Here is a 72,089-nt window from a genome sequence, read left to right on the forward strand (position 1 = left end):
CCCGTATTTACATATCTGCCACTGTGCAGGAGAATCCGTATAGGTGTTCGAGTGTTCGAACCGTAATGCGCGAGAAATGGTATGTAAACCCCGTATTTACATATCTGCCACTGTGCTGGATATTCCGTATAGGTGTTCGAGTGTTCGAACCGTAATGCGCAAGAAATGGTACGGAAACCCCGTATTTACATATCTGCCACTGTGCAGGAGAATCCGTATAGGTGTTCGAGTGTTCGAACCGTAATGCGCGAGAAATGGTATGTAAACCCCGTATTTACATATCTGCCACTGTGCTGGATATTCCGTATAGGTGTTCGAGTGTTCGAACCGTAATGCGCCAGAAATGGTACCGAAACCCCGTATTTACATATCTGCCACTGTGCAGGAGAATCCGTATAGGTGTTCGAACCGTAATGCGCAAGAAATGGTACCGAAATCCCGTATTTACATATCTGCCACTGTGCAGTAGAATCCGTATAGGTGTTCGAGTGTTTGAACCGTAATGCGCAAGAAATGGTACCGAAACCCCGTATTTACATATCTGCCACTGTGCAGGAGAATCCGTATAGGTGTTCGAGTGTTCGAACCGTAATGCGCGAGAAATGGTATGTAAACCCCGTATTTACATATCTGCCACTGTGCTGGATATTCCGTATAGGTGTTCGAGTGTTCGAACCGTAATGCGCCAGAAATGGTACCGAAACCCCGTATTTACATATCTGCCACTGTGTAGGAGAATCCGTATAGGTGTTCGAACCGTAATACGCAAGAAATGGTACCGAAATCCCGTATTTACATATCTGCCACTGTGCAGGAGAATCCGTATAGGTGTTCGAGTGTTCGAACCGTAATGCGCAAGAAATGGTACCGAAACCCCGTATTTACATATCTGCCACTGTGCAGGAGAATCCGTATAGGTGTTCGAGTGTTCGAACCGTAATGCGCGAGAAATGGTATGTAAACCCCGTATTTACATATCTGCCACTGTGCTGGATATTCCGTATAGGTGTTCGAGTGTTCGAACCGTAATGCGCAAGAAATGGTACGGAAACCCCGTATTTACATATCTGCCACTGTGCAGGAGAATCCGTATAGGTGTTCGAGTGTTCGAACCGTAATGCGCGAGAAATGGTATCTAAACCCCGTATTTACATATCTGCCACTGTGCTGGATATTCCGTATAGGTGTTCGAGTGTTCGAACCGTAATGCGCCAGAAATGGTACCGAAACCCCGTATTTAAATATCTGCCACTGTGCAGGAGAATCCGTATAGGTGTTCGAACCGTAATGCGCAAGAAATGGTACCGAAATCCCGTATTTACATATCTGCCACTGTGCAGGAGAATCCGTATAGGTGTTCGAGTGTTCGAACCGTAATGCGCAAGAAATGGTACCGAAACCCCGTATTTACATATCTGCCACTGTGCAGGAGAATCCGTATAGGTGTTCGAGTGTTCGAACCGTAATGCGCGAGAAATGGTATGTAAACCCCGTATTTACATATCTGCCACTGTGCTGGATATTCCGTATAGGTGTTCGAGTGTTCGAACCGTAATGCGCAAGAAATGGTACGGAAACCCCGTATTTACATATCTGCCACTGTGCAGGAGAATCCGTATAGGTGTTCGAGTGTTCGAACCGTAATGCGCGAGAAATGGTATGTAAACCCCGTATTTACATATCTGCCACTGTGCTGGATATTCCGTATAGGTGTTCGAGTGTTCGAACCGTAATGCGCCAGAAATGGTACCGAAACCCCGTATTTACATATCTGCCACTGTGCAGGAGAATCCGTATAGGTGTTCGAGTGTTCGAACCGTAATGCGCAAGAAGTGGTACCGAAACCCCGTATTTACATATCTGCCACTGTGCAGGAGAATCCGCATAGGTGCTCGAGTGTTCGAACCGTATTGCGCAAGAAATGGTATGGAAACCCCGTATTTACATATCTGCCACTGTGCAGGAGAATCCGTATAGGTGTTCGAGTGTTCGAACCGTAATGCGCAGGAAATGGTACCGAAACCCCGTATTTACCTATCTGCCACTGTGCAGGAGAATCCGTATAGGTGTTCGAGTGTTCGAACCGTAATGCGCGAGAAATGTTATGTAAACCCCGTATTTACATATCTGCCACTATGCAGGAGAATCCGTATAGGTGTTCGAGTGTTCGAACCGTAATGCGCAAGAAATGGTACGAAAACCCCGTATTTACATATCTGCCACTGTGCAGGAGAATCCGTATAGGTGTTCGAGTGTTCGAACCGTAATGCGCGAGAAATGGTATGTAAACCCCGTATTTACATATCTGCCACTGTGCTGGATATTCCGTATAGGTGTTCGAGTGTTCGAACCGTAATGCGCCAGAAATGGTACCGAAACCCCGTATTTACATATCTGCCACTGTGTAGGAGAATCCGTATAGGTGTTCGAACCGTAATGCGCAAGAAATGGTACCGAAATCCCGTATTTACATATCTGCCACTGTGCAGGAGAATCCGTATAGGTGTTCGAGTGTTCGAACCGTAATGCGCAAGAAATGGTACCGAAACCCCGTATTTACATATCTGCCACTGTGCAGGAGAATCCGTATAGGTGTTCGAGTGTTCGAACCGTAATGCGCGAGAAATGGTATGTAAACCCCGTATTTACATATCTGCCACTGTGCTGGATATTCCGTATAGGTGTTCGAGTGTTCGAACCGTAATGCGCAAGAAATGGTACGGAAACCCCGTATTTACATATCTGCCACTGTGCAGGAGAATCCGTATAGGTGTTCGAGTGTTCGAACCGTAATGCGCGAGAAATGGTATCTAAACCCCGTATTTACATATCTGCCACTGTGCTGGATATTCCGTATAGGTGTTCGAGTGTTCGAACCGTAATGCGCCAGAAATGGTACCGAAACCCCGTATTTACATATCTGCCACTGTGCAGGAGAATCCGTATAGGTGTTCGAACCGTAATGCGCAAGAAATGGTACCGAAATCCCGTATTTACATATCTGCCACTGTGCAGGAGAATCCGTATAGGTGTTCGAGTGTTCGAACCGTAATGCGCAAGAAATGGTACCGAAACCCCGTATTTACATATCTGCCACTGTGCAGGAGAATCCGTATAGGTGTTCGAGTGTTCGAACCGTAATGCGCGAGAAATGGTATGTAAACCCCGTATTTACATATCTGCCACTGTGCTGGATATTCCGTATAGGTGTTCGAGTGTTCGAACCGTAATGCGCAAGAAATGGTACGGAAACCCCGTATTTACATATCTGCCACTGTGCAGGAGAATCCGTATAGGTGTTCGAGTGTTCGAACCGTAATGCGCGAGAAATGGTATGTAAACCCCGTATTTACATATCTGCCACTGTGCTGGATATTCCGTATAGGTGTTCGAGTGTTCGAACCGTAATGCGCCAGAAATGGTACCGAAACCCCGTATTTACATATCTGCCACTGTGCAGGAGAATCCGTATAGGTGTTCGAGTGTTCGAACCGTAATGCGCAAGAAGTGGTACCGAAACCCCGTATTTACATATCTGCCACTGTGCAGGAGAATCCGCATAGGTGCTCGAGTGTTCGAACCGTATTGCGCAAGAAATGGTATGGAAACCCCGTATTTACATATCTGCCACTGTGCAGGAGAATCCGTATAGGTGTTCGAGTGTTCGAACCGTAATGCGCAGGAAATGGTACCGAAACCCCGTATTTACCTATCTGCCACTGTGCAGGAGAATCCGTATAGGTGTTCGAGTGTTCGAACCGTAATGCGCGAGAAATGTTATGTAAACCCCGTATTTACATATCTGCCACTGTGCAGGAGAATCCGTATAGGTGTTCGAGTGTTCGAACCGTAATGCGCAAGAAATGGTACGAAAACCCCGTATTTACATATCTGCCACTGTGCAGGAGAATCCGTATAGGTGTTCGAGTGTTCGAACCGTAATGCGCGAGAAATGGTATGTAAACCCCGTATTTACATATCTGCCACTGTGCTGGATATTCCGTATAGGTGTTCGAGTGTTCGAACCGTAATGCGCCAGAAATGGTACCGAAACCCCGTATTTACATATCTGCCACTGTGTAGGAGAATCCGTATAGGTGTTCGAACCGTAATACGCAAGAAATGGTACCGAAATCCCGTATTTACATATCTGCCACTGTGCAGGAGAATCCGTATAGGTGTTCGAGTGTTCGAACCGTAATGCGCAAGAAATGGTACCGAAACCCCGTATTTACATATCTGCCACTGTGCAGGAGAATCCGTATAGGTGTTCGAGTGTTCGAACCGTAATGCGCGAGAAATGGTATGTAAACCCCGTATTTACATATCTGCCACTGTGCTGGATATTCCGTATAGGTGTTCGAGTGTTCGAACCGTAATGCGCAAGAAATGGTACGGAAACCCCGTATTTACATATCTGCCACTGTGCAGGAGAATCCGTATAGGTGTTCGAGTGTTCGAACCGTAATGCGCGAGAAATGGTATCTAAACCCCGTATTTACATATCTGCCACTGTGCTGGATATTCCGTATAGGTGTTCGAGTGTTCGAACCGTAATGCGCCAGAAATGGTACCGAAACCCCGTATTTAAATATCTGCCACTGTGCAGGAGAATCCGTATAGGTGTTCGAACCGTAATGCGCAAGAAATGGTACCGAAATCCCGTATTTACATATCTGCCACTGTGCAGGAGAATCCGTATAGGTGTTCGAGTGTTCGAACCGTAATGCGCAAGAAATGGTACCGAAACCCCGTATTTACATATCTGCCACTGTGCAGGAGAATCCGTATAGGTGTTCGAGTGTTCGAACCGTAATGCGCGAGAAATGGTATGTAAACCCCGTATTTACATATCTGCCACTGTGCTGGATATTCCGTATAGGTGTTCGAGTGTTCGAACCGTAATGCGCAAGAAATGGTACGGAAACCCCGTATTTACATATCTGCCACTGTGCAGGAGAATCCGTATAGGTGTTCGAGTGTTCGAACCGTAATGCGCGAGAAATGGTATGTAAACCCCGTATTTACATATCTGCCACTGTGCTGGATATTCCGTATAGGTGTTCGAGTGTTCGAACCGTAATGCGCCAGAAATGGTACCGAAACCCCGTATTTACATATCTGCCACTGTGCAGGAGAATCCGTATAGGTGTTCGAGTGTTCGAACCGTAATGCGCAAGAAGTGGTACCGAAACCCCGTATTTACATATCTGCCACTGTGCAGGAGAATCCGCATAGGTGCTCGAGTGTTCGAACCGTATTGCGCAAGAAATGGTATGGAAACCCCGTATTTACATATCTGCCACTGTGCAGGAGAATCCGTATAGGTGTTCGAGTGTTCGAACCGTAATGCGCAGGAAATGGTACCGAAACCCCGTATTTACCTATCTGCCACTGTGCAGGAGAATCCGTATAGGTGTTCGAGTGTTCGAACCGTAATGCGCGAGAAATGTTATGTAAACCCCGTATTTACATATCTGCCACTATGCAGGAGAATCCGTATAGGTGTTCGAGTGTTCGAACCGTAATGCGCAAGAAATGGTACGAAAACCCCGTATTTACATATCTGCCACTGTGCAGGAGAATCCGTATAGGTGTTCGAGTGTTCGAACCGTAATGCGCGAGAAATGGTATGTAAACCCCGTATTTACATATCTGCCACTGTGCTGGATATTCCGTATAGGTGTTCGAGTGTTCGAACCGTAATGCGCCAGAAATGGTACCGAAACCCCGTATTTACATATCTGCCACTGTGTAGGAGAATCCGTATAGGTGTTCGAACCGTAATGCGCAAGAAATGGTACCGAAATCCCGTATTTACATATCTGCCACTGTGCAGGAGAATCCGTATAGGTGTTCGAGTGTTCGAACCGTAATGCGCAAGAAATGGTACCGAAACCCCGTATTTACATATCTGCCACTGTGCAGGAGAATCCGTATAGGTGTTCGAGTGTTCGAACCGTAATGCGCGAGAAATGGTATGTAAACCCCGTATTTACATATCTGCCACTGTGCTGGATATTCCGTATAGGTGTTCGAGTGTTCGAACCGTAATGCGCAAGAAATGGTACGGAAACCCCGTATTTACATATCTGCCACTGTGCAGGAGAATCCGTATAGGTGTTCGAGTGTTCGAACCGTAATGCGCGAGAAATGGTATCTAAACCCCGTATTTACATATCTGCCACTGTGCTGGATATTCCGTATAGGTGTTCGAGTGTTCGAACCGTAATGCGCCAGAAATGGTACCGAAACCCCGTATTTACATATCTGCCACTGTGCAGGAGAATCCGTATAGGTGTTCGAACCGTAATGCGCAAGAAATGGTACCGAAATCCCGTATTTACATATCTGCCACTGTGCAGGAGAATCCGTATAGGTGTTCGAGTGTTCGAACCGTAATGCGCAAGAAATGGTACCGAAACCCCGTATTTACATATCTGCCACTGTGCAGGAGAATCCGTATAGGTGTTCGAGTGTTCGAACCGTAATGCGCGAGAAATGGTATGTAAACCCCGTATTTACATATCTGCCACTGTGCTGGATATTCCGTATAGGTGTTCGAGTGTTCGAACCGTAATGCGCAAGAAATGGTACGGAAACCCCGTATTTACATATCTGCCACTGTGCAGGAGAATCCGTATAGGTGTTCGAGTGTTCGAACCGTAATGCGCGAGAAATGGTATGTAAACCCCGTATTTACATATCTGCCACTGTGCTGGATATTCCGTATAGGTGTTCGAGTGTTCGAACCGTAATGCGCCAGAAATGGTACCGAAACCCCGTATTTACATATCTGCCACTGTGCAGGAGAATCCGTATAGGTGTTCGAGTGTTCGAACCGTAATGCGCAAGAAGTGGTACCGAAACCCCGTATTTACATATCTGCCACTGTGCAGGAGAATCCGCATAGGTGCTCGAGTGTTCGAACCGTATTGCGCAAGAAATGGTATGGAAACCCCGTATTTACATATCTGCCACTGTGCAGGAGAATCCGTATAGGTGTTCGAGTGTTCGAACCGTAATGCGCAGGAAATGGTACCGAAACCCCGTATTTACCTATCTGCCACTGTGCAGGAGAATCCGTATAGGTGTTCGAGTGTTCGAACCGTAATGCGCGAGAAATGTTATGTAAACCCCGTATTTACATATCTGCCACTGTGCAGGAGAATCCGTATAGGTGTTCGAGTGTTCGAACCGTAATGCGCAAGAAATGGTACGAAAACCCCGTATTTACATATCTGCCACTGTGCAGGAGAATCCGTATAGGTGTTCGAGTGTTCGAACCGTAATGCGCGAGAAATGGTATGTAAACCCCGTATTTACATATCTGCCACTGTGCTGGATATTCCGTATAGGTGTTCGAGTGTTCGAACCGTAATGCGCCAGAAATGGTACCGAAACCCCGTATTTACATATCTGCCACTGTGTAGGAGAATCCGTATAGGTGTTCGAACCGTAATGCGCAAGAAATGGTACCGAAATCCCGTATTTACATATCTGCCACTGTGCAGGAGAATCCGTATAGGTGTTCGAGTGTTCGAACCGTAATGCGCAAGAAATGGTACCGAAACCCCGTATTTACATATCTGCCACTGTGCAGGAGAATCCGTATAGGTGTTCGAGTGTTCGAACCGTAATGCGCGAGAAATGGTATGTAAACCCCGTATTTACATATCTGCCACTGTGCTGGATATTCCGTATAGGTGTTCGAGTGTTCGAACCGTAATGCGCAAGAAATGGTACGGAAACCCCGTATTTACATATCTGCCACTGTGCAGGAGAATCCGTATAGGTGTTCGAGTGTTCGAACCGTAATGCGCGAGAAATGGTATGTAAACCCCGTATTTACATATCTGCCACTGTGCTGGATATTCCGTATAGGTGTTCGAGTGTTCGAACCGTAATGCGCAAGAAATGGTACGGAAACCCCGTATTTACATATCTGCCACTGTGCAGGAGAATCCGTATAGGTGTTCGAGTGTTCGAACCGTAATGCGCGAGAAATGGTATCTAAACCCCGTATTTACATATCTGTCACTGTGCTGGATATTCCGTATAGGTGTTCGAGTGTTCGAACCGTAATGCGCCAGAAATGGTACCGAAACCCCGTATTTACATATCTGCCACTGTGCAGGAGAATCCGTATAGGTGTTCGAACCGTAATGCGCAAGAAATGGTACCGAAATCCCGTATTTACATATCTGCCACTGTGCAGGAGAATCCGTATAGGTGTTCGAGTGTTCGAACCGTAATGCGCAAGAAATGGTACCGAAACCCCGTATTTACATATCTGCCACTGTGCAGGAGAATCCGTATAGGTGTTCGAGTGTTCGAACCGTAATGCGCGAGAAATGGTATGTAAACCCCGTATTTACATATCTGCCACTGTGCTGGATATTCCGTATAGGTGTTCGAGTGTTCGAACCGTAATGCGCAAGAAATGGTACGGAAACCCCGTATTTACATATCTGCCACTGTGCAGGAGAATCCGTATAGGTGTTCGAGTGTTCGAACCGTAATGCGCGAGAAATGGTATGTAAACCCCGTATTTACATATCTGCCACTGTGCTGGATATTCCGTATAGGTGTTCGAGTGTTCGAACCGTAATGCGCCAGAAATGGTACCGAAACCCCGTATTTACATATCTGCCACTGTGCAGGAGAATCCGTATAGGTGTTCGAGTGTTCGAACCGTAATGCGCAAGAAGTGGTACCGAAACCCCGTATTTACATATCTGCCACTGTGCAGGAGAATCCGCATAGGTGCTCGAGTGTTCGAACCGTATTGCGCAAGAAATGGTATGGAAACCCCGTATTTACATATCTGCCACTGTGCAGGAGAATCCGTATAGGTGTTCGAGTGTTCGAACCGTAATGCGCAGGAAATGGTACCGAAACCCCGTATTTACCTATCTGCCACTGTGCAGGAGAATCCGTATAGGTGTTCGAGTGTTCGAACCGTAATGCGCGAGAAATGTTATGTAAACCCCGTATTTACATATCTGCCACTGTGCAGGAGAATCCGTATAGGTGTTCGAGTGTTCGAACCGTAATGCGCAAGAAATGGTACGAAAACCCCGTATTTACATATCTGCCACTGTGCAGGAGAATCCGTATAGGTGTTCGAGTGTTCGAACCGTAATGCGCGAGAAATGGTATGTAAACCCCGTATTTACATATCTGCCACTGTGCTGGATATTCCGTATAGGTGTTCGAGTGTTCGAACCGTAATGCGCCAGAAATGGTACCGAAACCCCGTATTTACATATCTGCCACTGTGTAGGAGAATCCGTATAGGTGTTCGAACCGTAATGCGCAAGAAATGGTACCGAAATCCCGTATTTACATATCTGCCACTGTGCAGGAGAATCCGTATAGGTGTTCGAGTGTTCGAACCGTAATGCGCAAGAAATGGTACCGAAACCCCGTATTTACATATCTGCCACTGTGCAGGAGAATCCGTATAGGTGTTCGAGTGTTCGAACCGTAATGCGCGAGAAATGGTATGTAAACCCCGTATTTACATATCTGCCACTGTGCTGGATATTCCGTATAGGTGTTCGAGTGTTCGAACCGTAATGCGCAAGAAATGGTACGGAAACCCCGTATTTACATATCTGCCACTGTGCAGGAGAATCCGTATAGGTGTTCGAGTGTTCGAACCGTAATGCGCGAGAAATGGTATCTAAACCCCGTATTTACATATCTGCCACTGTGCTGGATATTCCGTATAGGTGTTCGAGTGTTCGAACCGTAATGCGCCAGAAATGGTACCGAAACCCCGTATTTACATATCTGCCACTGTGCAGGAGAATCCGTATAGGTGTTCGAACCGTAATGCGCAAGAAATGGTACCGAAATCCCGTATTTACATATCTGCCACTGTGCAGGAGAATCCGTATAGGTGTTCGAGTGTTCGAACCGTAATGCGCAAGAAATGGTACCGAAACCCCGTATTTACATATCTGCCACTGTGCAGGAGAATCCGTATAGGTGTTCGAGTGTTCGAACCGTAATGCGCGAGAAATGGTATGTAAACCCCGTATTTACATATCTGCCACTGTGCTGGATATTCCGTATAGGTGTTCGAGTGTTCGAACCGTAATGCGCAAGAAATGGTACGGAAACCCCGTATTTACATATCTGCCACTGTGCAGGAGAATCCGTATAGGTGTTCGAGTGTTCGAACCGTAATGCGCGAGAAATGGTATGTAAACCCCGTATTTACATATCTGCCACTGTGCTGGATATTCCGTATAGGTGTTCGAGTGTTCGAACCGTAATGCGCCAGAAATGGTACCGAAACCCCGTATTTACATATCTGCCACTGTGCAGGAGAATCCGTATAGGTGTTCGAGTGTTCGAACCGTAATGCGCAAGAAGTGGTACCGAAACCCCGTATTTACATATCTGCCACTGTGCAGGAGAATCCGCATAGGTGCTCGAGTGTTCGAACCGTATTGCGCAAGAAATGGTATGGAAACCCCGTATTTACATATCTGCCACTGTGCAGGAGAATCCGTATAGGTGTTCGAGTGTTCGAACCGTAATGCGCAGGAAATGGTACCGAAACCCCGTATTTACCTATCTGCCACTGTGCAGGAGAATCCGTATAGGTGTTCGAGTGTTCGAACCGTAATGCGCGAGAAATGTTATGTAAACCCCGTATTTACATATCTGCCACTGTGCAGGAGAATCCGTATAGGTGTTCGAGTGTTCGAACCGTAATGCGCAAGAAATGGTACGAAAACCCCGTATTTACATATCTGCCACTGTGCAGGAGAATCCGTATAGGTGTTCGAGTGTTCGAACCGTAATGCGCGAGAAATGGTATGTAAACCCCGTATTTACATATCTGCCACTGTGCTGGATATTCCGTATAGGTGTTCGAGTGTTCGAACCGTAATGCGCCAGAAATGGTACCGAAACCCCGTATTTACATATCTGCCACTGTGTAGGAGAATCCGTATAGGTGTTCGAACCGTAATGCGCAAGAAATGGTACCGAAATCCCGTATTTACATATCTGCCACTGTGCAGGAGAATCCGTATAGGTGTTCGAGTGTTCGAACCGTAATGCGCAAGAAATGGTACCGAAACCCCGTATTTACATATCTGCCACTGTGCAGGAGAATCCGTATAGGTGTTCGAGTGTTCGAACCGTAATGCGCGAGAAATGGTATGTAAACCCCGTATTTACATATCTGCCACTGTGCTGGATATTCCGTATAGGTGTTCGAGTGTTCGAACCGTAATGCGCAAGAAATGGTACGGAAACCCCGTATTTACATATCTGCCACTGTGCAGGAGAATCCGTATAGGTGTTCGAGTGTTCGAACCGTAATGCGCGAGAAATGGTATGTAAACCCCGTATTTACATATCTGCCACTGTGCTGGATATTCCGTATAGGTGTTCGAGTGTTCGAACCGTAATGCGCCAGAAATGGTACCGAAACCCCGTATTTACATATCTGCCACTGTGCAGGAGAATCCGTATAGGTGTTCGAACCGTAATGCGCAAGAAATGGTACCGAAATCCCGTATTTACATATCTGCCACTGTGCAGGAGAATCCGTATAGGTGTTCGAGTGTTCGAACCGTAATGCGCAAGAAATGGTACCGAAACCCCGTATTTACATATCTGCCACTGTGCAGGAGAATCCGTATAGGTGTTCAAGTGTTCGAACCGTAATGCGCGAGAAATGGTATGTAAACCCCGTATTTACATATCTGCCACTGTGCTGGATATTCCGTATAGGTGTTCGAGTGTTCGAACCGTAATGCGCCAGAAATGGTACCGAAACCCCGTATTTACATATCTGCCACTGTGTAGGAGAATCCGTATAGGTGTTCGAACCGTAATGCGCAAGAAATGGTACCGAAATCCCGTATTTACATATCTGCCACTGCGCAGGAGAATCCGTATAGGTGTTCAAGTGTTCGAACCGTAATGCGCAAGAAATGGTACCGAAACCCCGTATTTACATATCTGCCACTGTGCAGGAGAATCCGTATAGGTGTTCGAGTGTTCGAACCGTAATGCGCGAGAAATGGTATGTAAACCCCGTATTTACATATCTGCCACTGTGCTGGATATTCCGTATAGGTGTTCGAGTGTTCGAACCGTAATGCGCCAGAAATGGTACCGAAACCCTGTATTTACATATCTGCCACTGTGCAGGAGAATCCGTATAGGTGTTCGAGTGTTCGAACCGTAATGCGCAAGAAGTGGTACCGAAACCCCGTATTTACATATCTGCCACTGTGCAGGAGAATCCGCATAGGTGCTCGAGTGTTCGAACCGTATTGCGCAAGAAATGGTATGGAAACCCCGTATTTACATATCTACCACTGTGCAGGAGAATCCGTATAGGTGTTCGAGTGTTCGAACCGTAATGCGCGAGAAATGTTATGTAAACCCCGTATTTACATATCTGCCACTGTGCAGGAGAATCCGTATAGGTGTTCGAGTGTTCGAACCGTAATGCGCAAGAAATGGTACGAAAACCCCGTATTTACATATCTGCCACTGTGCAGGAGAATCTGTATAGGTGTTCGAGTGTTCTAACCGTAATGCGCGAGAAATGGTATGTAAACCCCGTATTTACATATCTGCCACTGTGCTGGATATTCCGTATAGGTGTTCGAGTGTTCGAATCGTAATGCGCCAGAAATGGTACCGAAACCCCGTATTTACATATCTGCCACTGTGTAGGAGAATCCGTATAGGTGTTCGAACCGTAATGCGCAAGAAATGGTACCGAAATCCCGTATTTACATATCTGCCACTGTGCAGGAGAATCCGTATAGGTGTTCGAGTGTTCGAACCGTAATGCGCAAGAAATGGTACCGAAACCCCGTATTTACATATCTGCCACTGTGCAGGAGAATCCGTATAGGTGTTCGAGTGTTCGAACCGTAATGCGCGAAAAATGGTATGTAAACCCCGTATTTACATATCTGCCACTGTGCTGGATATTCCGTATAGGTGTTCGAGTGTTCGAACCGTAATGCGCAAGAAATGGTACGGAAACCCCGTATTTACATATCTGCCACTGTGCAGGAGAATCCGTATAGGTGTTCGAGTGTTCGAACCGTAATGCGCGAGAATTGGTATGGAAACCCCGTATTTACATATCTGCCACTGTGCTGGATATTCCGTATAGGTGTTCGAGTGTTCGAACCGTAATGCGCCAGAAATGGTACCGAAACCCCGTATTTACATATCTGCCACTGTGCAGGAGAATCCGTATAGGTGTTCGAACCGTAATGCGCAAGAAATGGTACCGAAATCCCGTATTTACATATCTGCCACTGTGCAGGAGAATCCGTATAGGTGTTCGAGTGTTCGAACCGTAATGCGCAAGAAATGGTACCGAAACCCCGTATTTACATATCTGCCACTGTGCAGGAGAATCCGTATAGGTGTTCGAGTGTTCGAACCGTAATGCGCGAGAAATGGTATGTAAACCCCGTATTTACATATCTGCCACTGTGCTGGATATTCCGTATAGGTGTTCGAGTGTTCGAACCGTAATGCGCAAGAAATGGTACGGAAACCCCGTATTTACATATCTGCCACTGTGCAGGAGAATCCGTATAGGTGTTCGAGTGTTCGAACCGTAATGCGCGAGAAATGGTATGTAAACCCCGTATTTACATATCTGCCACTGTGCTGGATATTCCGTATAGGTGTTCGAGTGTTCGAACCGTAATGCGCCAGAAATGGTACCGAAACCCCGTATTTACATATCTGCCACTGTGCAGGAGAATCCGTATAGGTGTTCGAGTGTTCGAACCGTAATGCGCAAGAAGTGGTACCGAAACCCCGTATTTACATATCTGCCACTGTGCAGGAGAATCCGCATAGGTGCTCGAGTGTTCGAACCGTATTGCGCAAGAAATGGTATGGAAACCCCGTATTTACATATCTGCCACTGTGCAGGAGAATCCGTATAGGTGTTCGAGTGTTCGAACCGTAATGCGCAGGAAATGGTACCGAAACCCCGTATTTACATATCTGCCACTGTGCAGGAGAATCCGTATAGGTGTTCGAGTGTTCGAACCGTAATGCGCGAGAAATGGTATGTAAACCCCGTATTTACATATCTGCCACTGTGCAGGAGAATCCGTATAGGTGTTCGAGTGTTCGAACCGTAATGCGCGAGAAATGGTATGTAAACCCCGTATTTACATATCTGCCACTGTGCTGGATATTCCGTATAGGTGTTCGAGTGTTCGAACCGTAATGCGCAAGAAATGGTACGGAAACCCCGTATTTACATATCTGCCACTGTGCAGGAGAATCCGTATAGGTGTTCGAGTGTTCGAACCGTAATGCGCGAGAAATGGTATGTAAACCCCGTATTTACATATCTGCCACTGTGCTGGATATTCCGTATAGGTGTTCGAGTGTTCGAACCGTAATGCGCCAGAAATGGTACCGAAACCCCGTATTTACATATCTGCCACTGTGCAGGAGAATCCGTATAGGTGTTCGAGTGTTCGAACCGTAATGCGCAAGAAGTGGTACCGAAACCCCGTATTTACATATCTGCCACTGTGCAGGAGAATCCGCATAGGTGCTCGAGTGTTCGAACCGTATTGCGCAAGAAATGGTATGGAAACCCCGTATTTACATATCTACCACTGTGCAGGAGAATCCGTATAGGTGTTCGAGTGTTCGAACCGTAATGCGCAGGAAATGGTACCGAAACCCCGTATTTACATATCTGCCACTGTGCAGGAGAATCCGTATAGGTGTTCGAGTGTTCGAACCGTAATGCGCGAGAAATGTTATGTAAACCCCGTATTTACATATCTGCCACTGTGCAGGAGAATCCGTATAGGTGTTCGAGTGTTCGAACCGTAATGCGCAAGAAATGGTACGAAAACCCCGTATTTACATATCTGCCACTGTGCAGGAGAATCCGTATAGGTGTTCGAGTGTTCTAACCGTAATGCGCGAGAAATGGTATGTAAACCCCGTATTTACATATCTGCCACTGTGCTGGATATTCCGTATAGGTGTTCGAGTGTTCGAACCGTAATGCGCCAGAAATGGTACCGAAACCCCGTATTTACATATCTGCCACTGTGTAGGAGAATCCGTATAGGTGTTCGAACAGTAATGCGCAAGAAATGGTACCGAAATCCCGTATTTACATATCTGCCACTGTGCAGGAGAATCCGTATAGGTGTTCGAGTGTTCGAACCGTAATGCGCAAGAAATGGTACCGAAACCCCGTATTTACATATCTGCCACTGTGCAGGAGAATCCGTATAGGTGTTCGAGTGTTCGAACCGTAATGCGCGAGAAATGGTATGTAAACCCCGTATTTACATATCTGCCACTGTGCTGGATATTCCGTATAGGTGTTCGAGTGTTCGAACCGTAATGCGCAAGAAATGGTACGGAAACCCCGTATTTACATATCTGCCACTGTGCAGGAGAATCCGTATAGGTGTTCGAGTGTTCGAACCGTAATGCGCGAGAAATGGTATGTAAACCCCGTATTTACATATCTGCCACTGTGCTGGATATTCCGTATAGGTGTTCGAGTGTTCGAACCGTAATGCGCCAGAAATGGTACCGAAACCCCGTATTTACATATCTGCCACTGTGCAGGAGAATCCGTATAGGTGTTCGAACCGTAATGCGCAAGAAATGGTACCGAAATCCCGTATTTACATATCTGCCACTGTGCAGGAGAATCCGTATAGGTGTTCGAGTGTTCGAACCGTAATGCGCAAGAAATGGTACCGAAACCCCGTATTTACATATCTGCCACTGTGCAGGAGAATCCGTATAGGTGTTCGAGTGTTCGAACCGTAATGCGCGAGAAATGGTATGTAAACCCCGTATTTACATATCTGCCACTGTGCTGGATATTCCGTATAGGTGTTCGAGTGTTCGAACCGTAATGCGCAAGAAATGGTACGGAAACCCCGTATTTACATATCTGCCACTGTGCAGGAGAATCCGTATAGGTGTTCGAGTGTTCGAACCGTAATGCGCGAGAAATGGTATGTAAACCCCGTATTTACATATCTGCCACTGTGCTGGATATTCCGTATAGGTGTTCGAGTGTTCGAACCGTAATGCGCCAGAAATGGTACCGAAACCCCGTATTTACATATCTGCCACTGTGCAGGAGAATCCGTATAGGTGTTCGAGTGTTCGAACCGTAATGCGCAAGAAGTGGTACCGAAACCCCGTATTTACATATCTGCCACTGTGCAGGAGAATCCGCATAGGTGCTCGAGTGTTCGAACCGTATTGCGCAAGAAATGGTATGGAAACCCCGTATTTACATATCTACCACTGTGCAGGAGAATCCGTATAGGTGTTCGAGTGTTCGAACCGTAATGCGCAGGAAATGGTACCGAAACCCCGTATTTACATATCTGCCACTGTGCAGGAGAATCCGTATAGGTGTTCGAGTGTTCGAACCGTAATGCGCGAGAAATGTTATGTAAACCCCGTATTTACATATCTGCCACTGTGCAGGAGAATCCGTATAGGTGTTCGAGTGTTCGAACCGTAATGCGCAAGAAATGGTACGAAAACCCCGTATTTACATATCTGCCACTGTGCAGGAGAATCCGTATAGGTGTTCGAGTGTTCTAACCGTAATGCGCGAGAAATGGTATGTAAACCCCGTATTTACATATCTGCCACTGTGCTGGATATTCCGTATAGGTGTTCGAGTGTTCGAACCGTAATGCGCCAGAAATGGTACCGAAACCCCGTATTTACATATCTGCCACTGTGTAGGAGAATCCGTATAGGTGTTCGAACCGTAATGCGCAAGAAATGGTACCGAAATCCCGTATTTACATATCTGCCACTGTGCAGGAGAATCCGTATAGGTGTTCGAGTGTTCGAACCGTAATGCGCAAGAAATGGTACCGAAACCCCGTATTTACATATCTGCCACTGTGCAGGAGAATCCGTATAGGTGTTCGAGTGTTCGAACCGTAATGCGCGAGAAATGGTATGTAAACCCCGTATTTACATATCTGCCACTGTGCTGGATATTCCGTATAGGTGTTCGAGTGTTCGAACCGTAATGCGCAAGAAATGGTACGGAAACCCCGTATTTACATATCTGCCACTGTGCAGGAGAATCCGTATAGGTGTTCGAGTGTTCGAACCGTAATGCGCGAGAAATGGTATGTAAACCCCGTATTTACATATCTGCCACTGTGCTGGATATTCCGTATAGGTGTTCGAGTGTTCGAACCGTAATGCGCCAGAAATGGTACCGAAACCCCGTATTTACATATCTGCCACTGTGCAGGAGAATCCGTATAGGTGTTCGAACCGTAATGCGCAAGAAATGGTACCGAAATCCCGTATTTACATATCTGCCACTGTGCAGGAGAATCCGTATAGGTGTTCGAGTGTTCGAACCGTAATGCGCAAGAAATGGTACCGAAACCCCGTATTTACATATCTGCCACTGTGCAGGAGAATCCGTATAGGTGTTCGAGTGTTCGAACCGTAATGCGCGAGAAATGGTATGTAAACCCCGTATTTACATATCTGCCACTGTGCTGGATATTCCGTATAGGTGTTCGAGTGTTCGAACCGTAATGCGCAAGAAATGGTACGGAAACCCCGTATTTACATATCTGCCACTGTGCAGGAGAATCCGTATAGGTGTTCGAGTGTTCGAACCGTAATGCGCGAGAAATGGTATGTAAACCCCGTATTTACATATCTGCCACTGTGCTGGATATTCCGTATAGGTGTTCGAGTGTTCGAACCGTAATGCGCCAGAAATGGTACCGAAACCCCGTATTTACATATCTGCCACTGTGCAGGAGAATCCGTATAGGTGTTCGAGTGTTCGAACCGTAATGCGCAAGAAGTGGTACCGAAACCCCGTATTTACATATCTGCCACTGTGCAGGAGAATCCGCATAGGTGCTCGAGTGTTCGAACCGTATTGCGCAAGAAATGGTATGGAAACCCCGTATTTACATATCTGCCACTGTGCAGGAGAATCCGTATAGGTGTTCGAGTGTTCGAACCGTAATGCGCAGGAAATGGTACCGAAACCCCGTATTTACATATCTGCCACTGTGCAGGAGAATCCGTATAGGTGTTCGAGTGTTCGAACCGTAATGCGCGAGAAATGGTATGTAAACCCCGTATTTACATATCTGCCACTGTGCAGGAGAATCCGTATAGGTGTTCGAGTGTTCGATCCGTAATGCGCGAGAAATGGTATGTAAACCCCGTATTTACATATCTGCCACTGTGCTGGATATTCCGTATAGGTGTTCGAGTGTTCGAACCGTAATGCGCAAGAAATGGTACGGAAACCCCGTATTTACATATCTGCCACTGTGCAGGAGAATCCGTATAGGTGTTCGAGTGTTCGAACCGTAATGCGCGAGAAATGGTATGTAAACCCCGTATTTACATATCTGCCACTGTGCTGGATATTCCGTATAGGTGTTCGAGTGTTCGAACCGTAATGCGCCAGAAATGGTACCGAAACCCCGTATTTACATATCTGCCACTGTGCAGGAGAATCCGTATAGGTGTTCGAGTGTTCGAACCGTAATGCGCAAGAAGTGGTACCGAAACCCCGTATTTACATATCTGCCACTGTGCAGGAGAATCCGCATAGGTGCTCGAGTGTTCGAACCGTATTGCGCAAGAAATGGTATGGAAACCCCGTATTTACATTTCTACCACTGTGCAGGAGAATCCGTATAGGTGTTCGAGTGTTCGAACCGTAATGCGCAGGAAATGGTACCGAAACCCCGTATTTACATATCTGCCACTGTGCAGGACAATCCGTATAGGTGTTCGAGTGTTCGAACCGTAATGCGCGAGAAATGTTATGTAAACCCCGTATTTACATATCTGCCACTGTGCAGGAGAATCCGTATAGGTGTTCGAGTGTTCGAACCGTAATGCGCAAGAAATGGTACGAAAACCCCGTATTTACATATCTGCCACTGTGCAGGAGAATCCGTATAGGTGTTCGAGTGTTCTAACCGTAATGCGCGAGAAATGGTATGTAAACCCCGTATTCACATATCTGCCACTGTGCTGGATATTCCGTATAGGTGTTCGAGTGTTCGAACCGTAAAGCGCCAGAAATGGTACCGAAACCCCGTATTTACATATCTGCCACTGTGTAGGAGAATCTGTATAGGTGTTCGAACCGTAATGCGCAAGAAATGGTACCGAAATCCCGTATTTACATATCTGCCACTGTGCAGGAGAATCCGTATAGGTGTTCGAGTGTTCGAACCGTAATGCGCGAGAAATGTTATGTAAACCCCGTATTTACATATCTGCCACTGTGCAGGAGAATCCGTATAGGTGTTCGAGTGTTCGAACCGTAATGCGCAAGAAATGGTACGAAAACCCCGTATTTACATATCTGCCACTGTGCAGGAGAATCCGTATAGGTGTTCGAGTGTTCTAACCGTAATGCGCGAGAAATGGTATGTAAACCCCGTATTTACATATCTGCCACTGTGCTGGATATTCCGTATAGGTGTTCGAGTGTTCGAACCGTAATGCGCCAGAAATGGTACCGAAACCCCGTATTTACATATCTGCCACTGTGTAGGAGAATCCGTATAGGTGTTCGAACCGTAATGCGCAAGAAATGGTACCGAAATCCCGTATTTACATATCTGCCACTGTGCAGGAGAATCCGTATAGGTGTTCGAGTGTTCGAACCGTAATGCGCAAGAAATGGTACCGAAACCCCGTATTTACATATCTGCCACTGTGCAGGAGAATCCGTATAGGTGTTCGAGTGTTCGAACCGTAATGCGCGAGAAATGGTATGTAAACCCCGTATTTACATATCTGCCACTGTGCTGGATATTCCGTATAGGTGTTCGAGTGTTCGAACCGTAATGCGCAAGAAATGGTACGGAAACCCCGTATTTACATATCTGCCACTGTGCAGGAGAATCCGTATAGGTGTTCGAGTGTTCGAACCGTAATGCGCGAGAAATGGTATGTAAACCCCGTATTTACATATCTGCCACTGTGCTGGATATTCCGTATAGGTGTTCGAGTGTTCGAACCGTAATGCGCCAGAAATGGTACCGAAACCCCGTATTTACATATCTGCCACTGTGTAGGAGAATCCGTATAGGTGTTCGAGTGTTCGAACCGTAATGCGCAAGAAGTGGTACCGAAACCCCGTATTTACATATCTGCCACTGTGCAGGAGAATCCGCATAGGTGCTCGAGTGTTCGAGCCGTATTGCGCAAGAAATGGTATGGAAACCCCGTATTTACATATCTGCCACTGTGCAGGAGAATCCGTATAGGTGTTCGAGTGTTCGAACCGTAATGCGCAGGAAATGGTACCGAAACCCCGTATTTACATATCTGCCACTGTGCAGGAGAATCCGTATAGGTGTTCGAGTGTTCGAACCGTAATGCGCGAGAAATGGTATGTAAACCCCGTATTTACATATCTGCCACTGTGCAGGAGAATCCGTATAGGTGTTCGAGTGTTCGAACCGTAATGCGCGAGAAATGGTATGTAAACCCCGTATTTACATATCTGCCACTGTGCTGGATATTCCGTATAGGTGTTCGAGTGTTCGAACCGTGATGCGCAAGAAATGGTACGGAAACCCCGTATTTACATATCTGCCACTGTGCAGGAGAATCCGTATAGGTGTTCGAGTGTTCGAACCGTAATGCGCGAGAAATGGTATGTAAACCCCGTATTTACATATCTGCCACTGTGCTGGATATTCCGTATAGGTGTTCGAGTGTTCGAACCGTAATGCGCCAGAAATGGTACCGAAACCCCGTATTTACATATCTGCCACTGTGCAGGAGAATCCGTATAGGTGTTCGAACCGTAATGCGCAAGAAATGGTACCGAAATCCCGTATTTACATATCTGCCACTGTGCAGGAGAATCCGTATAGGTGTTCGAGTGTTCGAACCGTAATGCGCAAGAAATGGTACCGAAACCCCGTATTTACATATCTGCCACTGTGCAGGAGAATCCGTATAGGTGTTCGAGTGTTCGAACCGTAATGCGCGAGAAATGGTATGTAAACCCCGTATTTACATATCTGCCACTGTGCTGGATATTCCGTATAGGTGTTCGAGTGTTCGAACCATAATGCGCCAGAAATGGTACCGAAACCCCGTATTTACATATCTGCCACTGTGTAGGAGAATCCGTATAGGTGTTCGAACCGTAATGCGCAAGAAATGGTACCGAAATCCCGTATTTACATATCTGCCACTGCGCAGGAGAATCCGTATAGGTGTTCAAGTGTTCGAACCGTAATGCGGAAGAAATGGTACCGAAACCCCGTATTTACATATCTGCCACTGTGCAGGAGAATCCGTATAGGTGTTCGAGTGTTCGAACCGTAATGCGCGAGAAATGGTATGTAAACCCCGTATTTACATATCTGCCACTGTGCTGGATATTCCGTATAGGTGTTCGAGTGTTCGAACCGTAATGCGCCAGAAATGGTACCGAAACCCCGTATTTACATATCTGCCACTGTGCAGGAGAATCCGTATAGGTGTTCGAGTGTTCGAACCGTAATGCGCAAGAAGTGGTACCGAAACCCCGTATTTACATATCTGCCACTGTGCAGGAGAATCCGCATAGGTGCTCGAGTGTTCGAACCGTATTGCGCAAGAAATGGTATGGAAACCCCGTATTTACATATCTACCACTGTGCAGGAGAATCCGTATAGGTGTTCGAGTGTTCGAACCGTAATGCGCAGGAAATGGTACCGAAACCCCGTATTTACATATCTGCCACTGTGCAGGAGAATCCGTATAGGTGTTCGAGTGTTCGAACCGTAATGCGCGAGAAATGTTATGTAAACCCCGTATTTACATATCTGCCACTGTGCAGGAGAATCCGTATAGGTGTTCGAGTGTTCGAACCGTAATGCGCAAGAAATGGTACGAAAACCCCGTATTTACATATCTGCCACTGTGCAGGAGAATCCGTATAGGTGTTCGAGTGTTCGAACCGTAATGCGCGAGAAATGGTATGTAAACCCCGTATTTACATATCTGCCACTGTGCTGGATATTCCGTATAGGTGTTCGAGTGTTCGAACCGTAATGCGCCAGAAATGGTACCGAAACCCCGTATTTACATATCTGCCACTGTGTAGGAGAATCCGTATAGGTGTTCGAACCGTAATGCGCAAGAAATGGTACTGAAATCCCGTATTTACATATCTGCCACTGTGCAGGAGAATCCGTATAGGTGTTCGAGTGTTCGAACCGTAATGCGCAAGAAATGGTACGGAAACCCCGTATTTACATATCTGCCACTGTGCAGGAGAAACCGTATAGGTGTTCGAGTGTTCGAACCGTAATGCGCGAGAAATGGTATGTAAACCCCGTATTTACATATCTGCCACTGTGCTGGATATTCCGTATAGGTGTTCGAGTGTTCGAACCGTAATGAGCAAGAAATGGTACGGAAACCCCGTATTTACATATCTGCCACTGTGCAGGAGAATCCGTATAGGTGTTCGAGTGTTCGAACCGTAATGCGCGAGAAATGGTATGTAAACCCCGTATTTACATATCTGCCACTGTGCTGGATATTCCGTATAGGTGTTCGAGTGTTCGAACCGTAATGCGCCAGAAATGGTACCGAAACCCCGTATTTACATATCTGCCACTGTGCAGGAGAATCCGTATAGGTGTTCGAACCGTAATGCGCAAGAAATGGTACCGAAATCCCGTATTTACATATCTGCCACTGTGCAGGAGAATCCGTATAGGTGTTCGAGTGTTCGAACCGTAATGCGCAAGAAATGGTACCGAAACCCCGTATTTACATATTTGCCACTGTGCAGGAGAATCCGTATAGGTGTTCGAGTGTTCGAACCGTAATGCGCGAGAAATGGTATGTAAACCCCGTATTTACATATCTGCCACTGTGCTGGATATTCCGTATAGGTGTTCGAGTGTTCGAACCGTAATGCGCAAGAAATGGTACGGAAACCCCGTATTTACATATCTTCCACTGTGCAGGAGAATCCGTATAGGTGTTCGAGTGTTCGAACCGTAATGCGCGAGAAATGGTATGTAAACCCCGTATTTACATATCTGCCACTGTGCTGGATATTCCGTATAGGTGTTCGAGTGTTCGAACCGTAATGCGCCAGAAATGGTACCGAAACCCCGTATTTACATATCTGCCACTGTGCAGGAGAATCCGTATAGGTGTTCGAGTGTTCGAACCGTAATGCGCAAGAAGTGGTACCGAAACCCCGTATTTACATATCTGCCACTGTGCAGGAGAATCCGCATAGGTGCTCGAGTGTTCGAACCGTATTGCGCAAGAAATGGTATGGAAACCCCGTATTTACATATCTGCCACTGTGCAGGAGAATCCGTATAGGTGTTCGAGTGTTCGAACCGTAATGCGCAGGAAATGGTACCGAAACCCCGTATTTACATATCTGCCACTGTGCAGGAGAATCCGTATAGGTGTTCGAGTGTTCGAACCGTAATGCGCGAGAAATGGTATGTAAACCCCGTATTTACATATCTGCCACTGTGCAGGAGAATCCGTATAGGTGTTCGAGTGTTCGAACCGTAATGCGCAAGAAATGGTACGAAAACCCCGTATTTACATATCTGCCACTGTGCAGGAGAATCCGTATAGGTGTTCGAGTGTTCGAACCGTAATGCGCGAGAAATGGTATGTAAACCCCGCATTTACATATCTGCCACTGTGCTGGATATTCCGTATAGGTGTTCGAGTGTTCGAACCGTAATGCGCCAGAAATGGTACCGAAACCCCGTATTTACATATCTGCCACTGTGCAGGAGAATCCGTATAGGTGTTCGAGAGTTCGAACCGTAATGCGCAAGAAATGGTACCGAAATCCCGTATTTACATATCTGCCACTATGCAGGACAATCCGTATAGGTGTTCGAGTGTTCGAACCGTAATGCGCAAGAAATGGTACCGAAACCCCGTATTTACATATCTGCCACCGTGCAGGAGAATCCGCATGGGTGCTCGAGTGTTCGAACCGTATTGCGCAAGAAATTGTATGGAAACCCCGTATTTACATATCTGCCACTGTGCAGGAGAATCCGTATAGGTGTTCGAGTGTTCGAACCGTAATGCGCAGGAAATGGTACCGAAACCCCGTATTTACATATCTGCCACTGTGCAGGAGAATTCGTATAGGTCTTCGTGTGTTCGAACCGTAATGCGCAAGAAATTGTATGTAAACCCCATATTTACATATCTGCCACTATGCAGGAGAATCCGTATAGGTGTTCGAGTGTTCGAACCGTAATGCGCAGGAAATGGTACCGAAACCCCGTATTTATATATCTGCCACTGTGCAGGAGAATTCGTATAGGTCTTCGTGTTTTCGAACCGTAATGCGCAAGAAATGGTATGTAAACCCCGTATTTACATATCTGCCACTGTGCAGGAGAATCCGTATAGGTGTTCGAGTGTTCGAACCGTAATGCGCGAGAAATGGTATGTAAACCCCGTATTTACATATCTGCCACTGTGCAGGAGAATCCGTATAGGTGTTCGAGTGTTCGAACCGTAATGCGCAAGAAATGGTACGAAAACCCCGTATTTACATATCTGCCACTGTGCAGGAGAATCCGTATAGGTGTTCGAGTGTTCGAACCGTAATGCGCGAGAAATGGTATGTAAACCCCGTATTTACATATCTGCCACTGTGCTGGATATTCCGTATAGGTGTTCGAGTGTTCGAACCGTAATGAGCAAGAAATGGTACGGAAACCCCGTATTTACATATCTGCCACTGTGCAGGAGAATCCGTATAGGTGTTCGAGTGTTCGAACCGTAATGCGCGAGAAATGGTATGTAAACCCCGTATTTACATATCTGCCACTGTGCTGGATATTCCGTATAGGTGTTCGAGTGTTCGAACCGTAATGCGCCAGAAATGGTACCGAAACCCCGTATTTACATATCTGCCACTGTGCAGGAGAATCCGTATAGGTGTTCGAACCGTAATGCGCAAGAAATGGTACCGAAATCCCGTATTTACATATCTGCCACTGTGCAGGAGAATCCGTATAGGTGTTCGAGTGTTCGAACCGTAATGCGCAAGAAATGGTACCGAAACCCCGTATTTACATATTTGCCACTGTGCAGGAGAATCCGTATAGGTGTTCGAGTGTTCGAACCGTAATGCGCGAGAAATGGTGTGTAAACCCCGTATTTACATATCTGCCACTGTGCAGGAGAATCCGTATAGGTGTTCGAGTGTTCGAACCGTAATGCGCAAGAAATGGTACCGAAATCCCGTATTTACATATCTGCCACTGTGCAGGAGAATCCGTATAGGTGTTCGAGTGTTCGAACCGTAATGCGCAAGAAATGGTACCGAAACCCCGTATTTACATATCTGCCACTGTGCAGGAGAATCCGCGTAGGTGCTCGAGTGTTCGAACCGTATTGCGCAAGAAATGGTATGGAAACCCCGTATTTACATATCTGCCACTGTGCAGGAGAATCCGTATAGGTGTTCGAGTGTTCGAACCGTAATGCGCAGGAAATGGTACCGAAACCCCGTATTTACATATCTGCCACTGTGCAGGAGAATTCGTATAGGTCTTCATGTTTTCGAACCGTAATGCGCAAGAAATGGTATGTAAACCCCGTATTTACATATCTGCCACTGTGCAGGAGAATCCGTATAGGTGTTCGAGTGTTCGAACCGTAATGCGCGAGAAATGGTATGTAAACCCCGTATTTACATATCTGCCACTGTGCAGGAGAATCCGTATAGGTGTTCGAGTGTTCGAACCGTAATGCGCAAGAAATGGTACGAAAACCCCGTATTTACATATCTGCCACTGTGCAGGAGAATCCGTATAGGTGTTCGAGTGTTCGAACCGTAATGCGCGAGAAATGGTATGTAAACCCCATATTTACATATCTGCCACTGTGCTGGATATTCCGTATAGGTGTTCGAGTGTTCGAACCGTAATGCGCCAGAAATGGTACCGAAACCCCGTATTTACATATCTGCCACTGTGCAGGAGAATCCGTATAGGTGTTCGAACCGCAATGCGCAAGAAATGGTACCGAAATCCCGTATTTACATATCTGCCACTGTGCAGGAGAATCCGAATAGGTGTTCGAGTGTTCGAACCGTAATGCGCAAGAAATGGTACCGAAACCCCGTATTTACATATATGCCACTGTGCAGGAGAATCCGCATAGGTGCTCGAGTGTTCGAACCGTATTGCGCAAGAAATGGTATGGAAACCCCGTATTTACATATCTGCCACTGTGCAGGAGAATCCGTATAGGTGTTCGAGTGTTCGAACCGTAATGCGCAGGAAATGGTACCGAAACCCCGTATTTACATATCTGCCACTGTGCAGGAGAATTCGTATAGGTCTTCATGTTTTCGAACCGTAATGCGCAAGAAATGGTATGTAAACCCCGTATTTACATATCTGCCACTGTGCAGGAGAATCCGTATAGGTGTTCGAGTGTTCGAACCGTAATGCGCGAGAAATGGTATGTAAACCCCGTATTTACATATCTGCCACTGTGCAGGAGAATCCGTATAGGTGTTCGAGTGTTCGAACCGTAATGCGCAAGAAATGGTACGAAAACCCCGTATTTACATATCTGCCACTGTGCAGGAGAATCCGTATAGGTGTTCGAGTGTTCGAACCGTAATGCGCGAGAAATGGTATGTAAACCCCATATTTACATATCTGCCACTGTGCTGGATATTCCGTATAGGTGTTCGAGTGTTCGAACCGTAATGCGCCAGAAATGGTACCGAAACCCCGTATTTACATATCTGCCACTGTGCAGGAGAATCCGTATAGGTGTTCGAACCGCAATGCGCAAGAAATGGTACCGAAATCCCGTATTTACATATCTGCCACTGTGCAGGAGAATCCGAATAGGTGTTCGAGTGTTCGAACCGTAATGCGCAAGAAATGGTACCGAAACCCCGTATTTACATATCTGCCACTGTGCAGGAGAATCCGCATAGGTGCTCGAGTGTTCGAACCGTATTGCGCAAGAAATGGTATGGAAACCCCGTATTTACCTATCTGCCACTGTGCAGGAGAATCCGTATAGGTGTTCGAGTGTTCGAACCGTAATGCGCAGGAAATGGTACCGAAACCCCGTATTTACATATCTGCCACTGTGCAGGAGAATTCGTATAGGTTTTCGTGTGTTCGAACCGTAATGCGCAAGAAATGGTATGTAAACCCCGTATTTACATATCTGCCACTGTGGAGGAGAATCCGTATAGGTGTTCGAGTGTTCGAACCGTAATGCGCAAGAAATGGAACCGAAACCCCGTATTTACATATCTGCCACTGTGTAGGAGAATCCGAATAGGTGTTCGAGTGTTCGAACCGTAATGCGCAAGAAATGGTATATAAACCCCGTATTTACATATCTGCCACTGTGCAGGAGAATCCGTATAGGTGTTCAAGTGTTCGAACCGTAATGCGCGAGAAATGGTATGTAAACCCCGTATTTACATATCTGCCACTGTGCTGGATATTCCGTATAGGTGTTCGAGTGTTCGAACCGTAATGCGCCAGAAATGGTACCGAAACCCCGTATTTACATATCTGCCACTGTGCAGGAGAATCCGTATAGGTGGTCGAGTGTTCGAACCGTAATGCGCAAGAAGTGGTACCGAAACCCCGTATTTACATATCTGCCACTGTGCAGGAGAATCCGCATAGGTGCTCGAGTGTTCGAACCGTATTGCGCAAGAAATGGTATGGAAACCCCGTATTTACATATCTGCCACTGTGCAGGAGAATCCGTATAGGTGTTCGAGTGTTCGAACCGTAATGCGCAGGAAATGGTACCGAAACCCCGTATTTACATATCTGCCACTGTGCAGGAGAATCCGTATAGGTGTTCGAGTGTTCGAACCGTAATGCGCGAGAAATGTTATGTAAATCCCGTATTTACATATCTGCCACTGTGCAGGAGAATCCGTATAGGTGTTCGAGTGTTCGAACCGTAATGCGCAAGAAATGGAACGAAAACCCCGTATTTACATATCTGCCACTGTGCAGGAGAATCCGTATAGGTGTTCGAGTGTTCGAACCGTAATGCGCGAGAAATGGTATGTAAACCCCGTATTTACATATCTGCCACTGTGCTGGATATTCCGTATAGGTGTTCGAGTGTTCGAACCGTAATGCGCCAGAAATGGTACCGAAACCCCGTATTTACATATCCGCCACTGTGTAGGAGAATCCGTATAGGTGATCGAACCGTAATGCGCAAGAAATGGTACCGAAATCCCGTATTTACATATCTGCCACTGTGCAGGAGAATCCGTATAGGTGTTCGAGTGTTCGAACCGTAATGCGCAAGAAATGGTACCGAAACCCCGTATTTACATATCTGCCACTGTGCAGGAGAATCCGTATAGGTGTTCGAGTGTTCGAACCGTAATGCGCGAGAAATGGTATGTAAACCCCGTATTTACATATCTGCCACTGTGCTGGATATTCCGTATAGGTGTTCGAGTGTTCGAACCGTAATGCGCAAGAAATGGTACGGAAACCCCGTATTTACATATCTGCCACTGTGCAGGAGAATCCGTATAGGTGTTCGAGTGTTCGAACCGTAATGCGCGAGAAATGGTATGTAAACCCCGTATTTACATATCTGCCACTGTGCTGGATATTCCGTATAGGTGTTCGAGTGTTCGAACCGTAATGCGCCAGAAATGGTACCGAAACCCCGTATTTACATATCTGCCACTGTGCAGGAGAATCCGTATAGGTGTTCGAACCGTAATGCGCAAGAAATGGTACCGAAATCCCGTATTTACATATCTGCCACTGTGCAGGAGAATCCGTATAGGTGTTCGAGTGTTCGAACCGTAATGCGCAAGAAATGGTACCGAAACCCCGTATTTACATATCTGCCACTGTGCAGGAGAATCCGTATAGGTGTTCGAGTGTTCGAACCGTAATGCGCGAGAAATGGTATGTAAACCCCGTATTTACATATCTGCCACTGTGCTGGATATTCCGTATAGGTGTTCGAGTGTTCGAATCGTAATGCGCAAGAAATGGTACGGAAACCCTGTATTTACATATCTGCCACTGTGCAGGAGAATCCGTATAGGTGTTCGAGTGTTCGAACCGTAATGCGCGAGAAATGGTATGTAAACCCCGTATTTACATATCTGCCACTGTGCTGGATATTCCGTATAGGTGTTCGAGTGTTCGAACCGTAATGTGCCAGAAATGGTACCGAAACCCCGTATTTACATATCTGCCACTGTGCAGGAGAATCCGTATAGGTGTTCGAGTGTTCGAACCGTAATGCGCAAGAAGTGGTACCGAAACCCCGTATTTACATATCTGCCACTGTGCAGGAGAATCCGCATAGGTGCTCGAGTGTTCGAACCGTATTGCGCAAGAAATGGTATGGAAACCCCGTATTGACATATCTGCCACTGTGCAGGAGAATCCGTATAGGTGTTCGAGTGTTCGAACCGTAATGCGCAGGAAATGGTACCGAAACCCCGTATTTACATATCTGCCACTGTGCAGGAGAATCCGTATAGGTGTTCGAGTGTTCGAACCGTAATGCGCGAGAAATGGTATGTAAACCCCGTATTTACATATCTGCCACTGTGCAGGAGAATCCGTATAGGTGTTCGAGTGTTCGAACCGTAATGCGCAAGAAATGGTACGAAAACCCCGTATTTACATATCTGCCACTGTGCAGGAGAATCCGTATAGGTGTTCGAGTGTTCGAACCGTAATGCGCGAGAAATGGTATGTAAACCCCGTATTTACATATCTGCCACTGTGCTGGATATTCCGTATAGGTGTTCGAGTGTTCGAACCGTAATGCGCCAGAAATGGTACCGAAACCACGTATTTACATATCTGCCACTGTGCAGGAGAATCCGTATAGGTGTTCGAGTGTTCGAACCGTAATGCGCAAGAAATGGTACCGTAATCCCGTATTTACATGTCTGCCACTGTGCAGGAGAATCCGTATAGGTGTTCGAGTGTTCGAACCGTAATGCGCAAGAAATGGTACCGCAATCCCGTATTTACATGTCTGCCACTGTGCAGGAGAATCCGTATAGGTGTTCGAGTGTTCGAACCGTAATGCGCAAGAAATGGTACCGAAACCCCGTATTTACATATCTGCCACTGTGCAGGAGAATCCGAATAGGTGTTCGAGTGTTCGAACCGTAATGCGCAAGAAATGGTACCGAAACCACGTATTTACATATCTGCCACTGTGCAGGAGAATCCGTATAGGTGTTCGATTGTTCGAACCGTAATGCGCAAGAAATGGTATGTAAACCCCGTATTTACATATCTGCCACTGTGCAGGAGAATCCGTATAGGTGTTCGAGTGTTCGAACCGTAATGCGCAAGAAATGGTACGAAAACCCCGTATTTACATATCTGCCACTGTGCAGGAGAATCCGTATAGGTGTTCGAGTGTTCGAACCGTAATGCGCGAGAAATGGTATGTAAACCCCGCATTTACATATCTGCCACTGTGCTGGATATTCCGTATAGGTGTTCGAGTGTTCGAACCGTAATGCGCAAGAAGTGGTACCGAAACCCCGTATTTACATATCTGCCACTGTGCAGGAGAATCCGCATAGGTGCTCGAGTGTTCGAACCGTAATGCGCAAGAAATGGTACCGAAACCCCGTATTTACATATCTGCCACTGTGCAGGAGAATCCGTATAGGTGTTCGAGTGTTCGAACCGTAATGCGCGAGAAATGGTATGTAAACCCCGTATTTACATATCTGCCACTGTGCTGGATATTCCGTATAGGTGTTCGAGTGTTCGAACCGTAATGCGCAAGAAATGGTACGGAAACCCCGTATTTACATATCTGCCACTGTGCAGGAGAATCCGTATAGGTGTTCGAGTGTTCGAACCGTAATGCGCGAGAAATGGTATGTAAACCCCGTATTTACATATCTGCCACTGTGCTGGATATTCCGTATAGGTGTTCGAGTGTTCGAACCGTAATGCGCCAGAAATGGTACCGAAACCCCGTATTTACATATCTGCCACTGTGCAGGAGAATCCGTATAGGTGGTCGAGTGTTCGAACCGTAATGCGCAAGAAGTGGTACCGAAACCCCGTATTTACATATCTGCCACTGTGCAGGAGAATCCGCATAGGTGCTCGAGTGTTCGAACCGTATTGCGCAAGAAATGGTATGGAAACCCCGTATTTACATATCTGCCACTGTGCAGGAGAATCCGTATAGGTGTTCGAGTGTTCGAACCGTAATGCGCAGGAAATGGTACCGAAACCCCGTATTTACATATCTGCCACTGTGCAGGAGAATCCGTATAGGTGTTCGAGTGTTCGAACCGTAATGCGCGAGAAATGTTATGTAAACCCCGTATTTACATATCTGCCACTGTGCAGGAGAATCCGTATAGGTGTTCGAGTGTTCGAACCGTAATGCGCAAGAAATGGTACGAAAACCCCGTATTTACATATCTGCCACTGTGCAGGAGAATCCGTATAGGTGTTCGAGTGTTCGAACCGTAATGCGCGAGAAATGGTATGTAAACCCCGTATTTACATATCTGCCACTGTGCTGGATATTCCGTATAGGTGTTCGAGTGTTCGAACCGTAATGCGCCAGAAATGGTACCGAAACCCCGTATTTACATATCTGCCACTGTGTAGGAGAATCCGTATAGGTGTTCGAACCGTAATGCGCAAGAAATGGTACCGAAATCCCGTATTTACATATCTGCCACTGTGCAGGAGAATCCGTATAGGTGTTCGAGTGTTCGAACCGTAATGCGCAAGAAATGGTACCGAAACCCCGTATTTACATATCTGCCACTGTGCAGGAGAATCCGTATAGGTGTTCGACTGTTCGAACCGTAATGCGCGAGAAATGGTATGTAAACCCCGTATTTACATATCTGCCACTGTGCTGGATATTCCGTATAGGTGTTCGAGTGTTCGAACCGTAATGCGCCAGAAATGGTACCGAAACCACGTATTTACATATCTGCCACTGTGCAGGAGAATCCGTATAGGTGTTCGAGTGTTCGAACCGTAATGCGCAAGAAATGGTACCGCAATCCCGTATTTACATGTCTGCCACTGTGCAGGAGAATCCGTATAGGTGTTCGAGTGTTCGAACCGTAATGCGCAAGAAATGGTACCGCAATCCCGTATTTACATGTCTGCCACTGTGCAGGAGAATCCGTATAGGTGTTCGAGTGTTCGAACCGTAATGCGCAGGAAATGGTACCGAAACCCCGTATTTACATATCTGCCACTGTGCAGGAGAATCCGAATAGGTGTTCGATTGTTCGAACCGTAATGCGCAAGAAATGGTACCGAAACCACGTATTTACATATCTGCCACTGTGCAGGAGAATCCGTATAGGTGTTCGATTGTTCGAACCGTAATGCGCAAGAAATGGTATGTAAACCCCGTATTTACATATCTGCCACTGTGCAGGAGAATCCGTATAGGTGTTCGAGTGTTCGAACCGTAATGCGCAAGAAATGGTACGAAAACCCCGTATTTACATATCTGCCACTGTGCAGGAGAATCCGTATAGGTGTTCGAGTGTTCGAACCGTAATGCGCGAGAAATGGTATGTAAACCCCGCATTTACATATCTGCCACTGTGCTGGATATTCCGTATAGGTGTTCGAGTGTTCGAACCGTAATGCGCAAGAAGTGGTACCGAAACCCCGTATTTACATATCTGCCACTGTGCAGGAGAATCCGCATAGGTGCTCGAGTGTTCGAACCGTAATGCGCAAGAAATGGTACCGAAACCCCGTATTTACATATCTGCCACTGTGCAGGAGAATCCGTATAGGTGTTCGAGTGTTCGAACCGTAATGCGCGAGAAATGGTATGTAAACCCCGTATTTACATATCTGCCACTGTGCTGGATATTCCGTATAGGTGTTCGAGTGTTCGAACCGTAATGCGCAAGAAATGGTACGGAAACCCCGTATTTACATATCTGCCACTGTGCAGGAGAATCCGTATAGGTGTTCGAGTGTTCGAACCGTAATGCGTGAGAAATGGTATGTAAACCCCGTATTTACATATCTGCCACTATGCTGGATATTCCGTATAGGTGTTCGAGTGTTCGAACCGTAATGCGCCAGAAATGGTACCGAAACCCCGTATTTACATATCTGCCACTGTGCAGGAGAATCCGTATAGGTGGTCGAGTGTTCGAACCGTAATGCGCAAGAAGTGGTACCGAAACCCCGTATTTACATATCTGCCACTGTGCAGGAGAATCCGCATAGGTGCTCGAGTGTTCGAACCGTATTGCGCAAGAAATGGTATGGAAACCCCGTATTTACATATCTGCCACTGTGCAGGAGAATCCGTATAGGTGTTCGAGTGTTCGAACCGTAATGCGCAGGAAATGGTACCGAAACCCCGTATTTACATATCTGCCACTGTGCAGGAGAATCCGTATAGGTGTTCGAGTGTTCGAACCGTAATGCGCGAGAAATGTTATGTAAACCCCGTATTTACATATCTGCCACTGTGCAGGAGAATCCGTATAGGTGTTCGAGTGTTCGAACCGTAATGCGCAAGAAATGGTACGAAAACCCCGTATTTACATATCTGCCACTGTGCAGGAGAATCCGTATAGGTGTTCGAGTGTTCGAACCGTAATGCGCGAGAAATGGTATGTAAACCCCGTATTTACATATCTGCCACTGTGCTGGATATTCCGTATATGTGTTCGAGTGTTCGAACCGTAATGCGCCAGAAATGGTACCGAAACCCCGTATTTACATATCTGCCACTGTGTAGGAGAATCCGTATAGGTGTTCGAACCGTAATGCGCAAGAAATGGTACCGAAATCCCGTATTTACATATCTGCCACTGTGCAGGAGAATCCGTATAGGTGTTCGAGTGTTCGAACCGTAATGCGCAAGAAATGGTACCGAAACCCCGTATTTACATATCTGCCACTGTGCAGGAGAATCCGTATAGGTGTTCGACTGTTCGAACCGTAATGCGCGAGAAATGGTATGTAAACCCCGTATTTACATATCTGCCACTGTGCTGGATATTCCGTATAGGTGTTCGAGTGTTCGAACCGTAATGCGCCAGAAATGGTACCGAGACCACGTATTTACATATCTGCCACTGTGCAGGAGAATCCGTATAGGTGTTCGAGTGTTCGAACCGTAATGCGCAAGAAATGGTACCGCAATCCCGTATTTACATGTCTGCCACTGTGCAGGAGAATCCGTATAGGTGTTCGAGTGTTCGAACCGTAATGCGCAAGAAATGGTACCGCAATCCCGTATTTACATGTCTGCCACTGTGCAGGAGAATCCGTATAGGTGTTCGAGTGTTCGAACCGTAATGCGCAAGAAATGGTACCGAAACCCCGTATTTTGCATATCTGCCACTGTGCAGGAGAATCCGAATAGGTGTTCGAGTGTTCGAACCGTAATGCGCAAGAAATGGTACCGAAACCACGTATTTACATATCTGCCACTGTGCAGGAGAATCCGTATAGGTGTTCGATTGTTCGAACCGTAATGCGCAAGAAATGGTATGTAAACCCCGTATTTACATATCTGCCACTGTGCAGGAGAATCCGTATAGGTGTTCGAGTGTTCGAACCGTAATGCGCAAGAAATGGTACGAAAACCCCGTATTTACATATCTGCCACTGTGCAGGAGAATCCGTATAGGTGTTCGAGTGTTCGAACCGTAATGCGCGAGAAATGGTATGTAAACCCCGCATTTACATATCTGCCACTGTGCTGGATATTCCGTATAGGTGTTCGAGTGTTCAAACCGTAATGCGCAAGAAGTGGTACCGAAACCCCGTATTTACATATCTGCCACTGTGCAGGAGAATCCGCATAGGTGCTCGAGTGTTCGAACCGTAATGCGCAAGAAATGGTACCGAAACCCCGTATTTACATATCTACCACTGTGCAGGAGAATCCGTATAGGTGTTCGAGTGTTCGAACCGTAATGCGCGAGAAATGGTATGTAAACCCCGTATTTACATATCTGCCACTGTGCTGGATATTCCGTATAGGTGTTCGAGTGTTCGAACCGTAATGCGCAAGAAATGGTACGGAAACCCCGTATTTACATATCTGCCACTGTGCAGGAGAATCCGTATAGGTGTTCGAGTGTTCGAACCGTAATGCGCGAGAAATGGTATGTAAACCCCGTATTTACATATCTGCCACTGTGCTGGATATTCCGTATAGGTGTTCGAGTGTTCGAACCGTAATGCGCCAGAAATGGTACCGAAACCCCGTATTTACATATCTGCCACTGTGCAGGAGAATCCGTATAGGTGGTCGAGTGTTCGAACCGTAATGCGCAAGAAGTGGTACCGAAACCCCGTATTTACATATCTGCCACTGTGCAGGAGAATCCGCATAGGTGCTCGAGTGTTCGAACCGTATTGCGCAAGAAATGGTATGGAAACCCCGTATTTACATATCTGCCACTGTGCAGGAGAATCCGTATAGGTGTTCGAGTGTTCGAACCGTAATGCGCAGGAAATGGTACCGAAACCCCGTATTTACATATCTGCCACTGTGCAGGAGAATCCGTATAGGTGTTCGAGTGTTCGAACCGTAATGCGCGAGAAATGTTATGTAAACCCCGTATTTACATATCTGCCACTGTGCAGGAGAATCCGTATAGGTGTTCGAGTGTTCGAACCGTAATGCGCAAGAAATGGTACGAAAACCCCGTATTTACATATCTGCCACTGTGCAGGAGAATCCGTATAGGTGTTCGAGTGTTCGAACCGTAATGCGCGAGAAATGGTATGTAAACCCCGTATTTACATATCTGCCACTGTGCTGGATATTCCGTATAGGTGTTCGAGTGTTCGAACCGTAATGCGCCAGAAATGGTACCGAAACCCCGTATTTATATATCTGCCACTGTGTAGGAGAATCCGTATAGGTGATCGAACCGTAATGCGCAAGAAATGGTACCGAAATCCCGTATTTACATATCTGCCACTGTGCAGGAGAATCCGTATAGGTGTTCGAGTGTTCGAACCGTAATGCGCAAGAAATGGTACCGAAACCCCGTATTTACATATCTGCCACTGTGCAGGAGAATCCGTATAGGTGTTCGAGTGTTCGAACCGTAATGCGCGAGAAATGGTATGTAAACCCCGTATTTACATATCTGCCACTGTGCTGGATATTCCGTATAGGTGTTCGAGTGTTCGAACCGTAATGCGCCAGAAATGGTACCGAAACCACGTATTTACATATCTGCCACTGTGCAGGAGAATCCGTATAGGTGTTCGAGTGTTCGAACCGTAATGCGCAAGAAATGGTACCGCAATCCCGTATTTACATGTCTGCCACTGTGCAGGAGAATCCGTATAGGTGTTCGAGTGTTCGAACCGTAATGCGCAAGAAATGGTACCGCAATCCCGTATTTACATGTCTGCCACTGTGCAGGAGAATCCGTATAGGTGTTCGAGTGTTCGAACCGTAATGCGCAAGAAATGGTACCGAAACCCCGTATTTACATATCTGCCACTGTGCAGGAGAATCCGAATAGGTGTTCGAGTGTTCGAACCGTAATGCGCAAGAAATGGTACCGAAACCACGTATTTACATATCTGCCACTGTGCAGGAGAATCCGTATAGGTGTTCGATTGTTCGAATCGTAATGCGCAAGAAATGGTATGTAAACCCCGTATTTACATATCTGCCACTGTGCAGGAGAATCCGTATAGGTGTTCGAGTGTTCGAACCGTAATGCGCAAGAAATGGTACGAAAACCCCGTATTTACATATCTGCCACTGTGCAGGAGAATCCGTATAGGTGTTCGAGTGTTCGAACCGTAATGCGCGAGAAATGGTATGTAAACCCCGCATTTACATATCTGCCACTGTGCTGGATATTCCGTATAGGTGTTCGAGTGTTCGAACCGTAATGCGCAAGAAGTGGTACCGAAACCCCGTATTTACATATCTGCCACTGTGCAGGAGAATCCGCATAGGTGCTCGAGTGTTCGAACCGTAATGCGCAAGAAATGGTACCGAAACCCCGTATTTACATATCTGCCACTGTGCAGGAGAATCCGTATAGGTGTTCGAGTGTTCGAACCGTAATGCGCGAGAAATGGTATGTAAACCCCGTATTTACATATCTGCCACTGTGCTGGATATTCCGTATAGGTGTTCGAGTGTTCGAACCGTAATGCGCAAGAAATGGTACGGAAACCCCGTATTTACATATCTGCCACTGTGCAGGAGAATCCGTATAGGTGTTCGAGTGTTCGAACCGTAATGCGCGAGAAATGGTATGTAAACCCCGTATTTACATATCTGCCACTGTGCTGGATATTCCGTATAGGTGTTCGAGTGTTCGAACCGTAATGCGCCAGAAATGGTACCGAAACCCCGTATTTACATATCTGCCACTGTGCAGGAGAATCCGTATAGGTGGTCGAGTGTTCGAACCGTAATGCGCAAGAAGTGGTACCGAAACCCCGTATTTACATATCTGCCACTGTGCAGGAGAATCCGCATAGGTGCTCGAGTGTTCGAACCGTATTGCGCAAGAAATGGTATGGAAACCCCGTATTTACATATCTGCCACTGTGCAGGAGAATCCGTATAGGTGTTCGAGTGTTCGAACCGTAATGCGCAGGAAATGGTACCGAAACCCCGTATTTACATATCTGCCACTGTGCAGGAGAATCCGTATAGGTGTTCGAGTGTTCGAACCGTAATGCGCGAGAAATGTTATGTAAACCCCGTATTTACATATCTGCCACTGTGAAGGAGAATCCGTATAGGTGTTCGAGTGTTCGAACCGTAATGCGCAAGAAATGGTACGAAAACCCCGTATTTACATATCTGCCACTGTGCAGGAGAATCCGTATAGGTGTTCGAGTGTTCGAACCGTAATGCGCGAGAAATGGTATGTAAACCCCGTATTTACATATCTGCCACTGTGCTGGATATTCCGTATAGGTGTTCGAGTGTTCGAACCGTAATGCGCCAGAAATGGTACCGAAACCCCGTATTTATATATCTGCCACTGTGTAGGAGAATCCGTATAGGTGATCGAACCGTAATGCGCAAGAAATGGTACCGAAATCCCGTATTTACATATCTGCCACTGTGCAGGAGAATCCGTATAGGTGTTCGAGTGTTCGAACCGTAATGCGCAAGAAATGGTACCGAAACCCCGTATTTACATATCTGCCACTGTGCAGGAGAATCCGTATAGGTGTTCGAGTGTTCGAACCGTAATGCGCGAGAAATGGTATGTAAACCCCGTATTTACATATCTGCCACTGTGCTGGATATTCCGTATAGGTGTTCGAGTGTTCGAACCGTAATGCGCCAGAAATGGTACCGAAACCACGTATTTACATATCTGCCACTGTGCAGGAGAATCCGTATAGGTGTTCGAGTGTTCGAACCGTAATGCGCAAGAAATGGTACCGCAATCCCGTATTTACTTGTCTGCCACTGTGCAGGAGAATCCGTATAGGTGTTCGAGTGTTCGAACCGTAATGCGCAAGAAATGGTACCGCAATCCCGTATTTACATGTCTGCCACTGTGCAGGAGAATCCGTATAGGTGTTCGAGTGTTCGAACCGTAATGCGCAAGAAATGGTACCGAAACCCCGTATTTACATATCTGCCACTGTGCAGGAGAATCCGAATAGGTGTTCGAGTGTTCGAACCGTAATGCGCAAGAAATGGTACCGAAACCACGTATTTACATATCTGCCACTGTGCAGGAGAATCCGTATAGGTGTTCGATTGTTCGAATCGTAATGCGCAAGAAATGGTATGTAAACCCCGTATTTACATATCTGCCACTGTGCAGGAGAATCCGTATAGGTGTTCGAGTGTTCGAACCGTAATGCGCAAGAAATGGTACGAAAACCCCGTATTTACATATCTGCCACTGTGCAGGAGAATCCGTATAGGTGTTCGAGTGTTCGAACCGTAATGCGCGAGAAATGGTATGTAAACCCCGCATTTACATATCTGCCACTGTGCTGGATATTCCGTATAGGTGTTCGAGTGTTCGAACCGTAATGCGCAAGAAGTGGTACCGAAACCCCGTATTTACATATCTGCCACTGTGCAGGAGAATCCGCATAGGTGCTCGAGTGTTCGAACCGTAATGCGCAAGAAATGGTACCGAAACCCCGTATTTACATATCTGCCACTGTGCAGGAGAATCCGTATAGGTGTTCGAGTGTTCGAACCGTAATGCGCGAGAAATGGTATGTAAACCCCGTATTTACATATCTGCCACTGTGCTGGATATTCCGTATAGGTGTTCGAGTGTTCGAACCGTAATGCGCAAGAAATGGTACGGAAACCCCGTATTTACATATCTGCCACTGTGCAGGAGAATCCGTATAGGTGTTCGAGTGTTCGAACCGTAATGCGCGAGAAATGGTATGTAAACCCCGTATTTACATATCTGCCACTGTGCTGGATATTCCGTATAGGTGTTCGAGTGTTCGAACCGTAATGCGCCAGAAATGGTACCGAAACCCCGTATTTACATATCTGCCACTGTGCAGGAGAATCCGTATAGGTGGTCGAGTGTTCGAACCGTAATGCGCAAGAAGTGGTACCGAAACCCCGTATTTACATATCTGCCACTGTGCAGGAGAATCCGCATAGGTGCTCGAGTGTTCGAACCGTATTGCGCAAGAAATGGTATGGAAACCCCGTATTTACATATCTGCCACTGTGCAGGAGAATCCGTATAGGTGTTCGAGTGTTCGAACCGTAATGCGCAAGAAATGGTACCGAAACCCCGTATTTACATATCTGCCACTGTGCAGGAGAATCCGTATAGGTGTTCGAGTGTTCGAACCGTAATGCGCGAGAAATGTTATGTAAACCCCGTATTTACATATCTGCCACTGTGCAGGAGAATCCGTATAGGTGTTCGAGTGTTCGAACCGTAATGCGCAAGAAATGGTACGAAAACCCCGTATTTACATATCTGCCACTGTGCAGGAGAATCCGTATAGGTGTTCGAGTGTTCGAACCGTAATGCGCGAGAAATGGTATGTAAACCCCGTATTTACATATCTGCCACTGTGCTGGATATTCCGTATAGGTGTTCGAGTGTTCGAACCGTAATGCGCCAGAAATGGTACCGAAACCCCGTATTTATATATCTGCCACTGTGTAGGAGAATCCGTATAGCTGATCGAACCGTAATGCGCAAGAAATGGTACCGAAATCCCGTATTTACATATCTGCCACTGTGCAGGAGAATCCGTATAGGTGTTCGAGTGTTCGAACCGTAATGCGCAAGAAATGGTACCGAAACCCCGTATTTACATATCTGCCACTGTGCAGGAGAATCCGTATAGGTGTTCGAGTGTTCGAACCGTAATGCGCGAGAAATGGTATGTAAACCCCGTATTTACATATCTGCCACTGTGCTGGATATTCCGTATAGGTGTTCGAGTGTTCGAACCGTAATGCGCAAGAAATGGTACGGAAACCCCGTATTTACATATCTGCCACTGTGCAGGAGAATCCGTATAGGTGTTCGAGTGTTCGAACCGTAATGCGCGAGAAATGGTATGTAAACCCCGTATTTACATATCTGCCACTGTGCTGGATATTCCGTATAGGTGTTCGAGTGTTCGAACCGTAATGCGCCAGAAATGGTACCGAAACCCCGTATTTACATATCTGCCACTGTGCAGGAGAATCCGTATAGGTGTTCGAACCGTAATGCGCAAGAAATGGTACCGAAATCCCGTATTTACATATCTGCCACTGTGCAGGAGAATCCGTATAGGTGTTCGAGTGTTCGAACCGTAATGCGCAAGAAATGGTACCGAAACCCCGTATTTACATATCTGCCACTGTGCAGGAGAATCCGTATAGGTGTTCGAGTGTTTGAACCGTAATGCGCGAGAAATGGTATGTAAACCCCGTATTTACATATCTGCCACTGTGCTGGATATTCCGTATAGGTGTTCGAGTGTTCGAATCGTAATGCGCAAGAAATGGTACGGAAACCCCGTATTTACATATCTGCCACTGTGCAGGAGAATCCGTATAGGTGTTCGAGTGTTCGAACCGTAATGCGCGAGAAATGGTATGTAAACCCCGTATTTACATATCTGCCACTGTGCTGGATATTCCGTATAGGTGTTCGAGTGTTCGAACCGTAATGCGCCAGAAATGGTACCGAAACCCCGTATTTACATATCTGCCACTGTGCAGGAGAATCCGTATAGGTGTTCGAGTGTTCGAACCGTAATGCGCAAGAAGTGGTACCGAAACCCCGTATTTACATATCTGCCACTGTGCAGGAGAATCCGCATAGGTGCTCGAGTGTTCGAACCGTATTGCGCAAGAAATGGTATGGAAACCCCGTATTTACATATCTGCCACTGTGCAGGAGAATCCGTATAGGTGTTCGAGTGTTCGAACCGTAATGCGCAGGAAATGGTACCGAAACCCCGTATTTACATATCTGCCACTGTGCAGGAGAATCCGTATAGGTGTTCGAGTGTTCGAACCGTAATGCGCGAGAAATGGTATGTAAACCCCGTATTTACATATCTGCCACTGTGCAGGAGAATCCGTATAGGTGTTCGAGTGTTCGAACCGTAATGCGCAAGAAATGGTACGAAAACCCCGTATTTACATATCTGCCACTGTGCAGGAGAATCCGTATAGGTGTTCGAGTGTTCGAACTGTAATGCGCGAGAAATGGTATGTAAACCCCGTATTTACATATCTGCCACTGTGCTGGATATTCCGTATAGGTGTTCGAGTGTTCGAACCGTAATGCGCCAGAAATGGTACCGAAACCCCGTATTTACATATCTGCCACTGTGTAGGAGAATCCGTAGAGGTGTTCGAACCGTAATGCGCAAGAAATGGTACCGAAATCCCGTATTTACATATCTGCCACTGTGCAGGAGAATCCGTATAGGTGTTCGAGTGTTCGAACCGTAATGCGCAAGAAATGGTACCGAAACCCCGTATTTACATATCTGCCACTGTGCAGGAGAATCCGTATAGGTGTTCGAGTGTTCGAACCGTAATGCGCGAGAAATGGTATGTAAACCCCGTATTTACATATCTGCCACTGTGCTGGATATTCCGTATAGGTGTTCGAGTGTTCGAACCGTAATGCGCCAGAAATGGTACCGAAACCACGTATTTACATATCTGCCACTGTGCAGGAGAATCCGTATAGGTGTTCGAGTGTTCGAACCGTAATGCGCAAGAAATGGTACCGCAATCCCGTATTTACATGTCTGCCACTGTGCAGGAGAATCCGTATAGGTGTTCGAGTGTTCGAACCGTAATGCGCAAGAAATGGTACCGCAATCCCGTATTTACATGTCTGCCACTGTGCAGGAGAATCCGTATAGGTGTTCGAGTGTTCGAACCGTAATGCGCAAGAAATGGTACCGAAACCCCGTATTTACATATCTGCCACTGTGCAGGAGAATCCGAATAGGTGTTCGAGTGTTCGAACCGTAATGCGCAAGAAATGGTACGGAAACCACGTATTTACATATCTGCCACTGTGTAGGAGAATCCGTATAGGTGTTCGAACCGTAATGCGCAAGAAATGGTATGGAAACCCCGTATTTACATATCTGCCACTGTGCTGGATATTCCGCATAGGTGCTCGAGTGTTCGAACCGTATTGCGCAAGAAATGGTATGGAAACCCCGTATTTACATATCTGCCACTGTGCAGGAGAATCCGTATAGGTGTTCGAGTGTTCGAACCGTAATGCGCAGGAAATGGTACCGAAACCCCGTATTTACATATCTGCCACTGTGCAGGAGAATCCGTATAGGTGTTCGAGTGTTCGAACCGTAATGCGCAAGAAGTGGTACCGAAACCCCGTATTTACATATCTGCCACTGTGCAGGAGAATCCGTATAGGTGTTCGAGTGTTAGAACCGTAATGCGCAAGAAATGGTACGAAAACCCCGTATTTACATATCTGCCACTGTGCAGGAGAATCCGTATAGGTGTTCGAGTGTTCGAACCGTAATGCGCGAGAAATGGTATGTAAACCCCGTATTTACATATCTGCCACTGTGCTGGATATTCCGTATAGGTGTTCGAGTGTTCGAACCGTAATGCGCCAGAAATGGTACCGAAACCCCGTATTTATATATCTGCCACTGTGTAGGAGAATCCGTATAGGTGATCGAACCGTAATGCGCAAGAAATGGTACCGAAATCCCGTATTTACATATCTGCCACTGTGCAGGAGAATCCGTATAGGTGTTCGAGTGTTCGAACCGTAATGCGCAAGAAATGGTACCGAAACCCCGTATTTACATATCTGCCACTGTGCAGGAGAATCCGTATAGGTGTTCGAGTGTTCGAACCGTAATGCGCGAGAAATGGTATGTAAACCCCGTATTTACATATCTGCCACTGTGCTGGATATTCCGTATAGGTGTTCGAGTGTTCGAACCGTAATGCGCCAGAAATGGTACCGAAACCACGTATTTACATATCTGCCACTGTGCAGGAGAATCCGTATAGGTGTTCGAGTGTTCGAACCGTAATGCGCAAGAAATGGTACCGCAATCCCGTATTTACTTGTCTGCCACTGTGCAGGAGAATCCGTATAGGTGTTCGAGTGTTCGAACCGTAATGCGCAAGAAATGGTACCGCAATCCCGTATTTACATGTCTGCCACTGTGCAGGAGAATCCGTATAGGTGTTCGAGTGTTCGAACCGTAATGCGCAAGAAATGGTACCGAAACCCCGTATTTACATATCTGCCACTGTGCAGGAGAATCCGAATAGGTGTTCGAGTGTTCGAACCGTAATGCGCAAGAAATGGTACCGAAACCACGTATTTACATATCTGCCACTGTGCAGGAGAATCCGTATAGGTGTTCGATTGTTCGAATCGTAATGCGCAAGAAATGGTATGTAAACCCCGTATTTACATATCTGCCACTGTGCAGGAGAATCCGTATAGGTGTTCGAGTGTTCGAACCGTAATGCGCAAGAAATGGTACGAAAACCCCGTATTTACATATCTGCCACTGTGCAGGAGAATCCGTATAGGTGTTCGAGTGTTCGAACCGTAATGCGCGAGAAATGGTATGTAAACCCCGCATTTACATATCTGCCACTGTGCTGGATATTCCGTATAGGTGTTCGAGTGTTCGAACCGTAATGCGCAAGAAGTGGTACCGAAACCCCGTATTTACATATCTGCCACTGTGCAGGAGAATCCGCATAGGTGCTCGAGTGTTCGAACCGTAATGCGCAAGAAATGGTACCGAAACCCCGTATTTACATATCTGCCACTGTGCAGGAGAATCCGTATAGGTGTTCGAGTGTTCGAACCGTAATGCGCGAGAAATGGTATGTAAACCCCGTATTTACATATCTGCCACTGTGCTGGATATTCCGTATAGGTGTTCGAGTGTTCGAACCGTAATGCGCAAGAAATGGTACGGAAACCCCGTATTTACATATCTGCCACTGTGCAGGAGAATCCGTATAGGTGTTCGAGTGTTCGAACCGTAATGCGCGAGAAATGGTATGTAAACCCCGTATTTACATATCTGCCACTGTGCTGGATATTCCGTATAGGTGTTCGAGTGTTCGAACCGTAATGCGCCAGAAATGGTACCGAAACCCCGTATTTACATATCTGCCACTGTGTAGGAGAATCCGTAGAGGTGTTCGAACCGTAATGCGCAAGAAATGGTACCGAAATCCCGTATTTACATATCTGCCACTGTGCAGGAGAATCCGTATAGGTGTTCGAGTGTTCGAACCGTAATGCGCAAGAAATGGTACCGAAACCCCGTATTTACATATCTGCCACTGTGCAGGAGAATCCGTATAGGTGTTCGAGTGTTCGAACCGTAATGCGCGAGAAATGGTATGTAAACCCCGTATTTACATATCTGCCACTGTGCTGGATATTCCGTATAGGTGTTCGAGTGTTCGAACCGTAATGCGCCAGAAATGGTACCGAAACCACGTATTTACATATCTGCCACTGTGCAGGAGAATCCGTATAGGTGTTCGAGTGTTCGAACCGTAATGCGCAAGAAATGGTACCGCAATCCCGTATTTACATGTCTGCCACTGTGCAGGAGAATCCGTATAGGTGTTCGAGTGTTCGAACCGTAATGCGCAAGAAATGGTACCGCAATCCCGTATTTACATGTCTGCCACTGTGCAGGAGAATCCGTATAGGTGTTCGAGTGTTCGAACCGTAATGCGCAAGAAATGGTACCGAAACCCCGTATTTACATATCTGCCACTGTGCAGGAGAATCCGAATAGGTGTTCGAGTGTTCGAACCGTAATGCGCAAGAAATGGTACGGAAACCACGTATTTACATATCTGCCACTGTGTAGGAGAATCCGTATAGGTGTTCGAACCGTAATGCGCAAGAAATGGTATGGAAACCCCGTATTTACATATCTGCCACTGTGCTGGATATTCCGCATAGGTGCTCGAGTGTTCGAACCGTATTGCGCAAGAAATGGTATGGAAACCCCGTATTTACATATCTGCCACTGTGCAGGAGAATCCGTATAGGTGTTCGAGTGTTCGAACCGTAATGCGCAGGAAATGGTACCGAAACCCCGTATTTACATATCTGCCACTGTGCAGGAGAATCCGTATAGGTGTTCGAGTGTTCGAACCGTAATGCGCAAGAAGTGGTACCGAAACCCCGTATTTACATATCTGCCACTGTGCAGGAGAATCCGTATAGGTGTTCGAGTGTTAGAACCGTAATGCGCAAGAAATGGTACGAAAACCCCGTATTTACATATCTGCCACTGTGCAGGAGAATCCGTATAGGTGTTCGAGTGTTCGAACCGTAATGCGCGAGAAATGGTATGTAAACCCCGTATTTACATATCTGCCACTGTGCTGGATATTCCGTATAGGTGTTCGAGTGTTCGAACCGTAATGCGCCAGAAATGGTACCGAAACCCCGTATTTATATATCTGCCACTGTGTAGGAGAATCCGTATAGGTGATCGAACCGTAATGCGCAAGAAATGGTACCGAAATCCCGTATTTACATATCTGCCACTGTGCAGGAGAATCCGTATAGGTGTTCGAGTGTTCGAACCGTAATGCGCAAGAAATGGTACCGAAACCCCGTATTTACATATCTGCCACTGTGCAGGAGAATCCGTATAGGTGTTCGAGTGTTCGAACCGTAATGCGCGAGAAATGGTATGTAAACCCCGTATTTACATATCTGCCACTGTGCTGGATATTCCGTATAGGTGTTCGAGTGTTCGAACCGTAATGCGCCAGAAATGGTACCGAAACCACGTATTTACATATCTGCCACTGTGCAGGAGAATCCGTATAGGTGTTCGAGTGTTCGAACCGTAATGCGCAAGAAATGGTACCGCAATCCCGTATTTACTTGTCTGCCACTGTGCAGGAGAATCCGTATAGGTGTTCGAGTGTTCGAACCGTAATGCGCAAGAAATGGTACCGCAATCCCGTATTTACATGTCTGCCACTGTGCAGGAGAATCCGTATAGGTGTTCGAGTGTTCGAACCGTAATGCGCAAGAAATGGTACCGAAACCCCGTATTTACATATCTGCCACTGTGCAGGAGAATCCGAATAGGTGTTCGAGTGTTCGAACCGTAATGCGCAAGAAATGGTACCGAAACCACGTATTTACATATCTGCCACTGTGCAGGAGAATCCGTATAGGTGTTCGATTGTTCGAATCGTAATGCGCAAGAAATGGTATGTAAACCCCGTATTTACATATCTGCCACTGTGCAGGAGAATCCGTATAGGTGTTCGAGTGTTCGAACCGTAATGCGCAAGAAATGGTACGAAAACCCCGTATTTACATATCTGCCACTGTGCAGGAGAATCCGTATAGGTGTTCGAGTGTTCGAACCGTAATGCGCGAGAAATGGTATGTAAACCCCGCATTTACATATCTGCCACTGTGCTGGATATTCCGTATAGGTGTTCGAGTGTTCGAACCGTAATGCGCAAGAAGTGGTACCGAAACCCCGTATTTACATATCTGCCACTGTGCAGGAGAATCCGCATAGGTGCTCGAGTGTTCGAACCGTAATGCGCAAGAAATGGTACCGAAACCCCGTATTTACATATCTGCCACTGTGCAGGAGAATCCGTATAGGTGTTCGAGTGTTCGAACCGTAATGCGCGAGAAATGGTATGTAAACCCCGTATTTACATATCTGCCACTGTGCTGGATATTCCGTATAGGTGTTCGAGTGTTCGAACCGTAATGCGCAAGAAATGGTACGGAAACCCCGTATTTACATATCTGCCACTGTGCAGGAGAATCCGTATAGGTGTTCGAGTGTTCGAACCGTAATGCGCGAGAAATGGTATGTAAACCCCGTATTTACATATCTGCCACTGTGCTGGATATTCCGTATAGGTGTTCGAGTGTTCGAACCGTAATGCGCCAGAAATGGTACCGAAACCCCGTATTTACATATCTGCCACTGTGCAGGAGAATCCGTATAGGTGGTCGAGTGTTCGAACCGTAATGCGCAAGAAGTGGTACCGAAACCCCGTATTTACATATCTGCCACTGTGCAGGAGAATCCGCATAGGTGCTCGAGTGTTCGAACCGTATTGCGCAAGAAATGGTATGGAAACCCCGTATTTACATATCTGCCACTGTGCAGGAGAATCCGTATAGGTGTTCGAGTGTTCGAACCGTAATGCGCAAGAAATGGTACCGAAACCCCGTATTTACATATCTGCCACTGTGCAGGAGAATCCGTATAGGTGTTCGAGTGTTCGAACCGTAATGCGCGAGAAATGTTATGTAAACCCCGTATTTACATATCTGCCACTGTGCAGGAGAATCCGTATAGGTGTTCGAGTGTTCGAACCGTAATGCGCAAGAAATGGTACGAAAACCCCGTATTTACATATCTGCCACTGTGCAGGAGAATCCGTATAGGTGTTCGAGTGTTCGAACCGTAATGCGCGAGAAATGGTATGTAAACCCCGTATTTACATATCTGCCACTGTGCTGGATATTCCGTATAGGTGTTCGAGTGTTCGAACCGTAATGCGCCAGAAATGGTACCGAAACCCCGTATTTATATATCTGCCACTGTGTAGGAGAATCCGTATAGCTGATCGAACCGTAATGCGCAAGAAATGGTACCGAAATCCCGTATTTACATATCTGCCACTGTGCAGGAGAATCCGTATAGGTGTTCGAGTGTTCGAACCGTAATGCGCAAGAAATGGTACCGAAACCCCGTATTTACATATCTGCCACTGTGCAGGAGAATCCGTATAGGTGTTCGAGTGTTCGAACCGTAATGCGCGAGAAATGGTATGTAAACCCCGTATTTACATATCTGCCACTGTGCTGGATATTCCGTATAGGTGTTCGAGTGTTCGAACCGTAATGCGCAAGAAATGGTACGGAAACCCCGTATTTACATATCTGCCACTGTGCAGGAGAATCCGTATAGGTGTTCGAGTGTTCGAACCGTAATGCGCGAGAAATGGTATGTAAACCCCGTATTTACATATCTGCCACTGTGCTGGATATTCCGTATAGGTGTTCGAGTGTTCGAACCGTAATGCGCCAGAAATGGTACCGAAACCCCGTATTTACATATCTGCCACTGTGCAGGAGAATCCGTATAGGTGTTCGAACCGTAATGCGCAAGAAATGGTACCGAAATCCCGTATTTACATATCTGCCACTGTGCAGGAGAATCCGTATAGGTGTTCGAGTGTTCGAACCGTAATGCGCAAGAAATGGTACCGAAACCCCGTATTTACATATCTGCCACTGTGCAGGAGAATCCGTATAGGTGTTCGAGTGTTCGAACCGTAATGCGCGAGAAATGGTATGTAAACCCCGTATTTACATATCTGCCACTGTGCTGGATATTCCGTATAGGTGTTCGAGTGTTCGAATCGTAATGCGCAAGAAATGGTACGGAAACCCCGTATTTACATATCTGCCACTGTGCAGGAGAATCCGTATAGGTGTTCGAGTGTTCGAACCGTAATGCGCGAGAAATGGTATGTAAACCCCGCATTTACATATCTGCCACTGTGCTGGATATTCCGTATAGGTGTTCGAGTGTTCGAACCGTAATGCGCAAGAAGTGGTACCGAAACCCCGTATTTACATATCTGCCACTGTGCAGGAGAATCCGCATAGGTGCTCGAGTGTTCGAACCGTAATGCGCAAGAAATGGTACCGAAACCCCGTATTTACATATCTGCCACTGTGCAGGAGAATCCGTATAGGTGTTCGAGTGTTCGAACCGTAATGCGCGAGAAATGGTATGTAAACCCCGTATTTACATATCTGCCACTGTGCTGGATATTCCGTATAGGTGTTCGAGTGTTCGAACCGTAATGCGCAAGAAATGGTACGGAAACCCCGTATTTACATATCTGCCACTGTGCAGGAGAATCCGTATAGGTGTTCGAGTGTTCGAACCGTAATGCGTGAGAAATGGTATGTAAACCCCGTATTTACATATCTGCCACTATGCTGGATATTCCGTATAGGTGTTCGAGTGTTCGAACCGTAATGCGCCAGAAATGGTACCGAAACCCCGTATTTACATATCTGCCACTGTGCAGGAGAATCCGTATAGGTGGTCGAGTGTTCGAACCGTAATGCGCAAGAAGTGGTACCGAAACCCCGTATTTACATATCTGCCACTGTGCAGGAGAATCCGCATAGGTGCTCGAGTGTTCGAACCGTATTGCGCAAGAAATGGTATGGAAACCCCGTATTTACATATCTGCCACTGTGCAGGAGAATCCCTATAGGTGTTCGAGTGTTCGAACCGTAATGCGCAGGAAATGGTACCGAAACCCCGTATTTACATATCTGCCACTGTGCAGGAGAATCCGTATAGGTGTTCGAGTGTTCGAACCGTAATGCGCGAGAAATGTTATGTAAACCCCGTATTTACATATCTGCCACTGTGCAGGAGAATCCGTATAGGTGTTCGAGTGTTCGAACCGTAATGCGCAAGAAATGGTACGAAAACCCCGTATTTACATATCTGCCACTGTGCAGGAGAATCCGTATAGGTGTTCGAGTGTTCGAACCGTAATGCGCGAGAAATGGTATGTAAACCCCGTATTTACATATCTGCCACTGTGCTGGATATTCCGTATATGTGTTCGAGTGTTCGAACCGTAATGCGCCAGAAATGGTACCGAAACCCCGTATTTACATATCTGCCACTGTGTAGGAGAATCCGTATAGGTGTTCGAACCGTAATGCGCAAGAAATGGTACCGAAATCCCGTATTTACATATCTGCCACTGTGCAGGAGAATCCGTATAGGTGTTCGAGTGTTCGAACCGTAATGCGCAAGAAATGGTACCGAAACCCCGTATTTACATATCTGCCACTGTGCAGGAGAATCCGTATAGGTGTTCGACTGTTCGAACCGTAATGCGCGAGAAATGGTATGTAAACCCCGTATTTACATATCTGCCACTGTGCTGGATATTCCGTATAGGTGTTCGAGTGTTCGAACCGTAATGCGCCAGAAATGGTACCGAGACCACGTATTTACATATCTGCCACTGTGCAGGAGAATCCGTATAGGTGTTCGAGTGTTCGAACCGTAATGCGCAAGAAATGGTACCGCAATCCCGTATTTACATGTCTGCCACTGTGCAGGAGAATCCGTATAGGTGTTCGAGTGTTCGAACCGTAATGCGCAAGAAATGGTACCGCAATCCCGTATTTACATGTCTGCCACTGTGCAGGAGAATCCGTATAGGTGTTCGAGTGTTCGAACCGTAATGCGCAAGAAATGGTACCGAAACCCCGTATTTTGCATATCTGCCACTGTGCAGGAGAATCCGAATAGGTGTTCGAGTGTTCGAACCGTAATGCGCAAGAAATGGTACCGAAACCACGTATTTACATATCTGCCACTGTGCAGGAGAATCCGTATAGGTGTTCGATTGTTCGAACCGTAATGCGCAAGAAATGGTATGTAAACCCCGTATTTACATATCTGCCACTGTGCAGGAGAATCCGTATAGGTGTTCGAGTGTTCGAACCGTAATGCGCAAGAAATGGTACGAAAACCCCGTATTTACATATCTGCCACTGTGCAGGAGAATCCGTATAGGTGTTCGAGTGTTCGAACCGTAATGCGCGAGAAATGGTATGTAAACCCCGCATTTACATATCTGCCACTGTGCTGGATATTCCGTATAGGTGTTCGAGTGTTCAAACCGTAATGCGCAAGAAGTGGTACCGAAACCCCGTATTTACATATCTGCCACTGTGCAGGAGAATCCGCATAGGTGCTCGAGTGTTCGAACCGTAATGCGCAAGAAATGGTACCGAAACCCCGTATTTACATATCTACCACTGTGCAGGAGAATCCGTATAGGTGTTCGAGTGTTCGAACCGTAATGCGCGAGAAATGGTATGTAAACCCCGTATTTACATATCTGCCACTGTGCTGGATATTCCGTATAGGTGTTCGAGTGTTCGAACCGTAATGCGCAAGAAATGGTACGGAAACCCCGTATTTACATATCTGCCACTGTGCAGGAGAATCCGTATAGGTGTTCGAGTGTTCGAACCGTAATGCGCGAGAAATGGTATGTAAACCCCGTATTTACATATCTGCCACTGTGCTGGATATTCCGTATAGGTGTTCGAGTGTTCGAACCGTAATGCGCCAGAAATGGTACCGAAACCCCGTATTTACATATCTGCCACTGTGCAGGAGAATCCGTATAGGTGGTCGAGTGTTCGAACCGTAATGCGCAAGAAGTGGTACCGAAACCCCGTATTTACATATCTGCCACTGTGCAGGAGAATCCGCATAGGTGCTCGAGTGTTCGAACCGTATTGCGCAAGAAATGGTATGGAAACCCCGTATTTACATATCTGCCACTGTGCAGGAGAATCCGTATAGGTGTTCGAGTGTTCGAACCGTAATGCGCAGGAAATGGTACCGAAACCCCGTATTTACATATCTGCCACTGTGCAGGAGAATCCGTATAGGTGTTCGAGTGTTCGAACCGTAATGCGCGAGAAATGTTATGTAAACCCCGTATTTACATATCTGCCACTGTGCAGGAGAATCCGTATAGGTGTTCGAGTGTTCGAACCGTAATGCGCAAGAAATGGTACGAAAACCCCGTATTTACATATCTGCCACTGTGCAGGAGAATCCGTATAGGTGTTCGAGTGTTCGAACCGTAATGCGCGAGAAATGGTATGTAAACCCCGTATTTACATATCTGCCACTGTGCTGGATATTCCGTATAGGTGTTCGAGTGTTCGAACCGTAATGCGCCAGAAATGGTACCGAAACCCCGTATTTATATATCTGCCACTGTGTAGGAGAATCCGTATAGGTGATCGAACCGTAATGCGCAAGAAATGGTACCGAAATCCCGTATTTACATATCTGCCACTGTGCAGGAGAATCCGTATAGGTGTTCGAGTGTTCGAACCGTAATGCGCAAGAAATGGTACCGAAACCCCGTATTTACATATCTGCCACTGTGCAGGAGAATCCGTATAGGTGTTCGAGTGTTCGAACCGTAATGCGCGAGAAATGGTATGTAAACCCCGTATTTACATATCTGCCACTGTGCTGGATATTCCGTATAGGTGTTCGAGTGTTCGAACCGTAATGCGCCAGAAATGGTACCGAAACCACGTATTTACATATCTGCCACTGTGCAGGAGAATCCGTATAGGTGTTCGAGTGTTCGAACCGTAATGCGCAAGAAATGGTACCGCAATCCCGTATTTACATGTCTGCCACTGTGCAGGAGAATCCGTATAGGTGTTCGAGTGTTCGAACCGTAATGCGCAAGAAATGGTACCGCAATCCCGTATTTACATGTCTGCCACTGTGCAGGAGAATCCGTATAGGTGTTCGAGTGTTCGAACCGTAATGCGCAAGAAATGGTACCGAAACCCCGTATTTACATATCTGCCACTGTGCAGGAGAATCCGAATAGGTGTTCGAGTGTTCGAACCGTAATGCGCAAGAAATGGTACCGAAACCACGTATTTACATATCTGCCACTGTGCAGGAGAATCCGTATAGGTGTTCGATTGTTCGAATCGTAATGCGCAAGAAATGGTATGTAAACCCCGTATTTACATATCTGCCACTGTGCAGGAGAATCCGTATAGGTGTTCGAGTGTTCGAACCGTAATGCGCAAGAAATGGTACGAAAACCCCGTATTTACATATCTGCCACTGTGCAGGAGAATCCGTATAGGTGTTCGAGTGTTCGAACCGTAATGCGCGAGAAATGGTATGTAAACCCCGCATTTACATATCTGCCACTGTGCTGGATATTCCGTATAGGTGTTCGAGTGTTCGAACCGTAATGCGCAAGAAGTGGTACCGAAACCCCGTATTTACATATCTGCCACTGTGCAGGAGAATCCGCATAGGTGCTCGAGTGTTCGAACCGTAATGCGCAAGAAATGGTACCGAAACCCCGTATTTACATATCTGCCACTGTGCAGGAGAATCCGTATAGGTGTTCGAGTGTTCGAACCGTAATGCGCGAGAAATGGTATGTAAACCCCGTATTTACATATCTGCCACTGTGCTGGATATTCCGTATAGGTGTTCGAGTGTTCGAACCGTAATGCGCAAGAAATGGTACGGAAACCCCGTATTTACATATCTGCCACTGTGCAGGAGAATCCGTATAGGTGTTCGAGTGTTCGAACCGTAATGCGCGAGAAATGGTATGTAAACCCCGTATTTACATATCTGCCACTGTGCTGGATATTCCGTATAGGTGTTCGAGTGTTCGAACCGTAATGCGCCAGAAATGGTACCGAAACCCCGTATTTACATATCTGCCACTGTGCAGGAGAATCCGTATAGGTGGTCGAGTGTTCGAACCGTAATGCGCAAGAAGTGGTACCGAAACCCCGTATTTACATATCTGCCACTGTGCAGGAGAATCCGCATAGGTGCTCGAGTGTTCGAACCGTATTGCGCAAGAAATGGTATGGAAACCCCGTATTTACATATCTGCCACTGTGCAGGAGAATCCGTATAGGTGTTCGAGTGTTCGAACCGTAATGCGCAGGAAATGGTACCGAAACCCCGTATTTACATATCTGCCACTGTGCAGGAGAATCCGTATAGGTGTTCGAGTGTTCGAACCGTAATGCGCGAGAAATGTTATGTAAACCCCGTATTTACATATCTGCCACTGTGAAGGAGAATCCGTATAGGTGTTCGAGTGTTCGAACCGTAATGCGCAAGAAATGGTACGAAAACCCCGTATTTACATATCTGCCACTGTGCAGGAGAATCCGTATAGGTGTTCGAGTGTTCGAACCGTAATGCGCGAGAAATGGTATGTAAACCCCGTATTTACATATCTGCCACTGTGCTGGATATTCCGTATAGGTGTTCGAGTGTTCGAACCGTAATGCGCCAGAAATGGTACCGAAACCCCGTATTTATATATCTGCCACTGTGTAGGAGAATCCGTATAGGTGATCGAACCGTAATGCGCAAGAAATGGTACCGAAATCCCGTATTTACATATCTGCCACTGTGCAGGAGAATCCGTATAGGTGTTCGAGTGTTCGAACCGTAATGCGCAAGAAATGGTACCGAAACCCCGTATTTACATATCTGCCACTGTGCAGGAGAATCCGTATAGGTGTTCGAGTGTTCGAACCGTAATGCGCGAGAAATGGTATGTAAACCCCGTATTTACATATCTGCCACTGTGCTGGATATTCCGTATAGGTGTTCGAGTGTTCGAACCGTAATGCGCCAGAAATGGTACCGAAACCACGTATTTACATATCTGCCACTGTGCAGGAGAATCCGTATAGGTGTTCGAGTGTTCGAACCGTAATGCGCAAGAAATGGTACCGCAATCCCGTATTTACTTGTCTGCCACTGTGCAGGAGAATCCGTATAGGTGTTCGAGTGTTCGAACCGTAATGCGCAAGAAATGGTACCGCAATCCCGTATTTACATGTCTGCCACTGTGCAGGAGAATCCGTATAGGTGTTCGAGTGTTCGAACCGTAATGCGCAAGAAATGGTACCGAAACCCCGTATTTACATATCTGCCACTGTGCAGGAGAATCCGAATAGGTGTTCGAGTGTTCGAACCGTAATGCGCAAGAAATGGTACCGAAACCACGTATTTACATATCTGCCACTGTGCAGGAGAATCCGTATAGGTGTTCGATTGTTCGAATCGTAATGCGCAAGAAATGGTATGTAAACCCCGTATTTACATATCTGCCACTGTGCAGGAGAATCCGTATAGGTGTTCGAGTGTTCGAACCGTAATGCGCAAGAAATGGTACGAAAACCCCGTATTTACATATCTGCCACTGTGCAGGAGAATCCGTATAGGTGTTCGAGTGTTCGAACCGTAATGCGCGAGAAATGGTATGTAAACCCCGCATTTACATATCTGCCACTGTGCTGGATATTCCGTATAGGTGTTCGAGTGTTCGAACCGTAATGCGCAAGAAGTGGTACCGAAACCCCGTATTTACATATCTGCCACTGTGCAGGAGAATCCGCATAGGTGCTCGAGTGTTCGAACCGTAATGCGCAAGAAATGGTACCGAAACCCCGTATTTACATATCTGCCACTGTGCAGGAGAATCCGTATAGGTGTTCGAGTGTTCGAACCGTAATGCGCGAGAAATGGTATGTAAACCCCGTATTTACATATCTGCCACTGTGCTGGATATTCCGTATAGGTGTTCGAGTGTTCGAACCGTAATGCGCAAGAAATGGTACGGAAACCCCGTATTTACATATCTGCCACTGTGCAGGAGAATCCGTATAGGTGTTCGAGTGTTCGAACCGTAATGCGCGAGAAATGGTATGTAAACCCCGTATTTACATATCTGCCACTGTGCTGGATATTCCGTATAGGTGTTCGAGTGTTCGAACCGTAATGCGCCAGAAATGGTACCGAAACCCCGTATTTACATATCTGCCACTGTGCAGGAGAATCCGTATAGGTGGTCGAGTGTTCGAACCGTAATGCGCAAGAAGTGGTACCGAAACCCCGTATTTACATATCTGCCACTGTGCAGGAGAATCCGCATAGGTGCTCGAGTGTTCGAACCGTATTGCGCAAGAAATGGTATGGAAACCCCGTATTTACATATCTGCCACTGTGCAGGAGAATCCGTATAGGTGTTCGAGTGTTCGAACCGTAATGCGCAAGAAATGGTACCGAAACCCCGTATTTACATATCTGCCACTGTGCAGGAGAATCCGTATAGGTGTTCGAGTGTTCGAACCGTAATGCGCGAGAAATGTTATGTAAACCCCGTATTTACATATCTGCCACTGTGCAGGAGAATCCGTATAGGTGTTCGAGTGTTCGAACCGTAATGCGCAAGAAATGGTACGAAAACCCCGTATTTACATATCTGCCACTGTGCAGGAGAATCCGTATAGGTGTTCGAGTGTTCGAACCGTAATGCGCGAGAAATGGTATGTAAACCCCGTATTTACATATCTGCCACTGTGCTGGATATTCCGTATAGGTGTTCGAGTGTTCGAACCGTAATGCGCCAGAAATGGTACCGAAACCCCGTATTTATATATCTGCCACTGTGTAGGAGAATCCGTATAGCTGATCGAACCGTAATGCGCAAGAAATGGTACCGAAATCCCGTATTTACATATCTGCCACTGTGCAGGAGAATCCGTATAGGTGTTCGAGTGTTCGAACCGTAATGCGCAAGAAATGGTACCGAAACCCCGTATTTACATATCTGCCACTGTGCAGGAGAATCCGTATAGGTGTTCGAGTGTTCGAACCGTAATGCGCGAGAAATGGTATGTAAACCCCGTATTTACATATCTGCCACTGTGCTGGATATTCCGTATAGGTGTTCGAGTGTTCGAACCGTAATGCGCAAGAAATGGTACGGAAACCCCGTATTTACATATCTGCCACTGTGCAGGAGAATCCGTATAGGTGTTCGAGTGTTCGAACCGTAATGCGCGAGAAATGGTATGTAAACCCCGTATTTACATATCTGCCACTGTGCTGGATATTCCGTATAGGTGTTCGAGTGTTCGAACCGTAATGCGCCAGAAATGGTACCGAAACCCCGTATTTACATATCTGCCACTGTGCAGGAGAATCCGTATAGGTGTTCGAACCGTAATGCGCAAGAAATGGTACCGAAATCCCGTATTTACATATCTGCCACTGTGCAGGAGAATCCGTATAGGTGTTCGAGTGTTCGAACCGTAATGCGCAAGAAATGGTACCGAAACCCCGTATTTACATATCTGCCACTGTGCAGGAGAATCCGTATAGGTGTTCGAGTGTTTGAACCGTAATGCGCGAGAAATGGTATGTAAACCCCGTATTTACATATCTGCCACTGTGCTGGATATTCCGTATAGGTGTTCGAGTGTTCGAATCGTAATGCGCAAGAAATGGTACGGAAACCCCGTATTTACATATCTGCCACTGTGCAGGAGAATCCGTATAGGTGTTCGAGTGTTCGAACCGTAATGCGCGAGAAATGGTATGTAAACCCCGTATTTACATATCTGCCACTGTGCTGGATATTCCGTATAGGTGTTCGAGTGTTCGAACCGTAATGCGCCAGAAATGGTACCGAAACCCCGTATTTACATATCTGCCACTGTGCAGGAGAATCCGTATAGGTGTTCGAGTGTTCGAACCGTAATGCGCAAGAAGTGGTACCGAAACCCCGTATTTACATATCTGCCACTGTGCAGGAGAATCCGCATAGGTGCTCGAGTGTTCGAACCGTATTGCGCAAGAAATGGTATGGAAACCCCGTATTTACATATCTGCCACTGTGCAGGAGAATCCGTATAGGTGTTCGAGTGTTCGAACCGTAATGCGCAGGAAATGGTACCGAAACCCCGTATTTACATATCTGCCACTGTGCAGGAGAATCCGTATAGGTGTTCGAGTGTTCGAACCGTAATGCGCGAGAAATGGTATGTAAACCCCGTATTTACATATCTGCCACTGTGCAGGAGAATCCGTATAGGTGTTCGAGTGTTCGAACCGTAATGCGCAAGAAATGGTACGAAAACCCCGTATTTACATATCTGCCACTGTGCAGGAGAATCCGTATAGGTGTTCGAGTGTTCGAACTGTAATGCGCGAGAAATGGTATGTAAACCCCGTATTTACATATCTGCCACTGTGCTGGATATTCCGTATAGGTGTTCGAGTGTTCGAACCGTAATGCGCCAGAAATGGTACCGAAACCCCGTATTTACATATCTGCCACTGTGTAGGAGAATCCGTAGAGGTGTTCGAACCGTAATGCGCAAGAAATGGTACCGAAATCCCGTATTTACATATCTGCCACTGTGCAGGAGAATCCGTATAGGTGTTCGAGTGTTCGAACCGTAATGCGCAAGAAATGGTACCGAAACCCCGTATTTACATATCTGCCACTGTGCAGGAGAATCCGTATAGGTGTTCGAGTGTTCGAACCGTAATGCGCGAGAAATGGTATGTAAACCCCGTATTTACATATCTGCCACTGTGCTGGATATTCCGTATAGGTGTTCGAGTGTTCGAACCGTAATGCGCCAGAAATGGTACCGAAACCACGTATTTACATATCTGCCACTGTGCAGGAGAATCCGTATAGGTGTTCGAGTGTTCGAACCGTAATGCGCAAGAAATGGTACCGCAATCCCGTATTTACATGTCTGCCACTGTGCAGGAGAATCCGTATAGGTGTTCGAGTGTTCGAACCGTAATGCGCAAGAAATGGTACCGCAATCCCGTATTTACATGTCTGCCACTGTGCAGGAGAATCCGTATAGGTGTTCGAGTGTTCGAACCGTAATGCGCAAGAAATGGTACCGAAACCCCGTATTTACATATCTGCCACTGTGCAGGAGAATCCGAATAGGTGTTCGAGTGTTCGAACCGTAATGCGCAAGAAATGGTACGGAAACCACGTATTTACATATCTGCCACTGTGTAGGAGAATCCGTATAGGTGTTCGAACCGTAATGCGCAAGAAATGGTATGGAAACCCCGTATTTACATATCTGCCACTGTGCTGGATATTCCGCATAGGTGCTCGAGTGTTCGAACCGTATTGCGCAAGAAATGGTATGGAAACCCCGTATTTACATATCTGCCACTGTGCAGGAGAATCCGTATAGGTGTTCGAGTGTTCGAACCGTAATGCGCAGGAAATGGTACCGAAACCCCGTATTTACATATCTGCCACTGTGCAGGAGAATCCGTATAGGTGTTCGAGTGTTCGAACCGTAATGCGCAAGAAGTGGTACCGAAACCCCGTATTTACATATCTGCCACTGTGCAGGAGAATCCGTATAGGTGTTCGAGTGTTAGAACCGTAATGCGCAAGAAATGGTACGAAAACCCCGTATTTACATATCTGCCACTGTGCAGGAGAATCCGTATAGGTGTTCGAGTGTTCGAACCGTAATGCGCGAGAAATGGTATGTAAACCCCGTATTTACATATCTGCCACTGTGCTGGATATTCCGTATAGGTGTTCGAGTGTTCGAACCGTAATGCGCCAGAAATGGTACCGAAACCCCGTATTTATATATCTGCCACTGTGTAGGAGAATCCGTATAGGTGATCGAACCGTAATGCGCAAGAAATGGTACCGAAATCCCGTATTTACATATCTGCCACTGTGCAGGAGAATCCGTATAGGTGTTCGAGTGTTCGAACCGTAATGCGCAAGAAATGGTACCGAAACCCCGTATTTACATATCTGCCACTGTGCAGGAGAATCCGTATAGGTGTTCGAGTGTTCGAACCGTAATGCGCGAGAAATGGTATGTAAACCCCGTATTTACATATCTGCCACTGTGCTGGATATTCCGTATAGGTGTTCGAGTGTTCGAACCGTAATGCGCCAGAAATGGTACCGAAACCACGTATTTACATATCTGCCACTGTGCAGGAGAATCCGTATAGGTGTTCGAGTGTTCGAACCGTAATGCGCAAGAAATGGTACCGCAATCCCGTATTTACTTGTCTGCCACTGTGCAGGAGAATCCGTATAGGTGTTCGAGTGTTCGAACCGTAATGCGCAAGAAATGGTACCGCAATCCCGTATTTACATGTCTGCCACTGTGCAGGAGAATCCGTATAGGTGTTCGAGTGTTCGAACCGTAATGCGCAAGAAATGGTACCGAAACCCCGTATTTACATATCTGCCACTGTGCAGGAGAATCCGCATAGGTGCTCGAGTGTTCGAACCGTAATGCGCAAGAAATGGTACCGAAACCACGTATTTACATATCTGCCACTGTGCAGGAGAATCCGTATAGGTGTTCGATTGTTCGAATCGTAATGCGCAAGAAATGGTATGTAAACCCCGTATTTACATATCTGCCACTGTGCAGGAGAATCCGTATAGGTGTTCGAGTGTTCGAACCGTAATGCGCAAGAAATGGTACGAAAACCCCGTATTTACATATCTGCCACTGTGCAGGAGAATCCGTATAGGTGTTCGAGTGTTCGAACCGTAATGCGCGAGAAATGGTATGTAAACCCCGCATTTACATATCTGCCACTGTGCTGGATATTCCGTATAGGTGTTCGAGTGTTCGAACCGTAATGCGCAAGAAGTGGTACCGAAACCCCGTATTTACATATCTGCCACTGTGCAGGAGAATCCGCATAGGTGCTCGAGTGTTCGAACCGTAATGCGCAAGAAATGGTACCGAAACCCCGTATTTACATATCTGCCACTGTGCAGGAGAATCCGTATAGGTGTTCGAGTGTTCGAACCGTAATGCGCGAGAAATGGTATGTAAACCCCGTATTTACATATCTGCCACTGTGCTGGATATTCCGTATAGGTGTTCGAGTGTTCGAACCGTAATGCGCAAGAAATGGTACGGAAACCCCGTATTTACATATCTGCCACTGTGCAGGAGAATCCGTATAGGTGTTCGAGTGTTCGAACCGTAATGCGCGAGAAATGGTATGTAAACCCCGTATTTACATATCTGCCACTGTGCTGGATATTCCGTATAGGTGTTCGAGTGTTCGAACCGTAATGCGCCAGAAATGGTACCGAAACCCCGTATTTACATATCTGCCACTGTGCAGGAGAATCCGTATAGGTGGTCGAGTGTTCGAACCGTAATGCGCAAGAAGTGGTACCGAAACCCCGTATTTACATATCTGCCACTGTGCAGGAGAATCCGCATAGGTGCTCGAGTGTTCGAACCGTATTGCGCAAGAAATGGTATGGAAACCCCGTATTTACATATCTGCCACTGTGCAGGAGAATCCGTATAGGTGTTCGAGTGTTCGAACCGTAATGCGCAAGAAATGGTACCGAAACCCCGTATTTACATATCTGCCACTGTGCAGGAGAATCCGTATAGGTGTTCGAGTGTTCGAACCGTAATGCGCGAGAAATGTTATGTAAACCCCGTATTTACATATCTGCCACTGTGCAGGAGAATCCGTATAGGTGTTCGAGTGTTCGAACCGTAATGCGCAAGAAATGGTACGAAAACCCCGTATTTACATATCTGCCACTGTGCAGGAGAATCCGTATAGGTGTTCGAGTGTTCGAACCGTAATGCGCGAGAAATGGTATGTAAACCCCGTATTTACATATCTGCCACTGTGCTGGATATTCCGTATAGGTGTTCGAGTGTTCGAACCGTAATGCGCCAGAAATGGTACCGAAACCCCGTATTTATATATCTGCCACTGTGTAGGAGAATCCGTATAGCTGATCGAACCGTAATGCGCAAGAAATGGTACCGAAATCCCGTATTTACATATCTGCCACTGTGCAGGAGAATCCGTATAGGTGTTCGAGTGTTCGAACCGTAATGCGCAAGAAATGGTACCGAAACCCCGTATTTACATATCTGCCACTGTGCAGGAGAATCCGTATAGGTGTTCGAGTGTTCGAACCGTAATGCGCGAGAAATGGTATGTAAACCCCGTATTTACATATCTGCCACTGTGCTGGATATTCCGTATAGGTGTTCGAGTGTTCGAACCGTAATGCGCAAGAAATGGTACGGAAACCCCGTATTTACATATCTGCCACTGTGCAGGAGAATCCGTATAGGTGTTCGAGTGTTCGAACCGTAATGCGCGAGAAATGGTATGTAAACCCCGTATTTACATATCTGCCACTGTGCTGGATATTCCGTATAGGTGTTCGAGTGTTCGAACCGTAATGCGCCAGAAATGGTACCGAAACCCCGTATTTACATATCTGCCACTGTGCAGGAGAATCCGTATAGGTGTTCGAACCGTAATGCGCAAGAAATGGTACCGAAATCCCGTATTTACATATCTGCCACTGTGCAGGAGAATCCGTATAGGTGTTCGAGTGTTCGAACCGTAATGCGCAAGAAATGGTACCGAAACCCCGTATTTACATATCTGCCACTGTGCAGGAGAATCCGTATAGGTGTTCGAGTGTTCGAACCGTAATGCGCGAGAAATGGTATGTAAACCCCGTATTTACATATCTGCCACTGTGCTGGATATTCCGTATAGGTGTTCGAGTGTTCGAATCGTAATGCGCAAGAAATGGTACGGAAACCCCGTATTTACATATCTGCCACTGTGCAGGAGAATCCGTATAGGTGTTCGAGTGTTCGAACCGTAATGCGCGAGAAATGGTATGTAAACCCCGTATTTACATATCTGCCACTGTGCTGGATATTCCGTATAGGTGTTCGAGTGTTCGAACCGTAATGCGCCAGAAATGGTACCGAAACCCCGTATTTACATATCTGCCACTGTGCAGGAGAATCCGTATAGGTGTTCGAGTGTTCGAACCGTAATGCGCAAGAAGTGGTACCGAAACCCCGTATTTACATATCTGCCACTGTGCAGGAGAATCCGCATAGGTGCTCGAGTGTTCGAACCGTATTGCGCAAGAAATGGTATGGAAACCCCGTATTTACATATCTGCCACTGTGCAGGAGAATCCGTATAGGTGTTCGAGTGTTCGAACCGTAATGCGCAGGAAATGGTACCGAAACCCCGTATTTACATATCTGCCACTGTGCAGGAGAATCCGTATAGGTGTTCGAGTGTTCGAACCGTAATGCGCGAGAAATGGTATGTAAACCCCGTATTTACATATCTGCCACTGTGCAGGAGAATCCGTATAGGTGTTCGAGTGTTCGAACCGTAATGCGCAAGAAATGGTACGAAAACCCCGTATTTACATATCTGCCACTGTGCAGGAGAATCCGTATAGGTGTTCGAGTGTTCGAACTGTAATGCGCGAGAAATGGTATGTAAACCCCGTATTTACATATCTGCCACTGTGCTGGATATTCCGTATAGGTGTTCGAGTGTTCGAACCGTAATGCGCCAGAAATGGTACCGAAACCCCGTATTTACATATCTGCCACTGTGTAGGAGAATCCGTAGAGGTGTTCGAACCGTAATGCGCAAGAAATGGTACCGAAATCCCGTATTTACATATCTGCCACTGTGCAGGAGAATCCGTATAGGTGTTCGAGTGTTCGAACCGTAATGCGCAAGAAATGGTACCGAAACCCCGTATTTACATATCTGCCACTGTGCAGGAGAATCCGTATAGGTGTTCGAGTGTTCGAACCGTAATGCGCGAGAAATGGTATGTAAACCCCGTATTTACATATCTGCCACTGTGCTGGATATTCCGTATAGGTGTTCGAGTGTTCGAACCGTAATGCGCCAGAAATGGTACCGAAACCACGTATTTACATATCTGCCACTGTGCAGGAGAATCCGTATAGGTGTTCGAGTGTTCGAACCGTAATGCGCAAGAAATGGTACCGCAATCCCGTATTTACATGTCTGCCACTGTGCAGGAGAATCCGTATAGGTGTTCGAGTGTTCGAACCGTAATGCGCAAGAAATGGTACCGCAATCCCGTATTTACATGTCTGCCACTGTGCAGGAGAATCCGTATAGGTGTTCGAGTGTTCGAACCGTAATGCGCAAGAAATGGTACCGAAACCCCGTATTTACATATCTGCCACTGTGCAGGAGAATCCGAATAGGTGTTCGAGTGTTCGAACCGTAATGCGCAAGAAATGGTACGGAAACCACGTATTTACATATCTGCCACTGTGTAGGAGAATCCGTATAGGTGTTCGAACCGTAATGCGCAAGAAATGGTATGGAAACCCCGTATTTACATATCTGCCACTGTGCTGGATATTCCGCATAGGTGCTCGAGTGTTCGAACCGTATTGCGCAAGAAATGGTATGGAAACCCCGTATTTACATATCTGCCACTGTGCAGGAGAATCCGTATAGGTGTTCGAGTGTTCGAACCGTAATGCGCAGGAAATGGTACCGAAACCCCGTATTTACATATCTGCCACTGTGCAGGAGAATCCGTATAGGTGTTCGAGTGTTCGAACCGTAATGCGCAAGAAGTGGTACCGAAACCCCGTATTTACATATCTGCCACTGTGCAGGAGAATCCGTATAGGTGTTCGAGTGTTAGAACCGTAATGCGCAAGAAATGGTACGAAAACCCCGTATTTACATATCTGCCACTGTGCAGGAGAATCCGTATAGGTGTTCGAGTGTTCGAACCGTAATGCGCGAGAAATGGTATGTAAACCCCGCATTTACATATCTGCCACTGTGCTGGATATTCCGTATAGGTGTTCGAGTGTTCGAACCGTAATGCGCAAGAAGTGGTACCGAAACCCCGTATTTACATATCTGCCACTGTGCAGGAGAATCCGCATAGGTGCTCGAGTGTTCGAACCGTATTGCGCAAGAAATGGTATGGAAACCCCGTATTTACATATCTGCCACTGTGCAGGAGAATCCGTATAGGTGTTCGAGTGTTCGAACCGTAATGCGCAGGAAATGGTACCGAAACCCCGTATTTACATATCTGCCACTGTGCAGGAGAATCCGTATAGGTGTTCGAGTGTTCGAACTGTAATGCGCGAGAAATGGTATGTAAACCCCGTATTTACATATCTGCCACTGTGCTGGATATTCCGTATAGGTGTTCGAGTGTTCGAACCGTAATGCGCCAGAAATGGTACCGAAACCCCGTATTTACATATCTGCCACTGTGTAGGAGAATCCGTATAGGTGTTCGAACCGTAATGCGCAAGAAATGGTACCGAAATCCCGTATTTACATATCTGCCACTGTGCAGGAGAATCCGTATAGGTGTTCGAGTGTTCGAACCGTAATGCGCAAGAAATGGTACCGAAACCCCGTATTTACATATCTGCCACTGTGCAGGAGAATCCGTATAGGTGTTCGAGTGTTCGAACCGTAATGCGCGAGAAATGGTATGTAAACCCCGTATTTACATATCTGCCACTGTGCTGGATATTCCGTATAGGTGTTCGAGTGTTCGAACCGTAATGCGCCAGAAATGGTACCGAAACCACGTATTTACATATCTGCCACTGTGCAGGAGAATCCGTATAGGTGTTCGAGTGTTCGAACCGTAATGCGCAAGAAATGGTACCGCAATCCCGTATTTACATGTCTGCCACTGTGCAGGAGAATCCGTATAGGTGTTCGAGTGTTCGAACCGTAATGCGCAAGAAATGGTACCGCAATCCCGTATTTACATGTCTGCCACTGTGCAGGAGAATCCGTATAGGTGTTCGAGTGTTCGAACCGTAATGCGCAAGAAATGGTACCGAAACCCCGTATTTACATATCTGCCACTGTGCAGGAGAATCCGAATAGGTGTTCGAGTGTTCGAACCGTAATGCGCAAGAAATGGTACGGAAACCACGTATTTACATATCTGCCACTGTGTAGGAGAATCCGTATAGGTGTTCGAACCGTAATGCGCAAGAAATGGTATGGAAACCCCGTATTTACATATCTGCCACTGTGCTGGATATTCCGCATAGGTGCTCGAGTGTTCGAACCGTATTGCGCAAGAAATGGTATGGAAACCCCGTATTTACATATCTTCCACTGTGCAGGAGAATCCGTATAGGTGTTCGAGTGTTCGAACCGTAATGCGCAGGAAATGGTACCGAAACCCCGTATTTACATATCTGCCACTGTGCAGGAGAATCCGTATAGGTGTTCGAGTGTTCGAACCGTAATGCGCAAGAAGTGGTACCGAAACCCCGTATTTACATATCTGCCACTGTGCAGGAGAATCCGTATAGGTGTTCGAGTGTTAGAACCGTAATGCGCAAGAAATGGTACGAAAACCCCGTATTTACATATCTGCCACTGTGCAGGAGAATCCGTATAGGTGTTCGAGTGTTCGAACCGTAATGCGCGAGAAATGGTATGTAAACCCCGCATTTACATATCTGCCACTGTGCTGGATATTCCGTATAGGTGTTCGAGTGTTCGAACCGTAATGCGCAAGAAGTGGTACCGAAACCCCGTATTTACATATCTGCCACTGTGCAGGAGAATCCGCATAGGTGCTCGAGTGTTCGAACCGTATTGCGCAAGAAATGGTATGGAAACCCCGTATTTACATATCTGCCACTGTGCAGGAGAATCCGTATAGGTGTTCGAGTGTTCGAACCGTAATGCGCAGGAAATGGTACCGAAACCCCGTATTTACATATCTGCCACTGTGCAGGAGAATCCGTATAGGTGTTCGAGTGTTCGAACTGTAATGCGCGAGAAATGGTATGTAAACCCCGTATTTACATATCTGCCACTGTGCTGGATATTCCGTATAGGTGTTCGAGTGTTCGAACCGTAATGCGCCAGAAATGGTACCGAAACCCCGTATTTACATATCTGCGACTGTGTAGGAGAATCCGTATAGGTGTTCGAACCGTAATGCGCAAGAAATGGTACCGAAATCCCGTATTTACATATCTGCCACTGTGCAGGAGAATCCGTATAGGTGTTCGAGTGTTCGAACCGTAATGCGCAAGAAATGGTACCGAAACCCCGTATTTACATATCTGCCACTGTGCAGGAGAATCCGTATAGGTGTTCGAGTGTTCGAACCGTAATGCGCGAGAAATGGTATGTAAACAACGTATTTACATATCTGCCACTGTGCTGGATATTCCGTATAGGTGTTCGAGTGTTCGAACCGTAATGCGCCAGAAATGGTACCGAAACCACGTATTTACATATCTGCCACTGTGCAGGAGAATCCGTATAGGTGTTCGAGTGTTCGAACCGTAATGCGCAAGAAATGGTACCGCAATCCCGTATTTACATGTCTGCCACTGTGCAGGAGAATCCGTATAGGTGTTCGAGTGTTCGAACCGTAATGCGCGAGAAATGGTATGTAAACCCCGCATTTACATATCTGCCACTGTGCTGGATATTCCGTATAGGTGTTCGAGTGTTCGAACCGTAATGCGCAAGAAGTGGTACCGAAACCCCGTATTTACATATCTGCCACTGTGCAGGAGAATCCGCATAGGTGCTCGAGTGTTCGAACCGTATTGCGCAAGAAATGGTATGGAAACCCCGTATTTACATATCTGCCACTGTGCAGGAGAATCCGTATAGGTGTTCGAGTGTTTGAACCGTAATGCGCAGGAAATGGTACCGAAACCCCGTATTTACATATCTGCCTTTGTGCAGGAGAATCCGTATAGGTGTTCGAGTGTTCGAACCGTAATGCGCGAGAAATGGTATGTAAACCCCGTATTTACATATCTGCCACTGTGCAGGAGAATCCGTATAGGTGTTCGAGTGTTCGAACCGTAATGCGCAAGAAATGGTACGAAAACCCCGTATTTACATATCTGCCACTGTGCAGGAGAATCCGTATAGGTGTTCGAGTGTTCGAACCGTAATGCGCGAGAAATGGTATGTAAACCCCGTATTTACATATCTGCCACTGTGCTGGATATTCCGTATAGGTGTTCGAGTGTTCGAACCGTAATGCGCCAGAAATGGTACCGAAACCCCGTATTTACATATCTGCCACTGTGTAGGAGAATCCGTATAGGTGTTCGAACCGTAATGCGCAAGAAATGGTACCGAAATCCCGTATTTACATATCTGCCACTGTGCAGGAGAATCCGTATAGGTGTTCGAGTGTTCGAACCGTAATGCGCAAGAAATGGTACCGAAACCCCGTATTTACATATCTGCCACTGTGCAGGAGAATCCGTATAGGTGTTCGAGTGTTCGAACCGTAATGCGCGAGAAATGGTATGTAAACCCCGTATTTACATATCTGCCACTGTGCTGGATATTCCGTATAGGTGTTCGAGTGTTCGAACCGTAATGCGCAAGAAATGGTACGGAAACCCCGTATTTACATATCTGCCACTGTGCAGGAGAATCCGTATAGGTGTTCGAGTGTTCGAACCGTAATGCGCGAGAAATGGTATGTAAACCCCGTATTTACATATCTGCCACTGTGCTGGATATTCCGTATAGGTGTTCGAGTGTTCGAACCGTAATGCGCCAGAAATGGTACCGAAACCCCGTATTTACATATCTGCCACTGTGCAGGAGAATCCGTATAGGTGTTCGAGTGTTCGAACCGTTATGCGCAAGAAATGGTACCGAAATCCCGTATTTACATATCTGCCACTGTGCAGGAGAATCCGTATAGGTGTTCGAGTGTTCGAACCGTAATGCGCAAGAAATGGTACCGAAACCCCGTATTTACATATCTGCCACTGTGCAGGATAATCCGTATAGGTGTTCGAGTGTTGGAACCGTAATGCGCGAGAAATGGTATGTAAACCCCGTATTTATATATCTGCCACTGTGCTGGATATTCCGTATAGGTGTTCGAGTGTTCGAACCGTAATGCGCAAGAAATGGTACGGAAACCCCGTATTTACATATCTGCCACTGTGCAGGAGAATCCGTATAGGTGTTCGAGTGTTCGAACCGTAATGCGCGAGAAATGGCATGTAAACCCCGTATTTACATATCTGCCACTGTGCTGGATATTCCGTATAGGTGTTCGAGTGTTCGAACCGTAATGCGCCAGAAATGGTACCGAAACCCCGTATTTACATATCTGCCACTGTGCAGGAGAATCCGTATAGGTGTTCGAGTGTTCGAACCGTAATGCGCAAGAAGTGGTACCGAAACCCCGTATTTACATATCTGCCACTGTGCAGGAGAATCCGCATAGGTGCTCGAGTGTTCGAACCGTATTGCGCAAGAAATGGTATGGAAACCCCGTATTTACATATCTGCCACTGTGCAGGAGAATCCGTATAGGTGTTCGAGTGTTCGAACCGTAATGCGCAGGAAATGGTACCGAAACCCCGTATTTACCTATCTGCCACTGTGGAGGAGAATCCGTATAGGTGTTCGAGTGTTCGAACCGTAATGCGCGAGAAATGTTATGTAAACCCCGTATTTACATATCTGCCACTGTGCAGGAGAATCCGTATAGGTGTTCGAGTGTTCGAACCGTAATGCGCAAGAAATGGTACGAAAACCCCGTATTTACATATCTGCCACTGTGCAGGAGAATCCGTATAGGTGTTCGAGTGTTCGAACCGTAATGCGCGAGAAATGGTATGTAAACCCCGTATTTACATATCTGCCACTGTGCTGGATATTCCGTATAGGTGTTCGAGTGTTCGAACCGTAATGCGCAAGAAATGGTACGGAAACCCCGTATTTACATATCTGCCACTGTGCAGGAGAATCCGTATAGGTGTTCGAGTGTTCGAACCGTAATGCGCGAGAAATGGTATGTAAACCCCGTATTTACATATCTGCCACTGTGCTGGATATTCCGTATAGGTGTTCGAGTGTTCGAACCGTAATGCGCCAGAAATGGTACCGAAACCCCGTATTTACATATCTGCCACTGTGCAGGAGAATCCGTATAGGTGTTCGAGTGTTCGAACCGTAATGCGCAAGAAGTGGTACCGAAACCCCGTATTTACATATCTGCCACTGTGCAGGAGAATCCGCATAGGTGCTCGAGTGTTCGAACCGTATTGCGCAAGAAATGGTATGGAAACCCCGTATTTACATATCTGCCACTGTGCAGGAGAATCCGTATAGGTGTTCGAGTGTTCGAACCGTAATGCGCAGGAAATGGTACCGAAACCCCGTATTTACATATCTGCCACTGTGCAGGAGAATCCGTATAGGTGTTCGAGTGTTCGAACTGTAATGCGCGAGAAATGGTATGTAAACCCCGTATTTACATATCTGCCACTGTGCTGGATATTCCGTATAGGTGTTCGAGTGTTCGAACCGTAATGCGCCAGAAATGGTACCGAAACCCCGTATTTACATATCTGCGACTGTGTAGGAGAATCCGTATAGGTGTTCGAACCGTAATGCGCAAGAAATGGTACCGAAATCCCGTATTTACATATCTGCCACTGTGCAGGAGAATCCGTATAGGTGTTCGAGTGTTCGAACCGTAATGCGCAAGAAATGGTACCGAAACCCCGTATTTACATATCTGCCACTGTGCAGGAGAATCCGTATAGGTGTTCGAGTGTTCGAACCGTAATGCGCGAGAAATGGTATGTAAACAACGTATTTACATATCTGCCACTGTGCTGGATATTCCGTATAGGTGTTCGAGTGTTCGAACCGTAATGCGCCAGAAATGGTACCGAAACCACGTATTTACATATCTGCCACTGTGCAGGAGAATCCGTATAGGTGTTCGAGTGTTCGAACCGTAATGCGCAAGAAATGGTACCGCAATCCCGTATTTACATGTCTGCCACTGTGCAGGAGAATCCGTATAGGTGTTCGAGTGTTCGAACCGTAATGCGCGAGAAATGGTATGTAAACCCCGCATTTACATATCTGCCACTGTGCTGGATATTCCGTATAGGTGTTCGAGTGTTCGAACCGTAATGCGCAAGAAGTGGTACCGAAACCCCGTATTTACATATCTGCCACTGTGCAGGAGAATCCGCATAGGTGCTCGAGTGTTCGAACCGTATTGCGCAAGAAATGGTATGGAAACCCCGTATTTACATATCTGCCACTGTGCAGGAGAATCCGTATAGGTGTTCGAGTGTTTGAACCGTAATGCGCAGGAAATGGTACCGAAACCCCGTATTTACATATCTGCCTTTGTGCAGGAGAATCCGTATAGGTGTTCGAGTGTTCGAACCGTAATGCGCGAGAAATGGTATGTAAACCCCGTATTTACATATCTGCCACTGTGCAGGAGAATCCGTATAGGTGTTCGAGTGTTCGAACCGTAATGCGCAAGAAATGGTACGAAAACCCCGTATTTACATATCTGCCACTGTGCAGGAGAATCCGTATAGGTGTTCGAGTGTTCGAACCGTAATGCGCGAGAAATGGTATGTAAACCCCGTATTTACATATCTGCCACTGTGCTGGATATTCCGTATAGGTGTTCGAGTGTTCGAACCGTAATGCGCCAGAAATGGTACCGAAACCCCGTATTTACATATCTGCCACTGTGTAGGAGAATCCGTATAGGTGTTCGAACCGTAATGCGCAAGAAATGGTACCGAAATCCCGTATTTACATATCTGCCACTGTGCAGGAGAATCCGTATAGGTGTTCGAGTGTTCGAACCGTAATGCGCAAGAAATGGTACCGAAACCCCGTATTTACATATCTGCCACTGTGCAGGAGAATCCGTATAGGTGTTCGAGTGTTCGAACCGTAATGCGCGAGAAATGGTATGTAAACCCCGTATTTACATATCTGCCACTGTGCTGGATATTCCGTATAGGTGTTCGAGTGTTCGAACCGTAATGCGCAAGAAATGGTACGGAAACCCCGTATTTACATATCTGCCACTGTGCAGGAGAATCCGTATAGGTGTTCGAGTGTTCGAACCGTAATGCGCGAGAAATGGTATGTAAACCCCGTATTTACATATCTGCCACTGTGCTGGATATTCCGTATAGGTGTTCGAGTGTTCGAACCGTAATGCGCCAGAAATGGTACCGAAACCCCGTATTTACATATCTGCCACTGTGCAGGAGAATCCGTATAGGTGTTCGAGTGTTCGAACCGTTATGCGCAAGAAATGGTACCGAAATCCCGTATTTACATATCTGCCACTGTGCAGGAGAATCCGTATAGGTGTTCGAGTGTTCGAACCGTAATGCGCA

This window comes from Camellia sinensis, chromosome 15 (genome assembly GCF_055761805.1).
Source record: "Camellia sinensis isolate YWXY chromosome 15, ASM5576180v1, whole genome shotgun sequence".
NCBI lineage: Eukaryota > Viridiplantae > Streptophyta > Magnoliopsida > Ericales > Theaceae > Camellia > Camellia sinensis.